The sequence below is a fragment of the Oncorhynchus clarkii genome, chromosome 21 (assembly GCF_045791955.1).
Source record: "Oncorhynchus clarkii lewisi isolate Uvic-CL-2024 chromosome 21, UVic_Ocla_1.0, whole genome shotgun sequence".
Taxonomy (NCBI): Eukaryota; Metazoa; Chordata; class Actinopteri; order Salmoniformes; family Salmonidae; genus Oncorhynchus; species Oncorhynchus clarkii.
The window spans coordinates 23,834,073-23,906,161 of NC_092167.1; the positions used below are offsets into that span (position 1 = coordinate 23,834,073).

Here is a 72,089-nt window from a genome sequence, read left to right on the forward strand (position 1 = left end):
GATACAACCACATTCATATTGAATCAATTTGGACTGTCTGACTTTGGTTTACCTATTGCCTTGCAGTGTCTGGCAGCACTGTGTTCCTGTTAGAGCCACCAGCACAAGCACCAGACGATGCTGATCCAGTGAGTACTCCATCAAAGGCATACTGTAGGCCTGGCATGTCTTGTCTACTAGCTTCAATATGAATCCGATTAAATGTGATAGGGTGAAGGCCCCAGTGCAGCAGCAACAGCACATGATGGAGACGATGATGAGGAGGAGACCATCTCTCTGGATTCCAGAAGGCATGAGGTATCATGTTAAGACTGTGAAAGTACTATTTACTCTACAATGGTGAGGAGTCCTCATCAAAATCAAAAAATCTAATTTCTTTTACAGGACCCAGATGCTATACAGTGGGAAAACCAGCCTGGCAACATAGTGCGTATTAATAAAAGGACACCACATCCTGCCAAATTCCAGCTGCGCTAATTGTATTGTGTTCACAGAGCTCACAAGCTATCAGAAAGTTGTATGGCAACCACCTCCGGTGCCAAATAGAACTGGCAGACATAGACATTCAGTACAAGAAGAAAAAGATGGAAAATCTTGCACTGGAGTTCGAAATAAAAAAGAGGACAATTAGGAAACTGGACCTTGAAATAAAAAAACTTGAGAGGGAGGTGAGATATGCCTTCAATGTACACTGTATGCTAACTGTAACACAAATGTATTAATCATTATTTTTCTTTCCTCCCCCAGCTCCAAGAAGATGACACAGCTCAAAATAAAAATTAGGTATATTCTCGTAAAGTCAAGTGAGCCATGACATATGAGCTCTTATTGTGAGCACACAGGACGGTGGCATCTTTCTAAGGTTTTTTTTATTTTCCCAGCAATCAGTACAACCAAGTCATCGTTATAAGGCATCGCCCTCTTTTGCCCACCCCCCCCAGCACCAGGTGTGGCCACTAGCCTATATGAAGGCCCAAAATTGTGTGTTCCTTTCTGCTCTGACAATGGCATGCCCATTCGTGCGAGATGTGGTGGATGAAGAAGCACTTGTGCTGAGGAGAGCCTTCAGGTGAGAAAGGGTCTTCAGGGACCGGTTGGACCCACTGGCCTTCCCTGATGACCATCTATATGAAAGATACAGGTTTTCTGCAGATGGCATCAGGTATCTATGCAGACTACTGGGTCCCAGGATTAAGCACCGCACTGCACGGAGCCATGCACTGAGTGTGGAGCAAATGGTTTGTGTGGCCTTGCGCTTTTTTGCTAGTGGAGCCTTCCTGTACTCAGTGGGGGATGCAGAACAGCTGAACAAGGCCACAATTTGCCGCACAATAAGGAGTGTGTGTCTGGCTATCAAAGCATTAGCAGATGTCTTCATCTCCTTCCCTGGCCACAGAAGACTCTGTGACATCAAAGAGGAGTTCTATAGGATTGCAGGTAAGAGGATCTACAAATTACAGGACAACTGTTAACACATAGTAGGATACTCATTACTTTGTGTGACAGGTTTCCCCAATGTCATTGGTGCAGTGGACTGCACACACATAAGGATAAAAGCCCCCTCAGGTGCCCATGAGGCCGATTTTGTGAATAGGAAATCCTTTCACAGCATTAATGTTCAGGTGAACATAACTTTTTGATATTGTCCATTGACGAACACTCTGCATTGCCAGTGATGTGCATTGATTGGTGTAATATTCCTCATCTTATGATTTCAGATGGTCTGCAATGCTGACTGTGTGATCAGCAATGTTGTGGCAAAATGGCCTGGCTCAGTCCATGACTCCAGAATCTTTCGGGCCTCTGAAATCTATCAGTGCCTATCACAAGGTAAGCCACACAACCCCTATTTATAACCATCATGGCTGTGTCAAGAATATCACTGTGTTTATGAGGTAGTAATGATGAGATTTTGTGTTGACAGGTGAATTCTCTGGTGTGTTGCTGGGAGACAGGGGGTATGGCTGCCAGCCTTTTCTCCTGACACCTTTCACAGACCCCCAGGAAGCACAGCAGGCCTACAACCATGCCCATGCCAGGACCAGGGCCAGAGTTGAAATGACCTTTGGCCTCCTGAAGGCACGCTTTCACTGCCTTCACAAATTAAGGGTCAGCCCTGTTAGGGCATGTGATATTACTGTGGCTTGTGCTGTCCTTCACAATGTGGCCTGCCTGAGGAAGGAGAGGGCCCCCAGAGTGCCACCAGCCATGGACTGGGACAATCCGGCAATCTTCCCTGATGACGACAGTGGTCGGCTGCTGAGGGACCAATATGTGTTGAATTATTTTAGTTAGTATGTGTGCTTTCAATTTTGGTTAAATATGTCCTGCGGTGGCAGAGGAATTTGGGTTTTTTTGGGTTCGTTTTTTGACGAATTTGGCCTCTTATGATGTTTGTGCGGTATACTGTGTGTAATACAAGGCTGCAGGGAGGCTACTGCATCCATTCATTTGTCTGTTCAGTTGATGTGTATGGATTTGTCCTGCATTTATTTTAGTGTGCAGACATGCAGGGTGTGTTATACACATTCAAAGGTCTGTATATGTATCATTTTGTATAATATGCTTAGATTCTGTGCTTTCCATCTTGTAGAGTCACTGTGACTTCAGTTTTGAAAGGAGCTGATGGTTTACCTGCTTTCTTTTGTCCTTATTCAATAAAGGAACATAATGTTACACATTGTGTTTTTATATTCATATGGAATGTGTATTTGTTTATATGACAGAGTACTAGGGCCACACTGAAGAAAAAGGATAAAGTCATAAATTTATGAGGCTGGTTCTTTCTGCAGAAAAGCTACATATTGTTTTTACAGTTTTGATACTTATGACAATGTGATACTTAATATTCTGGCACATCAGCATGTCTTTGTTTATGAAACCATACTGAAGTACAATTTCACGAAATGCCCCACATCTGTCATTTTAACAACTGTCCTCCTTTAAAACAACTGGTTACAATATTATGACTTGTGTTTTTTTTCCCCTCTGTGGCCCTAATATTCTAGCATTTTATATATAGCCTTATAGTCTATGGGAAACTGTAAATTATCTAATGATAGCAACATCATCTAAAAATCATTTTTTATCCAAAATCATTGAAATTAATGATCACAAACGTTTAAATAACAGTGGGTCTAGTTATATGTGATAACAATGTATAGTGAGCAGTGAAATAACTATTGGTTTCCATTTGTGGTGACTGCTGACTGACATTAGGGATGAGATTAAATAGATCCTGGAATTTAGCCTGGTCTGGAGCAGGCTAGCTCCACAGAATAAATCTCCATGGTAATTTATACCATAACATATCCTCCTGCCCCCTATCCATCTTTAGTGCAACCGGATTACGGATCAATTGAGCCAGGATCACCAAGATATCCTGGCTTAATCCCTTATCCTAGTTTTGTGCAACAGGCCCCTGGTTGTTTCACACTTGTAGGCAAATTCCGACTTGTATGCAGATATAGAACAATTGAGGGTTAGCTAAACAAATATATATATATTTGATGTAGGGTCGTTCAAGTGAAACTTCCCAGTCGGAACTAACTTCCGATAACTCCGAAAGCACATATACATACAGCATTAGTGTGTAATGATAATAAAAACGGTAACCCCATACAAATACAGTGCATACACGTAAAACACACCCTTATCCCCTCAGCCCTCAAATGATGTGGACACTTCTGATGACGTCTGACGAGTATTCACTTGCAAGGCGTGGGAGGAATGAATTATTTTTATATGGACCGCACTTGCCCGGAAATTCGTTACTCGTTAATCCCGGGATGATTGTATTTTCAGCCAGCGGCAGTTTGTGGGTGCTTTATATGCGCTACAGTCAATTATGATTGCATGTCTACTTATATTAACTATATCATTATTAATATACGACTACTGTATGTTAGCTATCAAATTAATTAGCTAACTAATGTTAGCCTGCCTAGCTGGAACTCCTGAAGAAGGAAAATATTTTATTTCTACAATTTCCAAACGCTAACCAAACAAAACATTACTTTTACTAGACGTGTTTGTGCCGTCATGTGCATTAGTTGCACAAGTTCTAACCTTTTTATATTAGTTTTTACTTACTTATGTTGACTGCTCCATTTTTGTTTTTAAGTTTTGGCTGACTTTTCTTAGTGGATGTAAAATTGTCGTGAATTGAATTATGGGGAGTTTCAGGCCCCGAGTGAACTAAATTGTACACTCGCAAACTCGACTAAAAACGAGGGCTGAGGGGCTTACGTTGCAAACATACTTTCTTGGCTAATCATTTGGACTGCCCTAAATCAGGGATTCCCCCAAGGGCATAAAACGAGGGTGTGTCTTTTAGGTGTTTGGACCATAACTAACAATACTGCAGGTGTTTCGCCAGATTAGAATCGCCCCAGAAATGTCCATATGCAAATACATATTAATATTATCCATCCACCCCCCTGATAGTTTTAAATTCAGTTGCATAATACAATATCAAAATAGAAACAGTTAACAACAAAACAAGAAAAAACAGAAAATATGTTATTATAATTCAAATCAAATACAATTTTATTGGTCACATACACTTGATGTATGCAAATGTTATTGCAGGTTTAGCGAAATGCTTGGGTTTCTAACTCCGACAGTGCAGTAATATCTAACAAGTAATGTCTAACAATTTCACAACATACAGAACCAGTCAAAAGTTTGGGCACACCTACTCATTCAAAGGTTTTTCTTTATTTTGACTATTTTCTACATTGTAGAATAATAGTGAAGACATCACAACTATGAAATAACACATGGAATCATGTAGCAACCAAAAAAAGTGTTAATCAAATCTAAATGTATTTGAGATTCTTCAAATAGCCACCCTTTGCCTTGATGACAGCTTTGAACACTTGATATTCTCTCAACCAGCTATATGAGATAGTCACCTGGAATGCATTTCAATTAACAGGTGTGCCTTGTTAAAAGTTTGTTTGTGGAATTTTTTTCTTTCTTAATGCGTTTGAGCCAATCTGTTGTGCTGTGACAAGGTAGAGGGTGGTATACAGAAGATATAACAAGTCCATATTATGACAAGAACAGCTCAAATAAGCAAAGAGAAATAACAGTCCGTCATTACTTTAAGACATGAAGGTCAATCAATCCAGAACATTTCAAGAACTTTGTGCAGTCGCAAAAACCATCAATGAATGAAACTGGCTCTCATGAGGACCGCCACAGGAATGGATGAACCAGAGTTACCTCTGCTGCAGAAGATAAATTAATTGGAGTTACTAGCCTCAGAAATTGCAGCCCAAATAAATGCTTCACATGGTTCAAGTAACAGACACATCTCAACATCAACTGTTCAGAGGAGACAGGCCTTTCTGCAAAGAAATCATTAATAAGGACACCAATAAGAAGAAGAGACTTGCTTGGGCGAAGAAACAAGAGCAATGGACATGAGACCAGTGAAAATCTGTCCTTTGGTCTGATGAGTCCAAAATTGAGATTTTTGGTTCAAATCGCTGTCTTTGTGAGACGCAGAGTGGGTGAGTGGATGATCTCCACATGTGTAATACCCACTGTGAAGCATGGAGAACCAGGTGTTATGGTGTGGGGTTGTTTTGCTGGTGTCACTGTCGTGATTTATTTGTAATTCCAGGCACACTTAACCAGCATGGCTACCACAGCATTCTGCAGCGAGAAGCCTTCCCACCTTGTTTGCGCTTAGTGGGACTATCATTTGTTTTTCAACAGGACAATGACCCAACACACCCCCAGGCTGTGTAAGGGTTATTTTACCAAGAAGGAGAATGATGGAGTGATGCATCAGATTACCTGGTCTCCAGAAGGCCAGCATCCCGGAGTCGCCTCTTCACTGTTGACGTTGAGACTGGTGTGGGTACTATTTAATGAAGCTGCCAGTTGAGGACTTGTGAGGCATCTGTTTCTCAAACTAGACACTCTAATGTACCTGTCCTCTTGCTCAGTTGTGCACCGGGGCCTCCCACTGCTCTTTCTATTCTGGTTAGAGCCAGTTTGCGCTGTTCTGTGAAGGGAGTAGTACACAGCGTTGTACGAGATCTTACATTTTTGGGGCAATTTCTCGCATGGAACAGCTATCATTTCTCAGAACAAAAATAAACTGAGTTTCAGAAGAAATATATTTGGAACACAGGAGTGATGGTTGCTGATAATGGGCCTCTGTACGCCTATGGAGATATTCCATAAAAAAATCTGCCGTTTCCAGCTACAATAGTCATTTACAACATTAACAATGTCTACAGTACACTGTATTTCTGATCTCTTATGGCTGCGATCCTTGTACAGGGATCAACATCCGGGGAAATTTCAGAGTGACTAACTAAAAAAAATACAAATACAACATTAAACATTCTTGAAAATGCAAGTGTCTTACATCCTTCAAAAGATTAGAATCTTGGTAATCAAACTACGTTTTCCGATTTAAAATAGCTATTACAGAGAACAAATGCAATGCTTTTGTTTGAGAAGAGCGATCAACAACAACAAACATTTTCCGCCATGACAGTTTTGACACATTCACACCTGAAGGTAAAATTATGACTTGCATTCTGATATCTTGCTCTTATTTCTCTTCCTGAGGGTCCCAGTGATCAAATGAAGTGCCGTTTTCTTTGATAAAATCCATTTTTATAGCCTAAAACGAAACATTTTGTAAACCGGTTGTGTCGTGAATTCCATCTCTATCAACTTTTGACGGAGCATTCGACGTAATTACACACACTAAACAATAGTTTATCTAGTCATAGGTGGTTTCATTTCAATCCTCTGGATGTTTGCAACACAGCCAAACTTGATTGGTTTTTTTTGCGGGGAGTACTGGCCGAAGTGCACTGATTTGAAGACAATGAGCAAAGACCTCATTGCGCACCAATAATATTAGCGAAGCTTCATTGATTGACTGTATGTCTGCCCAAAGACCACTAATCTTCTTGAAATCTAGCTGGGTAGATAGCCAATGAGCTGAGGTAAACGCCAGTATGTGATGGTTATGGGTTGGACCACCATCCCTTGTTTGTAAACGCACGCGTAACGAACTTCATTCTCTCCATTGACCATCAGACTAGTTGCAGTCACGCTTGTTACGCACAGCAGTGTTTTGGAAAGTAGTATTTTGGAAAGTGTTTTTTCAACAATTTCATTGAAGACATCATGGCTAATAAATCAGGAAAAGCGAAGTCCAAGTCTAAGTATACAGATTTGCACCAGATTCGAGAAGAGATTGATCGGGAAAGTGAAACAGATTTTTTGATTGAGGAATCTTTGAGTGAACACAGTTATGATTCAAACATTAAGGAGCTGTTTCTGCAAAGACAGGACGTACTTCTGGACTGGTAAGTGCTAATGCCGTTTTATGAAATATAAATACAATTTTAAAAAATTGCAAAAATATATGTATATTTCTTTTGCAATTTGCAATGAAATGTGTGATGAAATGTGTAAAGTACACATTGGCTATAGTGTGCGTTTGTGTATGTATTTGTATGACCCATAATCTGTGTGTGTGTGTGTGTGTGTGTTGTTTGTTGGTTTGTTTGTGTGTGTATATATATATATATATATATATATACAGTGCCTTGCGAAAGTATTCGGCCCCCTTGATCTTTGCAACCTTTTGCCACATTTCAGGCTTCAAACATAAAGATATAAAACTGTATTTTTTGGTGAAGAATCAACAACAAGTGGGACACAATTATGAAGTGGAACGACATTTATTGGATATTTCAAACTTTTTTAACAAATCAAAAACTGAAAAATTGGGCGTGCAAAATTATTCAGCCCCCTTAAGTTAATACTTTGTAGCGCCACCTTTTGCTGCGATTACAGCTGTAAGTCGCTTGGGGTATGTCTCTATCAGTTTTGCACATCGAGAGACTGACATTTTTTCCCATTCCTCCTTGCAAAACAGCTCGAGCTCAGTGAGGTTCGATGGAGAACATTTGTGAACAGCAGTTTTCAGTTCTTTCCACAGATTCTCGATTGGATTCAGGTCTGGACTTTGACTTGGCCATTCTAACACCTGGATATGTTTATTTTTGAACCATTCCATTGTAGATTTTGCTTTATGTTTTGGATCATTGTCTTGTTGGAAGACAAATCTCCGTCCCAGTCTCAGGTCTTTTGCAGACTCCATCAGGTTTTCTTCCAGAATGGTCCTGTATTTGGCTCCATCCATCTTCCCATCAATTTTAACCATCTTCCCTGTCCCTGCTGAAGAAAAGCAGACCCAAACCATGATGCTGCCACCACCATGTTTGACAGTGGGGATGGTGTGTTCAGCTGTGTTGCTTTTACGCCAAACATAACGTTTTGCATTGTTGCCAAAAAGTTCCATTTTGGTTTCATCTGACCAGAGCACCTTCTTCCACATGTTTGGTGTGTCTCCCAGGTGGCTTGTGGCAAACTTTAAACGACACTTTTTATGGATATCTTTAAGAAATGGCTTTCTTCTTGCCACTCTTCCATAAAGGCCAGATTTGTGCAATATACGACTGATTGTTGTCTATGGACAGAGTCTCCCACCTCAGCTGTAGATCTCTGCAGTTCATCCAGAGTGATCATGGGCCTCTTGGCTGCATCTCTGATCAGTCTTCTCCCTGTATGAGCTGAAAGTTTAGAGGGACGGCCAGGTCTTGGTAGATTTGCAGTGGTCTGATACTCCTTCCATACCTTAAGGGAACATTTCGGCATTTCGTGTATGATCAGTGAGAAAGTCCATATTGTACATATAATGTACGGTCCCTTACCAGACGTCCAAAATCGTTTGTAAAATTCGCGGTCGGCGTCGGGCCGTGCGGTAGGGCCGGACCTACCGGGAAGTCATCGAATGAACTTTGTCGGACGTTCGGTTTCCGTTTAAAAAAAAAAACAAGTTTCGGACCGTTTTTCCGCCGTCCCGGACATTCCCACCAGATGGCATACGGAATCACATGGCAATTTGGCAAAACATCACGAATCACGACGGGGCCTTATCTCAAAAACTGAAAATATTTCGAAGCCGAAACTTGGTGAGCGTAGGTTTGGCGTAACGGGCAGTTGGCCCCGAACGGGATGGCGTCTAGGCCTCGACTGTTTTTGAGTTACGGCCATTTTTCTGGGATTAAAGGCTTAAAATGGAAGTAGAGAAATTATTTTTCCACTTCAGGTCAAAGCCAAGGAGCCTCCGGTGTCAATAAAAAAAGAACCAGCCATTTATCTATCGTCATTTAAGAGAAACGGAACAATGACAAATTGGTGATGGTCACAAATAGGCGGTTTTTTTTTCAACGGTTACAGATCCAGTTGCAGGGTGTTCATACGAATCTTTTTAAAGTGTGCTGCGGAGCTCTGCGACATTTCTGTGATTTTCTATGATTTTCTGAAATAACACAATAACCGACCATTAGAATAGTAGGCCCAAAATGAAGCCTGCCCCACAATGTCATTTGCTTTTGAGTGACAGTGAGAGAACCGTTAGGGTGAGAAGAAAAATTACACCACATGAATGTTCCTAAGGTCCTCCCGATCTGAACAAGCCTAACCTTGACCGTGTGGCATTAACCCTTCACAGTAAAACAGGGTTTTTTGATCTCACAGATTACAGTGACATCTCTCCCCATTGGAATACATAGCCTGCACCACAAAATTCAACCTGAAGCCTATATGGGTTATGAATGCCGTATGAACCTGTCTTCGGTACCAGTCCATCAGGCCACTATGAGGTCTACCTGTGTCGAATCTAAGCTTCCTGGACCAACCGGAAGTGGTTAAAATGCCCCTAAAAGTGTTTACCCATACACTGCCTGCAGTTTGACAGACATAGTGCATTCAGGCCTGTGTAAATCAGTCAATTCTTAACGTAAAGACTTAAAACTCAGGATTCTGTAAAAGCATACCCCAATGAGGATATGTGGTGACTTATAGCTTCCTGTGCCAACCGGAAGTGCCATAATTGGTGTCTCAGGGGCTGTTTCGAAGGGTTAAAAAATTCAGATCTGTCCAAAACTTCATATATATGATTAGGAAACCCCCATGAACTGTAAATCAGTCATTTTTCCCAAAAAAAATCAAAGGAAAAAAAAATTGCACTAAAACGCAACTTGGATGGAGGGACGTATTGGGGTGCGTAGAGACAGACAGTGGCTGCAATAGTTAGCTTTGTTGGAGCTAAAAAAGAACGGTCGGACCTAGAGTTCCGAAACTTTAGAAACCTGTTCTAGACCTCCGGTCGATGGTGCGTGGTGAGTTACGTGGCTCTAGACGGTTCTCGGACCGAGAAACAGCCTCGTACATTTGCAATAACTTCAATTCATTTTTGCATCACGAAAATGACGACGTTTAGAAAAGTCTCAGAGACGCAAGGCTAGGTGCGTTGAAACCGGCTCGGCCCATAGAGACGGACCCCGACGTTTCTGTCCGATAGCTCGTTCAAGGACCCCGTAGCAAGGCATGGAAATAAGTGGATTTTCAGCACCAATTAGGGTTTTTCTCGGACACCAAATGACCTATCGAGCCGAAACTCGGGATTCGGGGTCGCCTCACATAGGCATTCGCATAATGTCCGAACTGGACCCGCAGCTAGAACGTAACTATGTGTTTTACCTTTTTATTATGTTTTCAACTGAAGGCGCTGTGAATTATGGGCCTGCTCTGACATATGTGATAGTTGGCTACTAAATGAGTAGGAAAAAGTGGGTTTGGTGTCAATTGATATCCGTTTGGTGTCATAATGACATCTAATTGACTGATGGACACTGACTTGCTAGTTGACTTTTGTACATTTGCAATATGTTTAAACGGAGAGGGACCATCACCAAAATGGCATTCTGAAATCAACACAAAAAATGGCATCACCATAGTCTCCAGACTGTGCCGAGTTCAAGGAGACGCCCCGCTTGACCGTAGCTCGTTCTGAGTGCAGCAAACTTGAAAAAAAGAAGGCCCAAAATGAAGCCTGCACCACAATGTCATTTGATTTTGGGTGGCAGTGAGAGAACCGTTAGGGTGAGAAGCACAATTCCACCACATGAATGTTCCTAAGGTCCCCCCGATCTGAACAAGCCTAACCTTGACCGTGTGGCATTAACCCTTCACAGTAAAACAGGGTTTTTTGATCTCACAGATTACAGTGACATCTCTCCCCATAGGAATACATAGCCTGCACCACAAAATTCAACCTGAAGCCTATATGGGTTATGAATGCCGTATGAACCTGTCTTCGGTACCAGTCCATCAGGCCACTATGAGGTCTACCTGTGTCGAATCTAAGCTTCCTGGAGCAACCGGAAGTGGTTAAAATGCCCCTAAAAGTGTTTACCCATACACTGCCTGCAGTTTGATAGACATAGTGCATTCAACCCTGTGTAGATCAGTCAATTCTTAACGTAAAGACTTAAAACTCGGGATTCTGTAAGTGGCTATGTAAATCAAGACATGTGTTTACTTATAGCTTCCTGTGCCAACCGGAAGTGCCTTTAATTGGGTCACACTCTCTGTTTCGAAGGGTTAAAAAAGTCACATCTCTCCAAAACTTCATATGTGTGACTAGGTAACCCTTCTGAACTGTAAATCAGTCATTAATCCCAACAGATGTCAAAGAAAAGCTCCCTCACACACACACAGGAAGGATGGAGTGATAAAGTGTGGTGCTTAAAGACACAGAGAGCAGGAAATGGCATTACCATAATCCCTAGGCCGTACCGAGTTCAGCGAGATATCCTGCTTGACCGTAGCTCGCTCGGTCTAGGCGCAGCGACCATTAGAATAGTAGGCCCAAAATGAAGCCTGCACCACAATGTCATTTGCTTTTGGGTGACAGTGAGAGAACCGTTAGAGTGAGAAGAAAAATTCCACCACATGAATGTTCCTAAGGTCCTCCCGATCTGAACAAGCCTAACCTTGACCGTGTGGCATTAACCCTTAACAGTAAAACAGTGTTTTTTGATCTCACAGATTACAGTGTCATCTCTCCCCATAGGAATACATTGCCTGCACCCCTAATTTCAACCTGAGGCCTATGTGGGTTATGAATGCCGTATGAACCTGTCTTCGGTACCAGTCCATCAGGCCACTATGAGGTCTACCTGTGTTGATTCTAAGCTTCCTGGACCAACCGGAAGTGGTTAAAATGCCCCTAAAAGTGTTTACCCATACACTGCATGCAGTTTGATAGACATAGTGCATTCAACCCTGTGTAGATCAGTCAATTCTTAACGTAAGGACTTAAAACTCAGGATTCTGTAACAGCATACCCCAATGAGGATATGTGTTGATTTATAACTTCCTGTGCCAACCGGAAGTGCCATAATTGGTGTCTCAGGGGCTGTTTCGAAGGGTTAAAAAAGTCTGATCTTTCCAAAACTTCATATGTGTGATTAGGCAACCCCCATGAACTGTAAATCAGTCATTTTTCCCAAAAAAATTCAAAGGAAAAAAAAATCACACTAAAACACAACTTGGAAGGAGGGACGTATTGGGGTGCGTAGAGACAGACAGTGGCTGCAATAGTTAGCTTTGTTGGAGCTAAAAAAGAACCGTCGGACCTAGAGTTCCGAAACTTTAGAAACCTGTTCTAGACCTCCCATCGATGGTGCGTGGTGAGTTACGTGGCTCTAGAAGGTTCTCGGACCGAGAAACAGCCTCGTACATTTGCAATAACTTCAATTCATTTTTGCATCACGAAAATGACGACATTTAGAAATGTCCCAGAGTCGCAAGACTAGGTGCATTGCGAACGTCTCGGCCCATATAGACAGACCCCAACGTTTCTGTCCGATAGCTCATTCAAGGACCCCGTAGCAAGTCATGGAAAATAGTGGATTTTCAGCACCAATTAGGGTTTTTCTCGGACACCAAATGACCTATCGAGCCGAAACTTGGGATTCGGGGTCGCCTCAGCTAGGCCAACACATAACATAAGAAATGGACCCGCAGCTAGAACGTAACTACGTGTTTTATGGTTTTTTTATGGTTTGAACCGAAGGCGTTGTGAATTTTGGGCCAGCTCCGAAGTATGTAATAGTTGGCTACTAAACGAGTTGGAAAAAGTGGGTTTGGTGTCAGTTTGTATCAGTTTGGTGGTCAGAATGATATCTAATTGACTGATGGACTCTTGTCCACTTGACTCTTGTACATTTGCAATATGATTCTATAGTGAAAAAACATCACCAAAAGCGACATTCTGAAATCAACCCAAATGAGCGATTGAGATGACCCAGAATCACTGCAAAGCCATCCCGAGTTCATCGGGCCAGTCAATTTCACATTCCTGCAGGATTTTTATAGCATGACAAATTCGTGATGGTACCTGCCCATTAAAACATATTGCAAATGCACAGTGACTTTGAAAAAGTAAGGAAACAAAAAAAATACATCTAAAAAATGTTGAGCATGACAAATTCGTGATGGTACCTGCCCATTGAAACATATTGCAAATGCAAAGTGACTTTGAAAAAGTAAGGAAACATAAACAAAAAAACATCAACAAATTTTTTGGGTAACCAGTTGCATATTTTAGATCACAAGATGACAAAGGTATAGTTTGAGCAAAGTAAAGCTTGAATTTATAGCATGACAAATTCGTGATGGTACCTGCCCATTAAAACATATTGCAAATGCACAGTGACTTTGAAAAAGTAAGGAAACAAAAAAAAATACATCTAAAAAATTTTGAGCATGACAAATTCGTGATGGTACCTGCCCATTGAAACATATTGCAAATGCACAGTGGCTTTGAAAAAGTAAGGAAACATAAACAAAAAAACATCAACAAATTTTTTGGGTAACCAGTTGCATATTTTAGATCACAAGATGACAAAGGTATAGTTTGAGCAAAGTAAAGCTTGAATTTTGAGCATGACAAATTCGTGATGGTACCTGCCCATTAAAACATATTGCAAATGCACAGTGACTTTGAAAAAGTAAGGAAACAAAAAAAAATACATCTAAAAATTTTTGAGCATGACAAATTCGTGATGGTACCTGCCCATTGAAACATATTGCAAATGCACAGTGACTTTGAAAAAGTAAGGAAACATAAACAAAAAAACATCAACAAATTTTTTGGTTAACCAGTTGCATATTTTAGATCACAAGATGACAAAGGTATAGTTTGAGCAAAGTAAAGCTTGAATTTTGAGCATGACAAATTCGTGATGGTACCTGCCCATTAAAACATATTGCAAATGCACAGTGACTTTGAAAAAGTAAGGAAACAAAAAAAAATACATCTAAAAAATGTTGAGCATGACAAATTCGTGATGGTACCTGCCCATTGAAACATATTGCAAATGCACAGTGACTTTGAAAAAGTAAGGAAACATAAACAAAAAAACATAAACAAATTTTTTGGGTAACCAGTTGCATATTTTAGATCACAAGATGACAAAGGTATAGTTTGAGCAAAGTAAAGCTTGAATTTTGAGCATGACAAATTCGTGATGGTACCTGCCCATTAAAACATATTGCAAATGCACAGTGACTTTGAAAAAGTAAGGAAACAAAAAAAAAAATACATCTAAAAAATTTTGAGCATGACAAATTCGTGATGGTACCTGCCCATTGAAACATATTGCAAATGCACAGTGACTTTGAAAAAGTAAGGAAACATAAACAAAAAAACATCAACAAATTTTTTGGTTAACCAGTTGCATATTTTAGATCACAAGATGACAAAGGTATAGTTTGAGCAAAGTAAAGCTTGAATTTTGAGCATGACAAATTCGTGATGGTACCTGCCCATTAAAACATATTGCAAATGAACAGTGACTTTGAAAAAGTAAGGAAACAAAAAAAAATACATCAAAAAATTTTTGAGCATGACAAATTCGTGATGGTACCTGCCCATTGAAACATATTGCAAATGCACAGTGACTTTGAAAAAGTAAGGAAACATAAACAAAAAAACATCAACAATTTTTTTGGGTAACCAGTTGCATATTTTAGATCACAAGATGACAAAGGTATAGTTTGAGCAAAGTAAAGCTTGAATTTTGAGCATGACAAATTCGTGATGGTACCTGCCCATTAAAACATATTGCAAATGCACAGTGACTTTGAAAAAGTAAGGAAACAAAAAAAAATACATCTAAAAAATTTTGAGCATGACAAATTCGTGATGGTACCTGCCCATTGAAACATATTGCAAATGCACAGTGACTTTGAAAAAGTAAGGAAACATAAACAAAAAAACATCAACACATTTTTTGGGTAACCAGTTGCATATTTTAGATCACAAGATGACAAAGGTATAGTTTGAGCAAAGTAAAGTTTGAATTTATAGCATGACAAATTCGTGATGGTACCTGCCCATTAAAACATATTGCAAATGCACAGTGACTTTGAAAAAGTAAGGAAACATAAACAAAAAAACATCCCAACATTTTTTTTTTGGGTTACCAGTTGCATATTTTAGATCACCAGGTGCACATTTCAGGTCACCAGGTGCACATTTCAGATCACCAGGTGCACGGAGGAAAATATTTACTTTTGACTTTGACTTTTGACTTCCTATGACATCATATTGCAAATGGAGAAAACATATGCCTTATGCACAAGTAAAACAAAAAGAAATATGATAATACAAGTTGACAAAGGTATAGTTTGAGCAAAGTAAAGTTAGAATTTTGAGCATGACAAATTCTTGATGGTACCTGCCCATTAAAACATATTGCAAATGCACAGTGACTTTGAAAAAGTAGGGAAACATAAACAAAAAAAATCAAAAAAATTTTGTTGCACATTTTAGATCATCAGTTGCACGGAGGAAAATCGTTACTTTTGACTTTGACTTTTGACTTCCTATGACATCATATTGCAAATGGAGAAAACATATGCCTTATGCACAAGTAAAAAAAATATGATAATAAAGTATGACTAAAGTATGTTGATAAAGTTCTTATACATGTGTTATTGACACAAAAATCGAAAGAATTTTGAAAAAAGGTCCAGAAAGCACTTTTTTAAGGATGTATGAAGTTTTTTACCAAATTTTGACATTTTTGACTTTTGACTTTTGACTTCCTATGAAATCATATTCCAAATGGAGAAAACATATGCCTTATGCACAAGTAAAAAAAAAAATATATATATATGATAATAAAGTATGACTAAAGTATGTTGATAAAGTTCTTATACATGTGTAATTGACACAAAAATCGAAAGAATTTTGAAAAACGGTCCAGAAAGCACTTTTTTTAAGGATGTGTGAAGTTTTTTACCAAATTTTGACATTTTTGACTTTTGACTTTTAACTTCCTATGAAATCATATTGCAAATGGACAAAACATGTGCCTTATGCGCATGTACTTAAAAAATATATATATATGATGACAAAAGTATACTCATACAGTTCTTACACATGTGTAATTGACAAAAAACTCGAAAGAATTTCGAAAAAAGGTCCAGAAAGCACTTTTTTAAGGGGTTTTAAGTTTTTTTTTTTTTTAATATTTTTTCAAATTTTGGCTTTTGGATGTTGACTTGGGTGCCATTTGCAATATGAAAAGCCCCGGTGGAACGCACACGCCCCCTATTGGAATTTTGAAGTGTTACAATCCCCAAAGAATGATGTTTCCACCTCCATGCTTCACGGTTGGGATGGTGTTCTTGGGGTTGTACTCATCCTTCTTCTTCCTCCAAACACGGCGAGTGGAGTTTAGACCAAAAAGCTATATTTTGTCTCATCGGACCACATGACCTTCTCCCATTCCTCCTCTGGATCATCCAGATGGTCATTGGCAAACTTCAGATGGACCTGGATATGCGCTGGCTTGAGCAGGGGGACCTTGCGTGCGCTGCAGGATTTTAATCCATGACGGCGTAGTGTGTTACTAATGGTTTTCTTTGAGGCTGTGGTCCCAGCTCTCTTCAGGTCATTTACCAGGTCCTGCCGTGTAGTTCTGGCCTGATCCCTCACCTTCCTCATGATCATTGATGCCCCACGAGGTGAGATCTTGCATGGAGCCCCAGACTGAGGGTGATTGACCGTCATCTTGAACTTCTTCCCTTTTCAAATAATTGCGCCAACAGTTGTTGCCTTCTTACCAAGCTGCTTGCCTATTGTCCTGTAGCCCATCCCAGCCTTGTGCAGATCTACAATCTTAACCCTGATGTCCTTACACAGCTCTCTGGTCTTGGCCATTGTGGAGAGGTTGGAGTCTGTTTGATGGACAGGTGTATTTTATACAGGTAACGAGTTCAAACAGATGCAGTTAATACAGGTAATGAGTGGAGAACAGGAGGGATTCTTAAAGAAAAACAAACAGGTCTGTGAGAGCCGGAATTCTTACTGGTTGGTCGGTGATCAAATACTTATGTCATGCAATAAAATGCAAATTAATTACTTAAAAATCATACAATGTGATTTTCTAGATTTTTGTTTTAGATTCCGTCTCTCACAGTTGAAGTGTACCTATGATAAAAATTACAGACTTCTACATGCTTTGTAAGTAGGAAAACCTGCAAAATCGGCAGTATATCAAATACTTGTTCTCCCCACTGTATACATATATATATATTCCATGTCAGATATATATATTTTCCATTTTTTATTCAAATGGAATGGAGTAGAACAGCAAACACACACATGGCCACAGCGCCTGCTACTCCTCCACATTTCCATATGAAATTGCCATTGGATGCTGTTGGGGGGAGCGCAGGCCCACAACAATGGCCGGAGTTGAATGGAACAGCACTTCACCTTAGTGACTGTTCCCTCTGCTCTATACAATACATATCTGTTTATTTTATGTGATGATAAAAGGCTCATACAATACAAATATATTTTTTTATGTTTTCTTTCACAGTGATAGCGACTCTGACTGGGAGCCCCTGGTGCCAAGGTGCCCATCCCCCACTGAAGCGGGTGGACCACCAAAAATGTCCCCATTCCTGCAGCTATCAAGGACTACAACAAGAGCATGGGAGGTGTAGCCCTATCAGACGCACTGATAGGGTACTACAATGTTCTACATAAGACAAAGAAATGGTACAAGACATTGTTTTACCATTTCATTGACATTGCTGTGGTGAATTCCTTCATCCTGCAGAAGGAAATGGCGAAGAGCTGTGGACAGCCCCCCATCTCACAGCTAGCCTTCAGGGAGCTGCTCATCCGGGAGCTTGCTTGCTATAGCAAAAAGTCCACTGCATCACATTCTGCCCCCTCTACCTCTGCCAGCTCTACTCCTGCCTCCAGTGGTGTTCATATGCCACAGTTCATTGCTGCAGGCATGACTGTGCCTCAGGGCCAAAAGGGCACAGCATGTAGGCGTCGTTGTGTTCTGTGTCGCATGAAGTCCCCCATCACCTACACCACTTGTTCAGTTTGCCTCTGCTTTACATCAGAAAGAGACTGCTATGGGACATGGCACAGGCAGCAAAATATTGTGTAGAGGACTTCCAAAGGGTCTACCTGTCACGACTCCTACCGAAGGTGGCTCCCTTCCCGTTCGGGTGGCGCTCGGCGGTTGTCGTTGCCGGCCTACTAGCTGCCACTGATTCTTTCCTACCCCTCCTTGTCTGTTTATTGGTTACACCTGTTATGGATTGTGGTGATTAGTTGGGCTTTATTAGTCAGCTGGCCCGCCTGTTTCTTTGTGCGGGATTGTTTGTGTAACATTTGTGTATGTTGGAGTTGAACGTGTTTGTTCCTGTTCGTGGGTTTTTGCCGGACTGTTTTAGTCCCCGTGCTTGGGGCATTTGTTTTTTAGCACCCAGTGTTTCGTGGGGTGGCCTATGTTCGCCGTGTGTGCATTAAAGAGCACTACCTTGAACTCTCTGTTTCCTGCGCCTGTCTTCACACCCACGACACCCAGATCGTTACACTACCCCTGTTTTTTATTTTAAAAATATAACATTTTTGTGTGTTAGAATTGCTTTTTGATATGTTGTATATAGTTATTTGCACTGTTGTATACAGTTATAGGTGGGCAACTTGTGTGAGACACCTGGGTGACTTCAGGGTGACTAAATGTCATGTAGCTCACCCATTCCTGAAGTTATCAGTCTGAAACTTTGCACACCTACAGTTGCCCTCTTGTGCTATCCATCAACATTATCTGCAGCATCCTATCTGACTGTGTGGCTATTCTAGTACATGTGAAAGATGATGCTACAACAATAAAAAACAGAAAACGTATGCTCTTTCTTTCTCTTTTCTTCCACCAGATCTACTGTGTTATATTCTCCTACATTCAATTAACATTTCCACAAACTTCAGAAGGTTTCCATTCAAATTATACCAAGAATATGCATATCCTTGCCTCTGGGGCTGAGCTAAAGGCAGTTAGATTAAACCTTTTGTGACTAGGGGGCAGTATTTTCATTTTTGGAAAAATAACTTGCCCGTAGTAAATGGGACAAAACTGTAAAAATATTGTCTGTGAGTATAACAGAACTGATGTTGCAGGCGAAATCCTAAGACAAATCCAATCCGGAAGTGCGTCATGTTTTGAAAGCCCTGCGTTCCCAATGCGTCCCTAATTGAGCAGTGAATGGGCTATCAACCAGATTACTTTTTCTCCGTATTCCCCAAGGGGTCTACAGCATTGTGACGTAGTTTTACGCATTTATGTTGAAGAATACCCGTAATCGGCTACATTGCGCAAGTGGTCACCTGATGCTCCCAGAGAGATTCAGAGGTAGCCAAAATACAGAGGTAGCCATTATTCCAATCGGTCCTACTGAAAAACCAATTGTCCCGGTTGATATATTATCGAATAGGTATTTGAAAAACACCTTGAGGATTGATTATAAAAAACGTTTGCCATGTTTCTGTCAATATTATGGATCTAATTTCGAATATTTTTCGGCATTGTCATGACCGTAATTTCCGGCGGATTTCTCAACAAAACGTGAAGAACAAACAGAGGTATTTTGGCTATAAAAAAATCATCTTTATGGAACCAAATGAACATTTGCTCTCTAACTGGGAGTCTCATGAGTGAAAACATCCGAAGCTCATCAAAGGTAAACGATTTAATTTGATTGCTTTGATTGCTGGACATAATGCTATGCTAGGCTATCGATAAACGTACACAAATGCTTGTCTTGCTTTGGCTGTAAAGCATCATTTCAAAATCTGAGATGACAGGGTGATTAACAAAAGGCTAAGCTGTGTTTCACTATATTTCACTTGTGATTTCATGAATATAAATATTTTCTAGTAATATTATTTGACTGTGGCGCTATGCTATTCAGCGTTGCTGATGACAATTTTACCGGATCCGGGATGGGTGGTTGAGAGAGGTTAATGGACAAAAAATGTGCTTTTCTTTCAAAAACAAAGACATTTCTAAGTGACCCAAAACTTTTGTACGGTAGTGTACATATGAGATGAGTATTGCAAAATATGTAAACATTATTAAAGTGACTAGCGTTCCATTTATTAAAGTGGCCAGTGATTTCAAGTCTATGTATATAGGCAGCAGCCTCTAATATGCTAGTGATGGGTATTTAACAGTCTGATGACCTTGAGATAGAAGCTGTTTTTCAGTCTCTCGGTCCCAGCTTTGATGACCTCGCCTTCTGGATGATAGCGGGCTGAACAGGCAGTGGCTCGGGTGGTTGTTGTCCTTGATTAACTTTTTGGCCTTCCTGTGACATCAGGTGCTGAAGATGTCCTGGAGGGCAGGTAGTTTGTCCCCGGTGATGCATTGGGTAGACGGTTGTGGGCAGTACAGTTGCCGTACCAGGCGGTGATACAGCCCGACTGTCACACCCTGATCGGTTTCACCTGTCTTTGTGCTTGTCTCCACCCCCCACCAGGCAGGTGTCGCCCATCTTCCCCATTATCCCCTGTGTATTTATAACTGTGTTCTCTGTTTGTCTGTTGCCGGTTCGTTTTGTTCGTGAAACCTACCCGCGTTTGTTCCCCTGCTCCTGCCTGTTTCTTACTCTTGTTTTCTAGTCCTACCAGGTATTGACCTTTCTGCCTGCCCTGACCCTGAGACTGCCTGCCATCCTGTACCACAATAAGACTCCAATAGTTCTTCCCAGCTGTATGTAATAAGACTTAAGATTTCCTGGGATAACAATGTAAGAAATAATACATTAAAAAACAAAATACTGCATAGTTTCCTAAGGACGGGAATCCAAGTGACCATCTCTGTCGACGCCATCTTGTGATCGAGAACATATCTCAGTCTGTGTGATCAAAATAATCTTGAAGTGTGGAATCCGATTGGTCAGACCAGCGTTGAATAGTCCTTAGCACGGGTACTTCCCGTTTGAGTTTCTACCTATAGGAAGGGAGGAGCAAAATGAGTCGTGGTCAGATTTGCCGAAAGGAGGGCGGGGGAGGGCCTTGTATGCATCGCGGAAGTAAAAGTAGCAGTGGTCGAGTGTTTTAGCAGCGCGAGTACTACAGTCAATGTGTTGATAGAACTTCTGCAGCCTTTTTCTCAAATTTGCTTTGTTAAAATTCCCAGCTACAATAAATGCGGCCTCAGGATATGTGGTTTCCAGTTTGCATAAAGTCCTTTGAGGGCCGTCGGGGTATTGGCTTGAGGGGGATATACACGGCTGTGACTATAAACTAAGATAATTCTCTTGAGAGATAATATGGTTGGCATTTGATTGAAGTATTCTAGGTCGGGTGAACAAAAGGACTTTAGTTCCTGTATGTTATCACAATCACACCATGAGTCGTTAATCATGAAACACCCTTCTTCTTCCCGGAGAGATATTTATTCCTTACTGTGCGTTATACTGAGAACCCGACTGGCTGGACGGACTCAGACAGTAAATCCCGAGAGAGCCATGTTTCCGTGAAACATAGTATGTTACAATCCCTGATGTCTCTCTGGAAAGAAATCCTTGCCCTAAGCTCGTCATCTTTATTTGCTCCACGTTGGCAGGCCAGGGTCAGTGCTGTGTTGTGGTTGGTCTCGATCTGAGTATTGATGTCATTTTTCATGGAGAGTCATTTTGCATGCAGAACAACCCCTGGCAATATCAGTAGCTTAATCAAACGGTGCTGTGTGCAGCTTTGCATGAACTATTCCTACCTCTCTATGACACAACCATTCAAAAGTTTGGGGCCACTTAGAAATGTTCTTGTTTTGAAAGAAAAGCATTTTGTCCATTAAAATAACATCAAATTCATTGTAAATTACTATTGTAGCTGGAAATGGCCGATTTTGTTTATGGAATATCTACATAGGCGTACAGAAGCCCATTTTCAGCAACCATCACACCTGTGTTCCAATGGCATGTTGTATTAGCTAATCCAAGTTTATAATTTTAAAAGACTAATTGATCATTAGAAAACCCTTTTGCAATTATGTTAGGACAGCTGAAAACTGCTGTTCTGATTAAAAAAGTGAAGCAAAACTGAGCAAGAGGACAAGTACATTAGAGTGTCTAGTTTGAGAAACAGATGCCTCACAAGTCCTCAACTGGCAGCTTCATTAAATAGTACCCACAAAACACCAGTCTCAACATCAACAGTGAAGAGGCGACTCCGGCATGCTGGACTTCTAGAGTTGCAAAGAAAAAGCCATATCTCAGACTGGCCAATTAAAAGAAAAGATTAAGATGGGCAAAATAACAGACACTGGACAGAGGAACTCTGCCTCGAAGGCCAGCATCCCGGAGATGCCTCTTCACTGTTGACATTGAGACTGGTGTTTTGCGTGTTATCCAGATACTGACTGTTAGCACTTGGTGGTCTATAGCAGCTTCCTACAAGAATGGTCTTTAAGTGAGGCAGATTAACATGTAGCCCTATTACTTCAACAGTATTTAACATGAGCTCCTCTCTAAGCTTTACAGAAATGTGGCTCTGAATATAGACCGCAACACTGACCGCAACACACCCCCATTGGCATTTCTATATTTTCTGTAGATGTTATAACCAAGTATCGCTACCACTGTAGGTATTATCAGTAGTTTCTAAGTGAGTTTCAGAGATAGTCACAATATGGATGTCATCTCTTACTGGCAAGATATCGATTTAATGAACCTTGTTTCTTAGGCTACATATGTTAATGTGGGCTATTTTTATAGGGGACAGAATGAGGTTGGACCATCAAATAATTGGCATATATATTATTCTTATAGAATTTTCACATAGGCGAGGATATTGGAAATTGAATCAAAACCTATTGGATGATAACTTGTTTTGTTCATCCTCTTCATCAGAGGACCGTTACAACCATAGAGGAACAGAAAAAGGAAAAACAAAAAGAAAATTAGGAACTTATTCAATAAAGATCAAGTGTAATATATTGTAAAAAAATAAAGAGAACTGGATGGAATATGGGAACAAATTCACCAAATTATTTTTTAAACTTCAACATAGAAATGCTACCAAAAATAATGTACTGAAACTTGTTACAAATTATGGAATCACCCATGATTCACCCAACAATATTTTGAAAGAGGAAGCAAAGTACTTTAAGCATATTTTTTCATTTCAGTCTCCATCTCCACTAACCAAAGATAATTGTATGGATTTTTTTGGGCAACCTTTCCACACGGGTGTGATTAGAATGCTTATTTAGAATGTCCAGCTTCGATTGACGCAACAGTCAGCATTTGAGCTGGCCACACAGGTTTTTCATAGAAACATTTTGCACAAACACAGTCCTTACAAAGTTATGTCGTGAATGTGACCAGTTCATTTTTGGATGCAATGTTCAGACATTCACTGAAGTAGCTACAGCATAACACAATCATCCAAACTGTAAAATGTAGGCTACATTTGTCCTTGCGCTAACTGAGGAAAGATAACACAAGCGGTCATATTTAGACTCTCGGCTGACAGAAACTACAATATTAATTAGTTAATAGCAATTACTATTTATAATTCATAACATCACGGGTGAGCTCACCATTGATCTAAATCATTTAGTAAAACACTTTCTAGAAATCGAAAGTAATCTGATGATGGGTAGTTTATGCACACCGCCATTTTTGTTTTTTGGGGTCAACCAAAGATAATAAGAGGAGACGAAGAGTTTGGTATTTTTGCAGTATGCATGTTGAAGGGGGTGTGTCGTCTACCATAGTTCACATCCCATCATTCACTTCCGAAAGTCGAATCGAAAAATTAGTGAACCCTCCCACACCTCATTTTGTGATAACATCTTTGGTATGACAGACATGAAACCCAGAATTGCGTAAAACCCATAATGCGTTGTATGTCAACAAACATGGCTCCACACATAGCTGGAATTAGCTTAGCTCATCATAATTAGTACAACCTTCAAAATAATGTATTTTACACACACGAAGAGAATCAGAATGCATGATTTGTCACCAGTACTTGTAAACATGTAAATAAATAAATAATTACCACACAAAACATTTTCTGTGGCGCGTGCCTGCATATAAGTGGCGCGTGCCTGCAGTCAATCATGTAACCTCTGACTCCCACTCTGAGCCATTCAGTGTTGTTGTCTATGTATGTAGCTAGTGGGCTAAGCTGTAGCATTAGCAATGTCTTTCAGAAGGAGACAACTCACAAATGCAGAAATTCTGGAGATTTTTATCAATTCTGACAATGAGTCTGAGTATGGTCACATTCTGACAGTGACATTGAGGAGCTGCCCCTCAACCTTGTAGCCAAGGAAAATCCAGAATCTGAGGACACCTTGTCCACTGACGAAGTCCCACGTTCCTTTGAAGATGCTTGTGGTGATGGAGGCAGACCGACAGTGGATGAAGTACGGGAGGTCTATGGTAGCTGGAAGGCCGCCAGCCATTTCACCCCCCCTGTCCCTGCTGTTTGCTTTGATGAGTCCCAGTCTGGAGTGCAACGCCCCTTGCCATTTCCATCTGAGGCAGAGTGCTTCAAGCTGTTTCTGACAGAGGAGCTGGTGGGAGACATAGTAGAGGAGACCAATCGCTATGCCTTGGAGCTACAGGAGAAGAGAGAGCCAGGAGTGAGGGGGAAACTCGCTAAATGGGTGATAACCACAATTATTTTACATCACCGTATAGTTTACCAATAAAATGGTCTGACGGTGATAAGGACATACTTGGTATACATATCCCAAAATAAATAAATGAGTTCACTACAATACATTTTAATAGAAAGTTAGCAAAAATGTTGGAAGGATGGAAAGGAAAATAACTTTCTATTTGAGGAATAATCACCCTGATTTACCCTGTTTACCTATTTGCTTATGGTCTTGCGTACACCTAGCAACCTGTTTTTTAAATTATATGAGCAAAAAATTATCAATTTTATTTGGAACGGCAAGCCAGACAAAATTAAACGGGCCTATTTATTTAATGAATATGAATTCGGAGGACAGATATTATTCAATATTAAAGCATTAGACCTCTCACTAAAGACATCAGTCATACAGAAGCTATACTTAAATCCAAGCTGGTTCTTCAGCAGATTAGTAAAAATGTCTCACCCCATGTTCAAGAATGGCCTTTTTCCCTTTATTCAGATTTCAACCTCTCACTTTCGGATATTTGAAAATGAAATGGTCTCCAAAATATAGCTATTTTTAAAACAAGCCATAGAAATCTGATCGCAATTTCAGTTTAATCCACCAGAAAAGACAGAACATATTATGTGGTTAAACTCAAACATACTAATTGATAAAAGAGAACAGAATTTTCCGAGAAAGAAAAATGAAAAAGCTATAATCTTTGTAAAATATTATAAATAGAACTGGTGGATGGATGTCACACATGCAGCTAACAAAAGTACAGTGGGGCAAAAAAAGTATTCAGTCAGCCACCAATTGTGCAAGTTCTCCCACTTAAAAAGATGAGAGAGGCCTGTAATTTTCATCATAGGTACACTTCAACTATGACAGACAAAATGAAAAAAAGAAATCCATAAAATCACATTGTATGATTTTTTATGAATTTATTTGCAAATTATGGTGGAAAATAAGTATTTGGTCAATAATAAAAGTTTATCTCAATACTTTGTTATATACCCTTGGTTGGCAATGACAGAGGTCAAACGTTTTCTGTAAGTCTTCACAAGGTTTTCACACACTGTTGCTGGTGTTTTGGCCCATTCCTCCATGCAGATCTCCTCTAGAGCAGTGATGTTTTGGGGCTGTTGCTGGGCAACACAGACTTTCAACTCCCTCCAAAGATTTTCTATGGGGTTGAGATCTGAAAACTGCCTAGGCCACTCCAGGTCCATGAAATGCTTCTTACGAAGCCACTTCTTCATTGCCCGGACGGTGTGTTTGGGATCATTGTCATGCTGAAAGACCCAGCCACGTTTCATCTTCAATGCCCTTGCTGATGGAAGGAGGTTTTCACTCAAAATAGCACGGTACATGGCCCCATTCATTCTTTCCTTTACACGGATCAGTCGTCCTGGTCTCTTTGCAGAAAAACAGCCCCAAAGCATGATGTTTCCACCCCCATGCTTCACAGTAGGTATGGTGTTCTTTGGATGCAACTCAGCATTCTTTGTCCTCCAAACACGACGAGTTGAGTTTTTACCAAAAAGTTATATTTTGGTTTCATCTGACCATATGACATTCTCACAATCTTCTTCTGGATCATCCAAATGCTTTCTAGCAAACTTCAGACGGGCCTGGACATGTACTGGCTTAAGCAGGGGGACACGTCTGGCACTTCTTGTGATCATTTTGACCCCACGGGGTGAGATCTTGAGTGGAGCCCCAGATCGAGGGAGATTATCAGTGGTCTTGTATGTCTTCCATTTCCTAATAATTGCTCCCACAGTTGATTTCTTCAAACCAAGCTGCTTACCTATTGCATATTCAGTCTTCCCAGCCTGGTGCAGGTCTACAATTTTGTTTCTGGTGTCCTTTGACAGCTCTTTGGTCTTGGCCATAGTGGAGTTTGGAGTGTGACTGTTTGAGGTTGTGGACAGGTGTCTTTTATACTGATAACAAGTTCAAACAGGTGCCATTAATACAGGTAACGAGTGGAGGACAGAGGAGCCTCTTAAAGGTTCGAGTTGGGTGGGTTGTCTATGTTCGTTTTTCTATCATTTGGGATTTCTGTGTTCGGCCTAGTATGGTTCTCAATCAGAGGCAGCTGTCAATCGTTGTCCCTGATTGAGAATCATACTTAGGTAGCCTGGTTTCACTTTTGAGTTGTGGGTGTTTGTCTTCCGTGTCAGTGCTTGTTGCCACACGGGACTGTTTCGTTTATTCACGTTTATTGTTTAGTTCCAGTGTTCTGTTGTGTTTTGATTAAACATTATGGACACTTACCACGCTGCGCATTGGTCCTCCGATCCTTCTCGCTACTCCTCCTCAGAAGAGGAGGACGAGATCCGTTACATCATCTCTGTATACCCGTCGCAAGATCCACTGGTTGATGCTTATTTATAAAACCCTCTTAGGCCTCACTCCCCCCTATCTGAGATATCTACTGCAGCCCTCATCCTCCACATACAACACCCATTCTGCCAGTCACATTCTGTTATAGGTCCCCAAAGTGCACACATCCCTGGGTCGCTCATCTTTTCAGTTCGCTGCAGCTAGCGACTGGAACGAGCTGCAACAAAAACTCTAACTGGACAGTGTTATCTCAATCTCTTAATTCAAAGACTCAATAATGGACACTCTTACTGACAGTTGTGGCTGCTTTGTGTGATGTATTGTTGTCTCTACCTTCTTGCCCTTTGTGCTGTTGTCTGTGCCTAATAATGTTTGTATCCTGGGCTGCTGCCATGTTGTGTTGCTACCATGTTGTTTTCATGTTGTGTTGCTGCCATGCAATGATATTGTCTTAGGTCTCTCTTTGTGTTGTCTCTCTTTGTGATGTGTGTTTTGTCCCATTTTTTTATTTTATTTATTTTGAATCCCAGCCCCTGTCCCCGCAGGAGGCCTTTTACCTTTTGATAGGCCATCATTGTAATTAAGAATTTGTTCTTAACTGACTTGCCTAGTTAAATAAAAGGTTAAATAAAAAGAATACAAAGAAAAATTTGGACTCTTCATGTCTGCCTTGATGCACCGAATTTGTTGCAGAGACTACTTCTCCATGCTGGACACACTCAATTGCAACGGTGAAATGATCCTCTCCAGACAAAAAGTTGTTTCGAAAGTTGTTTATTTTTTTGTGAATATTCAATAAAAATAGTTTTAAAACTTTTTAAAATGTTTTATTATAATACTACTGTGGTTGATGCATTATATTATGCACACATGATTTATATGTCACACCCTGATCTGTTTCACCTGTCTTTGTGATTGTCTCCACCCTCTGCAGGTGTTGCACATTTTCCCCTGTGTATTTATACCTGTGTTCTCTGTTTGTCTGTTGCCAGTTTGTCTTGTTTTGTCAAGCCTACCAGCGGTTTTCCCCCTGTTTCTGTCTCTTGATGGCTCCTGTTTCCTAGTTTTCCAGGTTTTTACCTTTTCTGCCTACCCCGACTCTGAGCCTGCCTGCTGTCCTGTACCTTTGCCCCACCTATCTGGATTACTGACCTCTGCCTACCCTGACCCTGAGCCTGCCTGCCGTTCTGTACCTTTGCCCCACCTATTTGAATTATTGACCCCTGCCTGCCCCTGACCTGTCTTTGCCTGCCCCTGTTGGATTAATAAACTGCTGTTAATTTGACGTTGTCTGCATCTGTGTCTTACCTTGAAATGCGATATTACATTACAAAGCCAGAGAACAATACGTAAAGTAGCCTACAAATAACAGTAAGGAACTTAATTTGAGCAAATATGAATTGCATTTTTACATTTCTGTCTGTAGAAGCCAGGTCTAGTAATTGTCATGAAGGGGTACTCTGGATGGTCACTCTCCCTGTTGAATCAGAGTAATATTTTTAGATAAACAATATCTGGAAGCAAATGGAGAAAACATACAAAGTGTTGCAGTGCAATCAGAAAGTCTTCTGTATACTTACATGAGAAGCTCCACCAACCGAATGTTCTTGTTTAGGTCCTCTATTGCCTTCATTTTAGCCTCAGTTAGGGAAAAGTAAAATATCTTCATTGGGAGATATGAGGGAAACATGAATGTGACATCATATGCTTCAGGAGTTATCCTTCACTTAGTCAATAACAATTGTAGCTAAATACATTTTGCACTCCCAATACATAAAATGTTGTGTCCCACAATCTGACATTATTCAAATGGCACATGTGTCTTAGATTCACACAGACCTAACAGTTATCCTTTATGTGCTGTGGGTTGAAGCTCTTAGGGATGACTAGCACCCCTCTCTGGATGTTGAACCACGGGGACATCTGAGCTGTAGTCTTCTTGTACTTGTGGGCAATGTACACCAAGAGCTCATCTTCCAACAAGGGCGGACAGGTCAGATTCACCCTATTACGTGAAATGTAATCAACACAGTTAAGAAAATATGTTTTAGGTATGTATATCTAGCTGTACATAGCTACATGCATTTTGTGCTCAATCTTTTTGCAGACTAATAGCTGTACTTATTTGATTGACTATACCATGAATCATTAACCATTGGATTAATTGGGTTGTCCTCATCCAATGTAATCACCATTGATTATGTCATTGATAATTATTTTCTAATGTAGTGCATTAGTTTTACCAGGATGCATCTCTTGATGTTCCTATGGAGCTGTATCCCACAATGACTATGTCGTTCTGCAACTATTCAAGCAGCTTCGGCTGAGTGAAATATGGATGACATTCAACCGGTGTTGAGAGAAAATAAAGCACTCTAAGAAGATCAATCAGCTCTTATACATGTTTAGTAACATTGTAATTACTACAGTTATATTGTTGTTACATAGTTCTTTAGCAGTTGGAGTTCATGATTGTGTCCCAAATGGTTCCCTATTCCCTATATACTGCTGCACTACACAGGGAATACGGTGCCATTTTGGACGCAAACTATGTCTACCTGATTTGAGACCAGTCTGTGTTCGAGGCCTGGTTTCTTCAGGATCAGCTCTGGCTGCCTCTTGTTGAAGTTGGAAACTCCCAGAGACTTGGTTAGGCCAGCATGTTTGCAAGCCCCTAAATCCTGTTTTCATGGAAGGAAAATAAAACAAAACCAAGAAACTCAAAACACATACATTAAAAAGACATCTCATTCATTCTGGCTAAGCACTCTAAAAGAAAAGGAACACAATCTTTTTTTACCTCTTTTTCGTGATATCCAATTGGTAGCTAAAGTCTTGTCCCATTTCTTCAACTCCCCAACGGACTCGGGAGAGGCAAAGATTGAGAGCCACAACCCTGACAAGCTGCACTGCTCTCTTAACCCGGAAGCCAACCACACCAATATGTGGAGGAAAGTCAGCTTGCATGCGCCCTGCCCACCACAATGAGTCGCTAGAGTGGGATGGACAAAGGAATTCCCGGCCAGCAAAACCATCCCCTAACTCAGACGACGCTGGGCCAATTGTGCGCTGCCTCATGGGTCCCCATGAGGCAACGCACAGCCTGGGATCGAACCCGGGTCTGTAGTGATGCCTCAAGCACTGCAATGCACTCAGGAGGCTCAGGAACCAGACTTTACCCTTCACTGCAAAGTGAGCAGGATGGATTTTACTACCCTTTATGGCCTTGGCCTTGACCTTTGGGTGAACGCTAAAGCTTTTACAAAACTGTATTTCTACAAGCTGAAGATGTCTTGTACACTTTGTGAATTTAAAATACAATGGTGAATGCATTTTTTATATATTTTTTTACCAAGTGTGGCGCAGTGTATATCAGTAACTGACACGGATCATCCTTGAACTCATTTGAATCAGGGGTTGTTTTGCAGGTCTAGTTGGCTTACCTTCCATGTGGCACAGAGGTCTGTATCATGGTATAAGTACTTCCTATTCCAGCCTTGGGGTAGAATGTGTCTCCTGGCTTCACGAAACTACACATTTTAGGTAGAAATGTAGAGTGATAGAATTGTATTCAATATTCAGTCATTGCTGTACCTTGAAGGCAGTGTCCAATTCAACAATGTATAGGCCCACATAGTCAAGCTGTAAGGTCTTCAGTGTTCTCTCTAAAGCAGGTCTGACCAGCTCCAGAGGATGGAAGGTATTCCACAGCTACATATTTTGAATAACATTTGAATAAATACATTATTGACATAGGCTCAATGATTACAAAAGAAGACAGCCAATGACCTTGCCCACTACTAAAATACATTTGATCAAATACTTAATGGTTTCATTAGACCAAAACAGACATTTGAGTATATGCCTTTCAAACTTTCTTAAAATATTCACCTTTCTACAGTAGAAGATAGAAGATCTGTTTTATATTACAACATATGGAAGTCCAGGTACAGAAGTCCAGAGAGGACATTTGAGAGGAGATCAACTCCTCCCCAGGCTACTGGGTTTTGCTGGCAGGGACTTTGGGAGCGATTCAAATAATTCAAATAAATGAACTATGTTTTTTTTTTTACTTGGTACATTTATTTGCTTGTGTTGATTGCCTTGAACAATTAAAAACGCCTTTCGAAGTTCACAAGCTATTTTGGCCTGAAATGGTCGCTGTACCATAAAATATCAGAGTGCATGCTGGGCACTCCGTGTGTGTTTTTTTTGGGGGAAAGAATGTTGCTTGTACAGATGGTAGCTAGCAATTTCCATTGATAGAAGTTTGTATTGCACGTTTATTGTACAAAATTACTATTCGGTGTCCTCTACTATTGTTCAGTTTCATTGACACTAGGCAGCTATTTAATAACTAAATTACGTCATCCTTCGTGGTAGCAACTGTGTCATCTAGCTAACGTTAGCCATCTAGCTTCCCAACCGCAGAGTTTAGCACTTTCAATTTGTGATTGTATACTAATGTTGGCCAAACCTGCCATTACTGTGTTTAATTTCGGGAGGTAGTATTATGTAGGAACCATGAACTTTGCTCAAGCAAGGCATATATGCCCAACTGATTTCGACTGTAACAGACTGCAGAGAGACTAGCTAACATTAGCTAGTATCCGCTAGCTAGCTAACAGTGACTGGTTTCCAAGCACTCAAGTCCATCTTGAATAGGCACAAAGCAACAACAGAGACAATGGATGAGAGCCCAGAAGCTGCTGTGGACAACGATGACCTTGTTATTATAGTGGAAAACGAGGCAGAGAGCTTGCCAGTTGAAGAGGAGAGGGCGAAACAGCTAGGAGGTAGCATCGGTCTCATGGACACTTGCCCTGTCTGTAAGTTGAATTTCCACAATCGAGAGCCGAAACTTCTGCCATGCCTCCACTCTTTCTGCAAGAAGTGTCTTCCACCCCCTTCAAGGAACTTAGTCAACACTGAACAACGTCGCGACCCGCAACTTCAAGCGGACAACTCGAAACCACGTGAGATCCGTCAGTTTGTTTATCGGGAAGTTGATAACTGTACTGAAGTGCAGGATGATCATTGCAACTTTTCATTAAAATGCAGATGTCTTTTGTAACTTGATATTAGAAGATGCCTTACTCATTCCTGTGTATGTTATTCCCCTGGCTCCAGTCAATGTGATCCGCTGCCCAGTTTGTCGACAAGAGTGCTGGGAGGTGGAGGTGCTGGATAACTTCTTTGTGAAGGACTCTGTGGAGGTTCCCAGCAGCACAGTGGAGAAAACCAGTCAGGTGCGTTAATATTGGTTACCAGTAAAAGGGTGACAAATGGTACACTCGAGTGGGGAAAACATTTTTCAGATGGTGAATCCTTGTCTGTTAAGGTCAGGTAGTAAGTGCTTCCTGACCGAGACCCAGGACACTTACCGTGCCTTCAGAAAGTATTCATACCCCTTTACTTATTCCACATTTTGTCATGTTACAGCCTGAATTCAAAATGGATTAAATATATTTTTTCTCACCCATCTACACACAATACCCCATAATGACAAAGTGAAAACATGTTTTTAGAAGTTGTTACAAATGTATTCAAAATTAAATACAAAACTCACATTTTTCATTTATTTCACCTTCATTTAATCAGGTAGGCCAGTTGAGAACAAGTTCTCATTTACAACTAAGACCTGGCCAAGATAAAACAAAGCAGTGCGACAAAAACAACAGAGTTTCACATAAACAAACGTACAATCAATCACACAATAGAAAATTCTATGTACAGTGTGTGCAAATGTAGAAGATTAGGGAGGTAAGGCCATAAATAGGCCATGAAGGCGAAATAATTAAAATGTAGCATTAAACACTGGAATGGCAGATGTGCAGATGATGATGATGATGATGATGATGTGCAAGTAGAGAACAGAAATATTGGGGTGCAAAATAGCAAGATGGTAAGTAACAATATGGGGATGAGGTAGTTGGGTGTGCTATTTACAGATTTGCTGTGTACAGGTACAGTGATCGGTAAGCTGCTCTGACAGCTGAAGCTTAAATTTAGAGAGAGATAAGACTCCAGCTTCAGATTTTTTTTTGCAATTAATTCCAGTCATTGGACTAAGTGTTGGCTTTGGGGATGACAAGTGAAATATACCTGCTGGAGCGCGTGCTATGGGTGGGTGCTGCTATGGTGACCAGTGAGCTGAGATATGGTGGGGCTTTACCTAGCAAAGACTTATAGATGACCTGGAGCCGTGGGTTTGGTGCCGAATATGTAGTGAGGGCCAGACAACGAGAGCATACAGGTCGCAGTGGTGGGTAGTATATGGATGGGGCTTTGGTGACAACATAAGTATTCACAGCCCTGAGTCAATACTTTGTAGAAACAGCAATTACACCTGTGAGTCTTTCTGGGTAACTCTCTAAGATCTTTCCACACCTGGATTGTGCAACATTTGTCAATTATCCTTTTCAAAATTCTTCAAGCTCTGTCAAATTGGTTGTTGATCATTGCTAGACAACCATTTTCACGTCTTGCCATAGATTTTCAAGCATATTTAAGTAATAACTTGAACTCGGCACTCAATGTCTTATTGATAAGAAACTCCAGTGTCGATTTGTCCTAGTGTTTTAGGTTATTGCCCTGCTGAAATGGGAATTAGTCTCCCAGTGTCTGGTGGAAAGCAGACTGAACCAGGTTTCCCTCTAGGATTTTGCCTGTGCTTAGCTCGGTTTATTTTTTATCCTGGAAAAACTTCCCAGTCCTTAACTAAAACAAGCATACCCATAACATGGTGAAACCACCACTATGCATGACCATATGGAGAGTAGTACTTAGTAATGTGTTGTATTGGATTTGCCCCAAATAAAACACTTTGTATTCAGGACAAAATGTTAATTGCTTTGCCACATATTTTGCAGTATTACTTTAGTGCCTTGTTGCAAACAGAAGGCAGGTTTTGCAATATTTTTGTTCTCTACAGGCTTCCTTTTCACTCTTGTCTATTAGGTTAGTATTGTGGCGGAACTACAATGTTGCTCCATCGTCAGAGCTCCTATCACAGCAATTAAACTCAAACTGTTTTTTGAAGTCACCTTCGGCCTCATGGTGAAATCCCTGAGTGGTTTCCTTCCTCTCCGGCAACTGAGTTAGGAAAGACACCTGTGCCTTTGTAATGATGGGGTGTATTGACAGGCAAAAGTGTAAATAATACCTTTGCCATGCTCAAAGGGATATTCAATGTCAGCTTTTTTTATTTTTACCCATCTACTAATAGAGGTGCCCTTTGCAAGGCATTGGAAATCCTTCCTGTTTTTTTGTGGTTTAATCTGTGTTTGAAATTTACTGCTCAACTGAGGGACCTTACAGATAGTTGTGGGGTACAGAGATGAGGAATTCATTCAAAAATCATGTTAAACATGTTAAACAGTCCATGCAACGTATGTTAAGTACATTTTTACTTCTGAACTTATTTAGGCTTGCCATAACAAGAGATTTAATACTTACTGACTCAAGACATTTAACCTAATTTAATACCACATAATACCACTTTGACATTATGGCGTATTGTGTGTAAGCCAGTGACAACAAATCTCTATTTAATCAATTTTAAATTGACTGTAACACAACAACATGTGAAAAAAGTTGAGTGTGAATACTTTCTGAAGGCACTGTATACCATGTCACCACTGAAACGTTGCCTTGCATAGGACTAAAATCATGGATTCAAGCAAAAGCCAGTTCTTGCTCATATGTTCTCCCTTCCCTATTTCCAGGTGTGTATGAGTTGTGATGACAACACCGAGGCCACAGGGTTCTGTGTGGAGTGTGTGGAGTTCCTGTGTGTGACGTGTATTGAGGCCCACCAGAGGGTCAAGTTCACCAGGGATCATACTATACGGCAGAAGGAAGAGATGTCCCCAGGTAGCCTACTCTATGAAAATATGTGGCTTTCTGAATTGTATACTGTAAGAAAATATAATGTCCAGGGCCAAGGAAGGTGGTAGGTACAACAAAATCTATGAAACCAAATCACAAATGTGTAGACAGGTAAATGCATAGTGATTTATTTTGTTATATGCTAAATTCTTGTCTTATTCCAGAGGCTGTGGGTGCGTCCTCACAGAAGCCAGTGTTCTGTGACATCCACAAGCAGGAGCCCCTCAAACTGTTCTGTGAGACCTGTGACCGTCTCACATGCAGGGACTGTCAGCTGCTCAAGCACAAAGACCACAAGTATGACCACATTATTTATTCACCCTTTATGTTTCCAGGTTAGTGTCAGAGAATCTCTTTTGTCGTGCTTAGCTACCTTAAAGGGATACTTTGGGATTTTGACGATGAGGCCCCTTATCTACTTACCCAGAGTCAGATGAACTAGTGGATACAATTCTTATGTCTCTGTGTCCAGTATGAAGGAAGGAAGTTAGTTTCGCAAGCCAATGCTAACTAGTGTAAGCGCAATGACTGGAAGTCTATGGGCTTCTGCTAGCATGCTGTATCTGCTAGCATTAACTGGAAGTCGCTCTGGATAAGAGCATCTGCTAAACGACTTCAATGTAACGAGACCTAGCTATCGGAGGCCTGGGTTGAAACCTTCAATAGTCAATATTATGCTCAAACTGGTTCTATATTTTGAAGTATTGTTTTTGTACCTGTGCTTCATGTGTTGGTATTAATCCTCTGTGGGAATTTTCAGGTGAACAAAAAGGAGAGCAGTCGTTGATAATATCAATAAAAATCCATCTGGTTTATTACAAGAATTCAGGGAGAACACCTCTAATTATTCATTAATCACATAGCACTGAAGGTTCTGTAAACACAGCCCAAGAGGCTTGTAGGAAGTCACATCAACTGCTACAGAATCTGTCTCTCAGATAGATACATTACATGATCAGTGTGCCCTAGGCTCAGTCAAACTTTAACCATAACATTCAACACGGGCAGACATTTGATACTAGCAGTTAAACAGTTCAAAGGTCGGAACATCAACTTATACTTAACAAAAATATAATGTAACATGTAAAGTGTTGGTCCCACGTTTCATGATCTGAAATAAAAGATACCATACATTTTCCATATGCACAAAAAGCTTATTTCTCTCAAATTTGGTGCACAAATTTGTTTACATCCCTGTTAGTGAACATTTCTCCTTTGTCAAGACAATCCATCCACCTGACAGGTGTGGCATATCAAGAAGCTGATTAAACAGCGTGATCATTACACCAGTGCATCCTGTCCTAGGGACAATAAAAGACAACTCTAAAATGTGCAGTTTTGTCACACAACACAATGCCACAGATGTCGCATGCAATTGGCATGCTGACTGCAGGAATGTCTACCAGAGTTGTTGCCAGAGAATTGAATGTTCATTTCTCTACCATAAGACGCCTCCAATGTTGTTTTAGAGAATTTGGCAGTATGTCAATCAAACCGGCCTCACAACCACAGACCACGTGTAACCACGCCAGCCCAGGACCTCCGCATCCGGCTTCTTCACCTGAAACTGAGGAGTATTTCTGCCTGTAATAAAGCCCTTTGTACAGATGGTAGCTAGCAATTTCCCTTTGGCTCTGCCCCCTGCCCAGTCATATGAAATCCATAGATTAGGGCCTAATTTATTTTAATTGGCTGATTTCCTTATATGAGCTTTAACTCAGTAAATTTGTTACAACAGATAATTATAGACTAACAGGTGCAACATGACTTAATTAGATATGGTACTTAAACATATGTGGTTAACTCCTGTTTCCCTTCACCAAGGGAACGCATCTGTCTGTGTCTCCCAGCACATACTGTCATGTTTTTTACACATCAATCCATATCACCAGTAAATCAAATACAGAAAAATAATTACTCAAGTAATTTCCCATTACACTCCGCATATCTTGTCTCTCCAGTTACCAGTTCCTTGAAGACGCCTACAGAAACCACAGGCAACACCTGGAAAACATGACGCATCAGCTACAGGAGAAGAGGAAAGCCATAGAAGAAGTGTCCAATTGCATCAACAATGGGTAATTTATTACATACACTAAACATGCGAACTAAACTCATATGTTATGTACATGGACATGTTCAATAGCATGACTGACTACAGGCAAACTCATAATTTCCTGCTTTTCTACTATCTTTATTCTTTCAGACTCCAGCAAGTCGATGAAAACCGCAAGTCTGTCACCAATGAGATAAAGAAGTCAATTTGCAACTTGATCATGGAGATCAACAGAAAGGGAAAAATCTTGGTCAATCAACTTGAGGTATGCTTGTTAAACAGGACATGAGCAATCACGTCATTCCAACACATAATAAAATAATGTACACTTCTGCTGACATGGCGCTAATCACACTTTGTGAGCATATTTGTAAGTAGCTTTGTGCTAATCATGGTGGTTGTGTCAGACACTGACGAAGGACCATGAGGTCGGACTAAAGAAACAACAAGAAGATGTCAGCCACCTGACCAGACATCTAGATCACGTCATCAACTTCACCAAGTGGGCCACAGCCAGTCACAGTGGCACAGCTCTCCTGTACTGCAAGAGACTGGTAGGAACCATGACTTTCACTAGGGAGATGGATTTATTTTCGCCTACCTTTTAATCCCAATGTTGACCTAAATTGTTCAGACAGTTGTGTAGAAATGCACATTGAAAACTGAATTTGTGATTTTCAAAAGCATTAGACTACTTCAATTTGAGTGATTCATAAACCTTTTCTTTCAGATTCTTTGCCAAATCCATTACCTAATGAGGGCCAACTGTAACGCATCCATCGTCCCTCAGAGCTCAGTCCGCTTCCAGTGTCGCTCCGGTTTCTGGGCCTCAAATGTCGATCTCGGTAAGAACGCTAAAACTTCAGTTCTGACGGATACTGTAGGCATAATTCAAAATTATCCCCATGATGTTAAATGCAGACATTGTTGAATTTTTGTTGAATTGTTGATTTTTTTTCTTCATGTTTCTGTGTATTTCCTAAGGGTCTTTGGCAGTAGAGAGAATCCCTGGTCGGCAGCCCAGTTCCATGCAGCAGGGCTTCCCTCCTGGCCAGCCTGGCCCTGGCCCCAGAGGAGAGGGCCCTCCCGGGGCTTTCCCTCCAGGCTCCTCCGCACACCAGCGTGGGAGCACCCTGGCTCAGCTCCAGCTGCAGGTAGAGAAGCTTGCCCAGCACCCCAACAGGGCTGGACAGCCCCCTCCCAACCACTGGTCCTGGTACCAGCAGGGTCTGAAGCTCCCGGGGCCAGGGGGCCCCCCTCCACAGAGGCCCCACCAGGGGGGTTCTCCGTCGCAAGGTCCCCCCAACATGGTCCAGATCCAACAGCCGGGCCGGAGTTACGGACCCCCCGGGCCCCAAACCCATCCCAACCCCAGGAGCCCCACCTCTATGCTGCAAAACGCAGGATTCCCTCCTCAGGTATTTGTGTTATTCTTAAAAAAATATGTATATATTCCTTATCCCTTTTTAAGTTGTAGATTTGCTCTTTGCTGTTATCAGACAGTGTACAATGAGACTGAGCCACTGAGAACATGCTATTTCAGTTGTGATAAAATGGAGACAAGCTGATGCAAAGGCACCAGTTATGATTATTTTTTTTATTTCACCTTTATTTAACCAGGTAGGCTAGTTGAGAACAAGTTCTCATTTACAACTGCGACCTGGCCAAGATAAAGCATAGCAGTGTGAACAGACAACACAGTTACACATGGAGTAAACAATTAACAAGTCAATAACACAGTAGAAAAAAAAGAGTCTATATACATTGTGTGCAAAAGGCATGAGGAGGTAGGCGAATAATTACAATTTTGCAGAATAACGCTGAGTGATAAATTATCAGATGGTCATGTAGAGATACTGGTGTGCAAAAAAAGAGCAGTAAAGTAAATAAATATAAACAGTATGGGTGGACTATGTACAGCTGCAGCGATCGGTTAGCTGCTCAGATAGCAGATGTTTGAAGTTGGTGAGGGAGATAAAGGTCTCCAACTTGAGCGATTTTTGCAATTCGTTCCAGTCACAGGCAGCAGAGAACTGGAACGAAAGGCGGCCAAATGAGGTGTTGGCTTTAGGGATGATCAGTGAGATACACCTGCTGGAGCGCGTGCTACGGGTGGGTGTTGCCATCGTGACCAGTGAACTGAGATAAGGCGGAGCTTTACCTAGCATGGACTTGTAGATGACCTGGAGCCAGTTGGTCTGGCGACAAATATGTAGCGAGGGCCAGCCGACTAGAGCATACAGGTCGCAGTGGTGGGTGGTATAAGGTGCTTTAGTAGCAAAACGGATGGCACTGTGATAAACTGCATCCAGTTTGCTGAGTAGAGTATTGGAAGCTATTTTGTAGATGACATCGTCGAGGATCGGTAGGATAGTCAGTTTTACTAGGGTAAGTTTGGCGGCGTGAGTGAAGGAGGCTTTGTTGCGGAATAAAAAGCTGACTCTTGATTTGATTTTAGATTGGAGATGTTTGATATGAGTCTGGAAGGAGAGTTTGCAATCTAGCCAGACACCTAGGTACTTATAGATGTCCACATATTCTAGGTCGGAACCATCCAGGGTGGTGATGCTAGTCGGGCGTGCGGGTGCAGGCAGCGAACGGTTGAAAAGCATGCATTTGGTTTTACTAGCGTTTAAGAGCAGGTGGAGCCCACGGAAGGAGTGTTGTATGGCGTTGAAGCTCATTTGGAGGTTAGATAGCACAGTGTCCAAGGAAGGGCCGGAAGTATACAGAATGGTGTCGTCTGCGTAGAGGTGGATCAGGGAATCGCCCGCAGCAATCAACATCATTGATATATACAGAGAAAAGAGTCGGCCCGAGAATTGAACCCTGTGGCACCCCCATAGAGACTGCCAGAGGACCGGACAACATGCCCTCCGATTTGACACACTGAACTCTGTCTGCAAAGTAGTTGGAGAACCAGGCAAGGCAGTCATTAGAAAAACCGAGGCTACTGAGTCTGCCGATAAGAATATGGTGATTGACAGAGTCGAAAGCCTTGGCCAGGTCGATGAAGACGGCTGCACCGTACTGTCTTTTATCGATGGCGGTTATGATATTGTTTAGTACCTTGAGCGTGGCTGAGGTGCACCTGTGACCGGCTCAGAAACCAGATTGCACAGCGGAGAAGGTACGGTGGAATTCGAGATGGTCAGTGACCTGTTTGTTGACTTGGCTTTCGAAGACCTTAGATAGGCAGGGCAGGATGGATATAGGTCTGTAACAGTTTGGGTCCAGGGTGTCTCCCCCTTTGAAGAGGGGGATGACTGCGGCATCTTTCCAATCCTTGGGGATCTCAGACGATATGAAAGAGAGGTTGAACAGGCTGGTAATAGGTGTTGCGACAATGGCAGCGGATAGTTTCAGCCCAACTGATTTGTACGGGTCCAGGTTTTGCAGCTCTTTCAGAACATCTGCTATCTGGATTTGGGTAAAGGAGAACCTGGAGAGGCTTGGGCGAGTAGCTGTGGGGGGGGGGGGGGGGCTGTTGGCCGAGGTTGGAGTAGCCAGGAGGAAGGCATGGCCAGCTGTTGAGAAATGCTTGTTGAAGTTTTCGATAATCATTTATTTATCGGTGGTGACCGTGTTACCTAGCCTCAGTGCAGTGGGCAGCTGGGAGGAGGTGCTCTTGTTCTCCATGGACTTTAGTGTTGGAGCTACAGGATGCAAATTTCTGCCTGAAGAAGCTGGCCTTGGCTTTCCTGACCGACTGCGTGTATTGGTTCCTGACTTCCCTGAACAGTTGCATATCGCGGGGACTATTCGATGCTATTGCAGTCAGCCACAGGATGTTTTTGTGCTGGTTTTTGTGCCGGCGTGTTAAGCATATCCCAGTTTAGGTCACCTAACAGAACAAACTCTGAAGCTAGATGGGGGGCGATCAATTCACAAATGGGGTCCAGGGCACAGCTGGGAGCTGAGGGGGGTCGGTAGCAGGCGGCAACAGTGAGAGACTTATTTCTGGAGAGAGTAATTTTTTAAATTAGTAGTTCGAACTGTTTGGGTATGGACCTGGAAACTATGACATTACTTTGCAGTTCATCTCTGCAGTAGACCACAACTCCTCCCCTTTGGCAGTTCTATCTTGATGGAAAATGTTATAGTTGGGTATGGAAATCTCAGAATTTTTGGTGGCCTTCCTAAGCCAGGATTCAGACACGGCAAGGACATCAGGGTTAGCAGAGTGTGCTAAAGCAGTGAGTAAAACAAACTTAGGGAGGAGGCTTCTGATGTTGACATGCATGAAACCAAGGCTTTTTCGATCACAGAAGTCAACGAATGAGGGTGCCTGGGGACATGCAGGGCCTGGGTTTACCTCCACATCACCCGCGGAACAGAGGAGGAGTAATATGAGGGCTAAAAGCTATCAAAACTGGTCGCCTAGAGAGTTGGGGACAAAGAATAAAAGGAGCAGATTTTTGGGCATGGTAGAATATATTCAGGGCATTAATTTTTACTGAGTTGTGTTATTGTCTGTAGTAATCCTTGGTTAGCATTTTTTTTGTCATAATTCGCCTACAAATTGCAAGACTTGTGAAATATTCTTGCCTCTGACTTTTGTGCCATTCTAGTCTCTGAGGGATCTCATCCACAACTCCAGCTTTCCTCCCAAACCAATGGATGTGTTACAGGGTACCTCTCGCTACTCTCATGCACCCCCTCCCAACACAGGACCCATCAGCACTCAAGCCTCTATACACCAGGTACATGCGGTTTCCTGTAAACTGAAGCTGAAACTCATTATTTAATATATTTACATGTATTTTATGTCTCTATGGTTGTGTATTTGCCACACACACACAAACGAGAAATATAATACTCTGGTTGTTTTCAGCGTAACATGATGGAAGCCGCACAACTGAGGAGGAGTGACCCCAGTGGAGCTTCATCATCATTATCCATGCCCAACCCCAGAGCTAGTTATGCTCCGAGCCTAGCTACTGCCTTCCCAGACAGACATGGTAGGCGTTTCACCCTCACACTTCCCTCATTTGTTACATGTAAAACAAACATAAAATATAATTAAATTAGCTATTCATGCCCAATCATAATTTATTCTCAATAAAACCCCTTTCTCTTTCTCTCCTCAGCACAAGGAAGACAGAATTCCCCCATGTCCAAATCTTCCTCTGAAACCAACATAGGGTAGGTGAACCACACCACAGGGTGCTGTCCTCTTTACACCCCACACCAAGGTCACATTATGTACCTTTTGGTGGATGTGTTCCTGGCTGTAATATCTGTACCATTAGGTTGATGTGTTCCTGGCTGTAATATCTGTACCATTAGGTTGATGTGTTCCTGGTTGTAATATCTGTGGTTCGGTGTTGAAGGTCTGCTTCCTGGAAGCGCACAGAGCCTAATGCGGTGGCTCCCCCCTCCTCAGCTAAGCGGAGGCGAAGGTCATCCCCCGGACCAATCATCGTCATCAAGGACGAACCAGAGGACGATGACGAAGTCAGCTTTGTATGTATGACTACATTTACACACACTCTGTGTGTCTATCTCCGTTTGCCTTTGAAAGAGGTATATTGTATACAATCATGTATGAAAGATGATAGAATCTCCCTAGTCTCTCTTCCATCCTCCAGGTGCAGTCTAGTGTTGGAGCCTCAGCCAGCCTGCCAGACAGCAGTACAGGCATCCAGCCCAAGCCCCAGCCCCAGCAGCAATCTCTCCCAGCACCCATGGTGGAGCCCCAGCCGGAGCCCCAGCCGGAGCCCCAGCCCCAGCCGGAGCCCCAGCCCCAGCCGGAGCCCCAGCCGGAGCCCCAGCCAGAGACCCAGCCAGAGACCCAGGTAGAGCTAGAGGCAGACCCCCAACCAGACCCAGAAAAGGCCCCATGTGTCCCTGAAGACGACCCCAATGAAGACTGGTGCGCTGTGTGTCAGAATGGGGGAGAACTGCTCTGCTGTGACCGATGTCCCAAAGTCTTCCATCTGAACTGTCATATACCTACACTTAGAGAGTCTCCCAGGTAATTAACACCTACTTTTAAATGTCTATGTGCCACTCACAGCTGCACCGTCCTGCCTGCTCTGCCTGTTAAATGTAATACACCTGGGCCTCCCAAGTGGCGCAGTGGTCTAAGGTACTGCATTGCAGTGCTGGCTGAGAGATCCTGGTTTGAGTCCAGGTTCTGTCACAGCCGGCCGCGACCAGGAGACCCATGGGGCGGCTCACAATTGGCCCGGGGTCGTCCGGTTAAGGGGAGGGTTTGGACTGCAGGGATGTTCTTGTCCCATCGCGCACTAGCGGCTCCTGTGGCGGGCCGGGCGCAATGCCCGCTGGGTTGTGTTTCGGAGGAAGCACGGCTCTCGACCTTCGCCTCTCCGAGTCCGTACGGGAGTTGCAGCGATGGAACAAGACTTACTACCAATTGGATACCATGAAATTTGGGAGAAAAAGGGCAAAATAAATAAATAAATATTTAAAAATGTAATACAGCTGTCTCTGAAGGTTGATTTAGTTAGCAGTACTTTGTAATATAAACTGGGGTTATTGCAATATTGAGAGACTGCAATATTGTGAATTCACTAACCCCCCTATGTTTCCAGTGGTGAGTGGTTCTGTTCGTTCTGTCGTGACCTGACCAGTCCTGAGATGGAGTATAACCCAGATAGCCAGGTAGAATTGCCAGCCATGAAGGAGGAGCCAGGATCAGAGGGATTCCCTCCAGTTGATAAAAGGAAATGTGAGAGACTGTTGCTCTGCATCTACTGCAACGAGTTCAGTACAGATTTCCAGGAGCCTGCCTCACCGTCGGTAAGACTGCAATTACCAATTGCCCCATAGAAAGTTTTTGCTCTGTAGTTTTAATTAAATCGATACGATACGACTTTGTCTATTGAATCAGAAATTGTCTTAACTCTCAATCCCCAAACACCATGCCATTCATTTTGGTTAATTTATCACAGTTAAGTAATGATGGTTCCTCCATCTGATATGTCCAGTCAATCCCAGAGTATAAGGAGCTGATTGAGACTCCAATGGACCTGTCCATAGTGAAGAGCAGGCTGGAATCTAAGGAGAGCCCGCGTTACTGCAGTGCTGAGGAGTTTGTCAAGGATGTCAGGCTCATATTCAGGAACTGTGCAAAGTATTACCAGGTACGGCAAGACTACACGACACACAATATGACGAACTTGGAATGGATTATTGTGTTTGCGTACCACACTATAATTATTTTTTAATATATTTTTTGCATTGGACCACAACTGAATATGCCCTGGTTTCCCAGTCCCAATTTAAGCCTATTTAGAATGGACTAAAAGTATGCTCAATGTCTAGTTGAAGAGTTAATTTAGGTCTGGGGAAACCAGCCCAAAATGTGTTAACAGAATTCAGACAAAGACACAACACTTCTGTTTTGTTTAATTAGAGATATACATAGCATACAGTAATGTGCTTGTTTTCCTATTTTATTCCCTACGACAGTGCTTTCGCTTCTGCTTTGCTTGGTCTTTGAGCTCGGGTAACTGTAAAGCACTTTGTGACTACTACTGATGTAAAAAGACTTCATAAAAGTTTTTTGTTTCATTGACAGGCAGACACTGAGGTGGGAGGTGCAGGACTGAGCCTGGAGGAGTACTTTGAGGAGCAGCTGAAGTTCCTCTACCAAGACAGGAGCTTCCCTGGGGGCAGAGAGGAGGGCATGATACCCCCTGTGGAGGACGAGATGGAAGAAGGGATGGAAGACGATGGGATGGCTCCTAACGAAGGGGATATGCCCCCTGTTGAGGACGACCTAACACCTGTTGAAGAAGGGATGCCTTCTATGGAGAAAGAAGGAACTGAAGAGGGGATGGATCTTGTGGAAGGAGAGATGGAGGAAGAAGGGATACCTCCTTTAGAAGAGAGCATGGAAGAGGAAGAGACTTCTCCAGTGAAAGAAGACTCACTACCTTGTGATGCTACTGAACCAGTAGATCCATCAATAAGGGGTGCATCATCTCCCAACCTTTCCAGCAAGGAGGCTCCCCAACCCCTCTCAGATACTCCAGACAACCCTCCCTGCGAGGAGGCCCCCCAACCCCTCTCGGATACCCCAGACAACCCTCCTGACTCCCAGGGCACCAGCACTGCTGACTCCCAGGACACCAGCCCTGCTGCAGGCTTAGCCACAGAAAATGAGGGGATGACTGAAGAAGTGAGAGACAAAGCAGAAGAGGAATGATTCTTGTTCTTCCACTGTAAATTGGACGGACGATAAAGCTTTTTGAATTATCTATAGGATCTGTTGTCTGAAAATACAGGGAGACCTCTTTGCTGCATCATACACGTTCTGATATGATTTGCAATAATAATAAATAAAACAGAGAAACCCGGGATGTATAACGGGGTACAGAGATGGACAATGAATGCACAAATGTTTGTCTTGTTACAAAGCAATGTAGCTACATGTATGAACTAATAATGCACAGACTGTTCTGTCTGCTGAGATTGAGAAGTTAGTCATGGTGTAACTGATTAACTTTCTACAATAACAATCATAAAACACAAGTAATGTCCATTATTGATAAGTTGTCTGCAATTTTCCATGTTGGCTTTTGTAAAGATGAATGCCATATAATACTGTATATTTATAATAATGTAAGTTTATTTATCCAACTCTAAAGGAAAAATAGCTGCAAAGACCGAACTACATGAAAACCATAGCCCTACATCATATCTTAACTCTGGTCAATTATTTTTAACAGACATTTTTATGTGTAGTTGTGTTTGTGTTATAATTTAGTTAAATTATAGGCTACTCTTGTACAGAATTTTTGTGAAGGAGGTATTCTGAAAGGTAGACTCGGCGATATAACAGATGCAAAAAGTAAACTGCATCGAGGGTCAATTTCAGCGACAACAAAGGGCGTGAGGCTCAACTTCTCTGCTGTTTTGGTGCCCTGGCTACCGTGAAGCCAACTGTGCACATGAGCAGATACTGTGTGAGGGCGAAGCCTAGCATCTACTCATCTCAATATCTGATGTGCTGCTGGTGGCAATGTCATTTCGCAAAGTCTACCTTTAAGACTGTTCACTAGATTACAGGGATGCAAAATGTAAATATTTTTTTCAGAATGAACGTGCAGTGTTCTCGAATGGTGCTGCTTGCTTTTTGGCATGTAAAGAGAACCAAACTGTTCCCCTCACTTTTCCTTGTTGCATGTTTTCTTGTTGCCTGGCTACCCTGACTTGGTCTGCCGAACACTACGCCACACCCACGGACGTTAATTTCTTCTCCACTATCAATCTGGATCTAAGTACCTCCCCAACCCTTCACCGAATGCGAACACATTCGGGGCCGTCTGATTGGTCCCGAGACCGATGGGTTGGGCCAGAGCCAGTTAGAAAATGTGTAATTGACTTCGATACTCTGATTGGTTAGAGATCATCCAATCGATGAAGACTTTGTTTTGTACAACGCCCCTCATCCCCACCACAAGACTTCAATAGATGCTGTAAAGAGGTCACTGGAAAGCAGACTGGGGGGGATAGAAGAAGGATACCAGGTTGGTGCCCATTCAACAAATCTGATCTAACAAAGTGGATATTCGTCAAATCTGTCATGATTGATGTATTGTAACAGGCCCACTGGTTACTAAAATCTGATTTGGCTGTTTTCGCTGCATAACGTTTAGAAGTAGTCCCTTTTCAGGTTTAGACGTGACTGCTAAATGCTAACTCCTGTTGGTATAAGCTGGTAGCATACAATAAAACTTTAATTAAACACTGAGTCTCAAATAGCCGCTTGTCCGTTTTAATAGCCGGGTAATGGCCCACATTTCAGCAAATAAATGTCCCTTTCAAATAAATGCAGGGTCTACATGAATTGTTAATAGAGGTTACCAGGAATTTCCAAAAACAGTCAACTTCCGGAGTACAGACCCCCAGAAATCAGCCGATCGCCTTCTAGTGACGAAAGTAAGAACCGCCGGAAATGCACAGTCAGAGGAGAATGATGCTTTTGTAAATAAAATGTTTTTAAAATATATTTTTTAACAGGCATACTAAGACAAAAGTAAATGATAACACAGTTGTAGGAAATGGGAAAATGTATTAAAATGATGGAAGTGAATTCTGGAATTAAACAAATATTCAAATGAGCAAAAGCTGTGTGCATTAACGAAATGAATGCCTGGCTCAAATTGAAGCTTGGCTCAAATAGACTCCTGTTGTGTTCAGTGATTTAAGCAAATAAACACTGGCTATTGTGGTACAGTAGCTAGCAGAGAAATCAGTGGTGTTAGTCGAAGTAGTTTTTAACTCTAATGGAGTTGATTGGTGACAATGACATGAACATGTACTGGGGTTGACATCCATACAAGCATTATACTCAGATTTTTACCCCAACATAGTGTGAAATACACATATATACTCAGTTTTTACCTCAGCATAGTGTGAAATACACATATAAACAATGTTCATGTCATTGCATCTTTCCCCATGCGTTTCCATGGCATTTCCATTGTTTTAATTGTGTTCTATTGATCTCTTTACCACATCTATAATGGCAGCCTCAGACTAAAGTATGTAGCAAACGACAGAGCAACGGAAGAATTTACTGTGAGTCGTCAGGCTAGTTTTCTTTAACCTTGATAAGTGTCTTTGAAGTAGAGATAGGAGACCATTCAGTTCCTATCAAGTCACTGTTGTAAGGCAGCCAGACTTCTTGTTTAAACCAGAGCATCATGCAACCTTGTATACTCAAATATCTCTATCAGTGAAATGGTAGCATCAGAGCACGAATTAGAGGGGGCAGGTGGGTCTCAGGCCCCCTATGAGACATGAGCCCCCCTGAATGTAACAAAGTCAAACGTTGGGGGGTCTCTAAATAATGCTATTTTAACCATTCTCCTATTTGTTTAAAATGCAATCTGTACTTCTACAGTGGTATATATACAAATAAAAGCTTATTCCAAATTAAATGAATAACACTACCTCTGTGTCATGGTTTAAAAAAACATCCCCATGTGGCTGCACTTTTCATCTTGGGACAGTCCCATATCACTACCCTTTTTCCGGTGACAAAAAAAAAAGTTATTTATGTCAGCTAAACGTATGAATTCATTCAGGCTACAAAAGTGTAGGTCCAATTACAATCATTGAATGTCATTACACTTTTGGGTGTTTTGTAACAAAATGTATCTTTCAATTGATCAAATAGCACAAGTGCACAATGCACTGTTTGGATGCTGGAATTATTTTGGTGAGGATGAACATGCTCAGGTGGCCTATGTTTGAAAGTGGTTTGTTTGGCAATAAGATGAAAACCGTTAAATGACATGTCTTTAGCCTGCTATAGTAATATATAGTATAGTAATATATTAGGCCTATAAAACATATCATGCACATAGTAGGTCCTTCGAAAAAATAATTTGCATTGGGTAGCACCAAGACATGCTGAAAACGTAGTAAAACGATATATAATCAAAATCTTGAGTACATTACTTCAGTTGATATCTGTGTACTGATCTCTATAGCCACTAATTGTATATCATAGATATCGTGGAATGCGTTAATTTTAGTTTTTAATGGACACCACATCGGCTAATAAACCAACAGTGAGATAGATGACGCCCTACAATCCCCCATACCCCAAAGCAAGATTATTCGCACTGTTTTGCTACACCACTGCAATACATGAGATTCTCAGAAACTGTCTGACCTCCCTATATGCCGACTCACTCTCTCCTTTTGTCCCCTTCATGACGGGAGCGCTCAGCGGTCCAGAATAGAGAATGGTTTTCAAAGACTCAAGTAATCTTAAATATATTTTCAAGTTGTTTTAATCAGAAAATATATTCCAATTGCAATGGGAACGTGGGTATTAGGAGAGAGGGAGGTACATTGTCAAACTGTTCATAACTCCAACACTAGAGGCGCTATCTCAAAAATCAAATAGCTACTTTAGGTGACTACATGTTCTATGGTCAACTTCCTGTTCACATGTGGTCAAAGACACTAATCTGAGGTGAGCACAATTTTCTTATTTTTCCCCTTCAAAAGTAAAAAATCAGCAATTTACATTTTATGCAATTAAACTTTATTAGGTATGAATGTTCAAAATTATAATTTTGCACTGAGTAGAGGAGACAATAACGTGTATTTTGATACTTTAGCTGCAGTCCTATGTCGAGCTAACCTTGAGATTTAGCCAACATTAGCACACATGTCAGTTTGGGGCAAGTTGTCTCAATGACCTTGGGGCAAGTCTTCACATGTGACAACTTTCCCCAGTATACATAGACACATAGCACATGCTCAAAAAACGGGTGTTTAGCCCCCTCAAGCCAATGTCTCCATGCCTTCAAGGCCTTGACGACAGCCATCAGCTCCCGGTCCCCCACATCATAGTTTCGCTCTGCCGGGCTGAGCTTCTTTGAGAAGAAGGCACAGGGGCGGAGCTTTGGTGGCGTACCCAAGCACTGAGAGAGCACCGCTCTTATCCCAGCCTCGGACGAGTCCACCTCCACTATGGACGCCAAAGAGGGATCCGGATGGGCCAACACGGGAGCTGAGGTAAACAGAGCCCTCAGGTGACTAAAAGTCCTGTCCGCCTCAGCTGACCACTACAAGCGTACCGAGCCCCTCTTCAGCAGTGAGGTAATGGGAGCCGAACCGCTGCACCTCCTTTACCGTGGTGGGAGTCGGCCAATTACGCACGGCTGCAATGCGGTCACTCTCCATCTCCACCCCTGAGGTGGAAATGCAATACCCTAGAAAGGAGACGGACTGTTGGAAGAACAGGCATTTCTCAGCCTTGACGTACAGGTCATGCTCCAACAGGCGACCAAGCACTCTGCGCACTAGGGACACATGCTCAGCGCATGTAGCGGAGTATATCAAAATGTCAACTATATACACCACTAACTCTGCCCGTGCAGGTCCCTGAAAATCTTGTCTACAAAGGCTTGGAAGACTGATGGCGCATTCATCAACCCGTACGGCCTGACGAGGTACTAATAGTGCCCAGAGGTGGTACTGAAAGCCGTCTTCCACTCGTCTCCCTCTCAGATACGCATCAGATTGTAACAGCTCCTGAGATCTAGTTTAGTGAAGAAGCACGACCCGTGCATTGACTCTATCGCTGTGGCTATGAGCGGTAGCGGGTAGCTAGCTATACCTCACAGTGATCTGATTCAGACCCCGATAGTCAATACACAGGCGTAGACCTCCCTCCTTCTTCTTCACAAAAAGAAACTTGAGGAGGCGGGTGAAGTGGAGGACCGAAGGTACCCCTGACGCAGGGAATCGGAGACGTATGTTTCCATAGCCGTCTCTGTGGAGTGAGAGGGGATACACGTGACTCCTGGGAAGTGCAGCGTCTGCCAGGAGATCTATCGCACAAATGCCCTGTTGATGAGGTGGTAATTGAGTCGCCTTCTTTTTGGAGAAGGCGAGAGCCAAATCGGCATATTCAGGGGGAATGCGCATGGTGGAGACCTGGTCTAGACTCTCCACCGTAGTAGCACCAACGGAAACCCCTAAACACCTACCTGAGCACTCTCGCGACCACCCCGTGAGAGCCCTCTGTGGCCAATAAACAGTGGGGTTATGACAAGTTAACCAGGGTAGGCCCAGCACCATGGGAAACGCAGGAGAGTCAATAAGGAAGAGACTAATTCTATCCGTATCACACCCCGGAGGCACCATGCCCAACGGCGCGGTGACCTCCCTAATTAACCCTGACCCTAATGGTCGACTATCTAATGTGTGAACGGGGAAGGGCACATCCACGGGAACAATAGGGATCCCTAAACTATAGGCTAAAGCACTATCAATAAAATTCCCAGCTGCGCCTGAATCAACGAGCGCCTTATGCTGGGAATGCAGGGAAAATTCAGGGAACGTAACAGACACAAACATAGGTACAACAGAGGGCTCTGGGTGAGAATGGTGTCGGCTCACCTGGGGTGACGCCAGAGCGCCCTGCCTGCTGCCTCGATTCCCAGAGGAACCAACCCGGCACCGACTGGCAGTGCTCCTGGTGCAGCAACCTCCGGTCTCCCTGCGCACCGCCCCTCCCAGCTCCATGGGTATTGGAGAGGTGGTGGGGGAGGATGGAACAACCAGACCCCGATCTGAACGACCGGGAGTAGCCAGCAGGTTGTCCAGCCGGATGGACAGGTCCACCAGCTGGTCAAATGTGAGGGTGGTGTCTCTGCAGGCCAGCTCCTGACGAACGTCATTGCGCAGACTGCAACGATAATGGTCGATCAGGGCCCTGTTGTTCCATCCCGCGCCGGCAGCCAGGGTCCATACCGCGCCGGCAGCCAAACTCCAGGGCGAACTCCTGGGTGCTCCTCATCTCCTGCCTCAGATGGTGAAGGCGCTCACCCGCCGCTCTACCCTTGGGCGGGTGGTCAAAGACTGCCCGGAAACGGCGGGTGAACTCCTTAAACTGATCCAACGCCGCATCTCCCTCTCTCCACACGGCGTTGGCCCACTCCAGGGCACTACCGGTGAGGCACGAGACGACGGAGGACACCCTCTCACGGTCCAATTGAGCCGGGTGGACGGTGGCCAGATAAATGTTTAATTGTAACAAAACCCCCTGGCAGTTCGCAGCCCTCCCGTCGTACTCCTGGGGGCAAGGAGAGACGGATCCCACTGGGTTCAGGCGAGAAAGGGGCGCTCAAGAGAGACCCCGGTTGTGCTGGTGGAGGTGCTGGAAGAACTCCCTGGGTACCTTCTCCTGCTGACTCCATAGTTGTGGTCGGAGATTCTGTAATGGGTGTGTGTTGGTGGCAGGGAAGTCAGGCGCAGGAGAACGAAGTTGGTATAAACTGAGTTGTTTAATAAGTGCTGACCAAACTCCAAAAAACTAAATATATAAAAATAACAAAGTGGGTACAAAACCCGTCGTACACCAACACATAATCATTACAGATCACATACAATAAAACAGTCTCCGACAAGGACATGAGGGGAAACAGAGGGTTAAATACACAACATGTAATTGATGGGATTGGAACCAGGTGTGAAGGAAGACAAGACAAAACCAATGTAAAATAAAAAATGGATCAGCGATGGCTAGAACGCCACCCGAACAGGGAGAGGGACCGACTTCGGCGTAAGTCGTGACACCCTTGTCCAGCAATGCCATTGCTGACAGCGGACTACCAACTCTAGAGGACATCCGGGCATATTCAAAAGCTGGCCCCTGAAAACCAGCTTGCAAAGGAAGAAAACAACACAAAACAGCAATTCTAACTGACACACCAGTGACGCAGGCACTAGAAATGGAAAAGGATAAGACACAATCTAGCAAAAGGCTGTTACCGAAGAAAAGGAAGCAAGGAGGGGAGTCAAAGTCTGGATATGCAAAGAACAAGAAGGCAGCTAAAAAAATTAAAATCGTGGAAGAGTCATCATCAGATGAAGAGGAGTGCTTCTGCCTCGTCTGTTTGGAGCCATTTTAAAACAGCCTTCCAAAAGAGACTTGGGTGAAGTGTGTGAGATGCAACAAATGGGCCCATGATGCTTGCACCTCAGGCCAGGAAATGTATGTGTGCCAGAACTGTGACTCTGAAGATGAGTCTGATTAATCAGATACAGATGCACGTCGTATTTTTTAAATTTTATTTCACCTTTATTTAACCAGGTAGGCTAGTTGAGAACAAGTTCTCATTTGCAACTGCGACCTGGCCAAGATAAAGCATAGCAGTGTGAACAGACAACAACACAGAATTACACATGGAGTAAACAATAAACAAGTCAATAACATAGTAGAGAAAAAAAACAATCCACATACATTGTGTGCAAAAGGCATGAGGAGGTAGGCAATAAATAGGCCATAGGAGTGAATAATTACAATTAGCAGATTAACACTGGAGTGATAAATGATCAGATGAACATGTGCAGGTAGAGATACTGGTGTGCAAAAGAGCAGAAAAGTAAATAAAATAAAAACAGTATGGGGCTGAGGTAGGTAAATTGGGTGGGCTATATACCGATGGACTATGTACAGCTGCAGCGATCGGTTAGCTGCTCAGATAGCAGATGTTTAAAGTTGGTGAGGGAGATAAAAGTCTCCAACTTCAGAGATTTTTGCAATTCGTTCCAGTCGCAGGCAGCAGAGAACTGGAAGGAACGGCGGCCAAATGAGGTTTTGGCTTTAGGGATGATCAGTGAGATACACCTGCTGGAGCACGTGCTACGGGTGGGTGTTGCCATTGTGACCAGTGAACTGAGATAAGGCGGAGCTTTACCTAGCATAGACTTGTAGATGACCTGGAGCCAGTGGGTCTGGCGACGAACAAGGGCCAGCCGACTAGAGCATACAGGTCGCAGTGGTGGGTGGTATAAGGTGCTTTAGTAACAAAGCGGATGGCACTGCATCCAGTTTGCCGAGTAGAGTATTGGAAGCTATTTTGTAGATGACATCGCCGAAGTCGAGGATCGGTAGGATAGTCAGTTTTACTAGGGTAATTATGGTGGCGTGAGTGAAGGAGGCTTTGTTGCAAAATAGAAAGACGACTCTAGATTTGATTTTGGATTGGAGATGTTTGATATGAGTCTGGAAGGAGAGTTTGTAGTCTAGCCAGACACCTAGGTACTTATAGATGTCCACATATTCTAGGTCGGAACCATCCAGGGTAGTTGGGCGTGCGGGTGCAGGCAGCGAACGGTTGAAAAGCATGCATTTGGTTTAACTAGCGTTTAAGAGCAGGTGGAGGCCACGGAAGGAGTGTTGTATGGCATTGAAGCTTGTTTGGAGGTTAGATTGCACAGTGTCCAAGGAAGGGCCAGAAGTATACAGACTGGTGTCGTCTGCGTAGAGGTGGATCAGGGAATCGCCCGCAGCAAGAGCAACATCATTGATGTATACAGAGAAAAGAGTCGGCCCGAGAATTGGAGTAGCCAGGAGGAAGGCATGGCCAGCCGTTGAGAAATGCTTGTTGAAGTTTTCGATTATCACGGATTTATCGGTGGTGACCGTGTTACCTAGCCTCAGTGCAGTGGTCAGCTGGGAGGAGGTGCTCTTGTTCTCCATGGACTTTACAGTGTCCCAGAACTTTTTGGAGTTAGAGCTACAGGATGCAAATTTCTGCTTGAAAAAGCTGGCCTTTGCTTTCCTGACTGACTGCATGTATTGGTTCCTGACTTCCCTGAACAGTTGTATAGGCTGTTACAAAACTGCATTAGTGTGTTTAAACACCACGTCTGATTTGTTAAGACTTTAAAGCAAGTTATCTACAGCATTACATTCTATTCCAATTCCAACAATTACCATGGATCTATGTGCACGCCAGAGAATGTTGGATTTCAAAGTTCAAAGTAAAGTGGTCATGCCACTTAATTAATGTGTGCTCTGCCAGCAATCGTGTTTTGATTGAAAGGCATGATTTGCCAGATTCTCGAGGCATGATTGTTTTTATTTTGAGGTCTTTAATGAAGTTGAATTTGGTTTAGAATTTGAAATTTAAATAAATATTCACAATGAATTAGTTGTGTTCTTATTTGTTGATAATCCACAGTTGTCACAACTTACCCGTAGTGTGACAATTTACCCGCTGATTGGGCAAATTGTAGTACACACTCTCTATTTAACGGTCTACAACTCCGTACTGAAATAAGATATGAAGATGTAATAAATACAAAATATGTGCCCAAGACTTCCTTCTTTCATTTGGTATGGAATTTATACCATTGTAATGTACTGTATTGTGCCCAGTAAATGTTAGACAGCGTGAAAGGTGTGACAACGTACCTCCCTCTCCCCTACAATTTTTCTCTTCATATGGAGTTTTACATGGGCAAGGAAGAGTTAAAACTGGTGAGGTTGCCTTGAGTAAACTATCACTATTAACAGTGTTACTAATATAATTAATTAAATTAATGTTGGAATAAAATATAGGCCTATACATGCCAAAAAAGTTCATACATTACACATTTTGAGTTATGAAATGGGCCTAGATTATTTTGTATATGTAGAAAAGTATGTTCAGGAATGCCTTGAATATAGTCTACATCTGCTGACTAGGCTTAGCTATATAATTAATTGCTGTTTATTTACCTCCCCTCTCACTTGTTTGTCAAAACCTTTCTCACCATGTTCTCACCCCACATAAACTTGGCCAGAGCACCCAGAGTACCATTGGACCACGTTGAAGGATTGCTGTCAGGATGGGAGTGGCCGAGCTCTGGGTGAACAAGACTGTACACTCCTCCCTCTAATCGCTGCCTCTCACATCTGCAAGTAGGTAACAGTAACACCTGGTTTTCAGGAGGACAGTATGTATGTGTCTGCAACCTGTGTGACCCAGTTTATAAGAGGCCCCTGTTGGTAGGGAAGTACAGGAAGAAATCCAGGACAGTCCAGGAATGGGTAGATAATTAGATGTTATAATGCTTGTGCTGTTGACTATCACTGTGGTGAGTAGCCTAGTGCCAAGAAAAAAAAGGTTTATCGGGCATTGTTACAGCATTCATAACCGGAGGCACAGGGGTGTAGTTGTATGTCTGTTGAGAGATGATGGTGTCATTAAAACAACTCAACCCCAACCACTCTCCCTGCCAACACCATCATGCTTCCTCTATCACCTCCCACTCCCCCTACAACCCTCAACTCTGTTCGTCAGATTGCCACACAAAAAAAAAAAAGCTCTGTGGATGGAGGTGAAAATTGCAATGGGGAAGACACCTGGAGCACACATGGAACAGCATTTTACTGACTGAAGACAGCATCCTTTCCTCTCCTCACACCACCTGTATTGTTCTTCTTTTCACTTCTCTGTGGTGTAACAGGATAGCTCAGGAGCAGAGTTGTTCGACTGTAGTAGGGGACAAATTGTTTACCAGCGGCATCAACCTGGCCAAAGAACATGGGGACCCCTGTGAAACAAAGACTACCAAGGTGTGTGATTGTGTATTGGCACTCTCTCTCAATGACCATCCTCGTTTACTTACTGTAGCTCTTCTCCTCTCCAACATTTTCTTCCATCCTCACTCCCTTGTCTCTGAGTCTACCCTCTTAATGAGCGACTGAACACACCGATTCCCCATGTTTTTCTGTTGCTCATTATGAAAAATGTGATTTCAATCTTGGGAGTGTGGTTCGATGTGGCAGCTACTGATGTTTGTTCCCCAAAAACACCATAGGAACAAAGCCAGTATCACTTCCTCAAAATAGTCAGAATGACTCTCAGATAACTCATGAAATCAATAATAAATGATGTTTTTGCCAAGGAGGCTTTAGTTGCACAATTTTAGCTTAGGTGTTTGGTGCAGTATTAAAAAAAAAGTGAGACATCTTGTCTTATGTAAACAAATTTCGATTTGCTGGTGGGCAGTTCTGTCTCACCATCTGTGTGTTCTGCGGTACAATTGGATTGAGCGCAATCACCGCAGCTGTTTATCCTGTATTAGTTGGCAAGTGGGCTGTTTATCCTGTATTAGTGGGCATTGTCGAAATCAAAACCCTCAAGGAAGTCCTGACAAACTCTTGTACTCAAATCTCACAAAACTCAGTTTTGGAAGATACTGACTTTATGACCAAAATTAACCTACTTGCACCTTTTAGTCAATGTTGGCACTTGAATAAATGTTTCAGACTAATGTCGATGTCACGTGCAGTTTTCAACAACAGAAGTTGGTCCTCGAATTCTTGAAAGTGTACATTTATAAATATTAGTTTTCTTCCGCAGACCAGGCTGAATTGAAACCTTCACCTTGTGATCCACTGAAGTCACCGGCTAATGGTCCATGCAAAGGTCAGGAATCTCTGATTCAGTCAGTTATGTATATTTGAGCCTGTTTATTTTCTATTACAGTTCTGCCAAGCATACAATACACTTTTTGTTGCATGAGTAATTTAATGTATTTCTATACAATTAAAAACTTTAAAATGCTATTCGGAGAAGAGCAAAAACAAGCAAAAATGACCTGTCATTATCAGCCAGGCTGTAACGATCGTTGTTAGAAGGATTGGACCAAGGTGCAGCGCGGAAGGCGTTCATCATGATTATTAATGTGAACCAGCAACAAAACAATAAAGCGTAACAAAATGAAAGTGCAGCTTTGTAGTGCAAAAAGGCGACAATACAAAAACAAGATCCCACGCACAACAGGTGGAAAAAGGCTGCCTAAATATGATCCCCAATCAGAGACAACGATAGACAGCTGTCTCTGATTGGGAACCATACTAGGCCAACCTAGAAACGAAAAACTGGAATGCCCACCCTAGTCACACCCTGACTTAACCAAATAGAGAAATAAAAGGATCTCTAAGATCAGGGCGTGACACAGGCTGCTAATAGTTCGTTCACCTCAGTTGATCTACAAACATATAGCCTATTAGCTGTACAATTCTAATGTTATACCCCTAAAAGGGAAGAAATATGAGAAATGATTCACACTGACACGTAGCATAAGCGACTGTTCAGTCAGTTGTAATGGTGAATTGCATAAAATCTCTTTACATAGATATCTCTTTTCTCAAATTACATAGTGTTTGTAATTGTATACGTTTGTATTCCTAGGCATTACTAATCAAGCTTCGCACAAACTCACATCAATGAAGCACACAGGTGATTATCACATTTGCCCCCAGCTGTGCCCTGGACACCATATGCGAATTGATCTCCCGCCATTTATCTTCAGAGTTCGTATTGTTAGTTGACCTAAACTGGGACATGCTTAACACCCAGGCCGTCCTACAATCTAAGCTAGATGCCCTAAATCTCACACAAATGATCAAGGAACCTACCAGGTACAACCCTAAATCCGTAACCATGGGCACCCTCTAGATATCATCCTGAACAACTTGCCCTCTAAATACACCTCTGCTGTCTTCAACCAGGATCTCAGCGATCACTGCCTCATTGCCTGTGTGCGTAATGGACCCGCGGTCAAACAACCACACCTCATCACTGTCAAACGCTCCCTAAAACTCTTCAGCGAGCAGGCCTTTCTAATCAACCTGGCCCGGGTATCCTGGAAGGATATTGACCTCATCCCGCCAGTAGAGGATGCCTGGTTGCTCTTCAAAAGTGCTTTCCTCTCCATCTTAAATAAGCATGCCCCATTCAATTTTTTTTTAACTAAGACAGATATAGCCCTTGGTTCACCCCAGACTTGACTGCCCTTGACCAGCACAAAAACATCCTGTGGCGTTCTGCATTAGCATCGAATAGCCCCCGCAATATGCAGCTTTTCAGGGAAGTCAGGAACCATTATACTCAGTCAGTTAGGAAAGCTAAGGCTAGCTTTTTCATACAGAAATTTGCTTCCTGTAGCACTAATTCCAATTTTTTGAGGGACAATGTGAAGTCCATGGAGAATAAAAGCACCTCCTCCAGCTGCCCACTGCACTGAGGATAGGAAACACTGTCACCACCGATAAATCTATGATAATCAATAATTTCAATAAGCATTTTTTCACAGTTGGCCATCTGGACCCTCTCTTTCTAAAATTACCCACCAAAATTGTTGCAACCCCTATTACTAGCCTATTCAACCTCTCTTTCGTATCGTCTGAGATCCCCAAAGATTGGAAAGCTGCCGCGGTCATCCCCCTCTTCAAAGGGGGAGACACTCTAGACCCAAACTGTTATAGACCTATATCAATCCTGCCCTGTCTTTCTAAAATCTTCGAAAGCCAAGTTAATAATCAGATCACAGACCATTTTGAATCCCACCGTACATTCTCCACTATGCAATCTAGTTTGCAAGCTGGTCATGGGTGCGCCTTAGCCACGCTCAAGGTCCTAAACGATATCATAACCGCCATCGATAAAAGACAGTACTGTGCAGCTATCTTCATCGACCTGGCCAAGGCTTTTGACTCTGTCAATCACCGCATTCTTATCGGCAGACTCAATAGCCTTGGCTTCTCAAATGACTGCTGTAGGGGAAATTTCAGTACTGAGAGACTTAGACAATTATTCAAACAATCATCTTTATTCAACATCGATTAATTATTGCAATAATGAGGCTGGCCCTCATTACATATCCGTCGCCAAACCCACTGACTCCAGGTCATCTATAAGTCTTTGCTAGGTAATCTCTACTTGCACATCAAAATCTGCACATCTATCACTCCAGTATTAATGCTAAATTGTAATTATTTTTATCTCTATGGCCTATTTATTGCCTACCTCCCTACTCTTCAACGTTTGCACACACTGTACATAGATTTTTCTATTTTTCTTTTCTTTTGTGTCATTGACTGTACATTTGTTTATGTGTAATTCTGTGTTGTTTTTTTCCGCACTGCTTTGCTTTATCTTGGCCAGGTTGCAGGTGTAAATTTGAACTTGTTCTCAACTGGCCTACCTTGTTAAATAAAGGTGAAATAATAAAAAATAAAATTGGAATATTACTTACGATTCTGTATTCACATCAGTGATGGTAAAAAAAAGTAAAAAAGGAAAGGGTAAACTATAAACTCCAGTGGGCGATTGACATAAGACGAACAACAAATGTATTGTTTGCATTTTGTTGCATTTTAAAGTAGGCCTAGGCCTATAGGGAAGACAGGCCATGTCTAAATGTTCATGTTGAAACATATCTTATTTTTGTACAGTTTCTAACTTGTTTGATGAGATTAGTTCAAGAGAGTGGTGAATATGGCCCCTGCACTGCAGCCCGCAGAGCTTGGACCCCAGGTTCTCCTGAGGATGCCCTTGTTAAATACTGACAGCCCCCATACCAGGCTAGGAAACAGAAAGTCAGCACACTCTATATGTCAGTTGTAGTAGTTGGAGAGTATCTGGGTGTTGACATCCAGTTATCTCAGTCAGCGCAGGAGGGATTAGTGGTCAGCTGTTTGTTCACCCGCACCCGCCCGCAATTGCTAATAAACCATCCTCAACTGCCCGACTAAATGTGATAAAGTGAAAATCTGAGGCCTGGGGTGCAATATTTCTTTGTTGCCTGATTTAGATATTTTTCTACGTATCATTTTCAACATTTTGTTAGACTATTTCTTAGTCAACTTGTCTATAATAAGATACATGCAGCATCTCTTCTGCCATTATATAATGCCCTAGAAGACTGTATTAAACCTTGCTCACCAGAAAAATGTAATAAATAGATGGAATGAATGCTTCAATCTAATTGACATTGGTTAAGTTTTCTCTGTCATCTCTGTTTCTTTCACAGAGCAAATACATTTAGGGACTGGGGAGAAAATGCAATAACAAAATATTGCTGTTAAAAATTTCAAAAAATCAGTTTGACCAGTTGTAAGGAAATAGAAAGCTGTGAAAACTACTCAACTTGTTTCTGATAGGATTTCAGTTCAGCTTGGATGCATATTTTATGTGGTTGAAATACTATCAGCTTTTATGAGTTGATAAAGATAGAACCTCTACATGAGGTATCTAATTGTGCATTCACATTCTCTCGAGATGCTGAAATAAATCAATCAAATTTCTCCACCCAAAAGTTTGCCTACAGTACATTTGTTGTACACTATATATACAAAAGTATATGGACACCCCTTCAAATTAGTGGATTTGGCTATTTCAGGCACACCCTTTGCTGATAGGTGTATACAATTGAGCACACAGCCATGCAATCCCCATAGACAAACATTGACAGTAGAATGGCCTTACTGAAGAGCTCAGTGACTTTCAACGTGGTACCGTCATAGGATGCCACCTTTCCAACAAGTCAGTTCGAGCTGCCTCAGTCAACTGTAAGTGCTGTTATTGTGAAGTGGAAATGTCTAGGAGCAACAACGGCTCAGCCGCTATGTGGTAGGCCACACAAGCTCACAGAACACGACCGCTGAGTGCTGAAGTGCATAGCGTGTAAAAATAATCTGTCCTAGGTTTCAACACTCACGATTGAGTTCCAAACGGCCTCTGGAAGCAATGTCAGCACAAGAACTGTTCGCCGGGAGCTTTTGGAGCAGTGGAAACACGTTCTCTTGAGTGATGAATCACCCTTCACCATTTGGCAGTCCGACTGACGAATCTGGGTTTGGAGGATGACAGGAGAACGATACCTGCCCCAATGCATTGTGCCAATTGTAAAGTTTGGTGGAGGAAGAATAATGGTCTGGGGCTGTTTTTCATTGTTCTGGCTAGTTCCAGTGAAGGGAAGTCTTAACGTTACAGCATACAATAACATTTGAGACGATTCTCTTCTTCCAACTTTGTGGCATCAGTTTGCGGAAGGCCCTTTCAGAAATGGTTTGTCGAGATTGACATGGAAGAACTTGACTGGCCTGCACAGAGCCCTGACATTGAACACCCTTGGGATGAATTGGAACACCGACTGCGAGCTAGGCCTAATTGCTGAATGGAAGCAGCAATGTTCCAACATCTAATGGAAAGCCTAGGGGAACCAACTCCATACTACTGCTCATAATTTTGGAATGAGATGATCGACAAGCAGGTGTCCACATACTTTTGGTCATGTAGTGTATAATTTCTTTCTGCAAGAAATGCTTCATTTTGCAGGAAATAATATTAAGGTTATGTGAGAGGTTATAGACCTACAGTCAGTTTCGAGATGTCAGTTTCCATTTAACCCATCTGAACAGTAGGCTACGGTTCCCTCACGTGCCATAAGCATATGCAGTCTTGTGACTGTGTAAAGCATCTCACAATCATCACATAACATAGGTACTGCTATCATCCTCTTTTACCACTTCACCAAATCTTTCCCTAAGATTACTTTTCTGGCCCTCCCCTCGCTATATTTTCAACTCTCCATTCACAGCTTTTCTCGCATTGAATTAAACTCTGAAGTTGTCCTTTTTGCCTCCGTGGATTGACATGAACTTTTTTCTGCCTGTTCCCAAAAGCATTTGATGATTGGCATGCAGACTATTTGGCGAGCGTACAGTTATAGGCCCTGTCGTGACGTATTATTGTTAATGTGATGACATGCTATTTATCGAATAATTAACTATGTTTATAATTACGTGACTAAATTAATCCTGTAACCATTAACTCAGTAACCTGGGGCACCACGGGAAAAGTTTGTTTAATGAGTTACCATTTCCCGAATTCACTCAAAGAATATCAGAATATCAATTTCATAGCAGTCACTAATTAATTAATTCCTCATCAGTCTCATTCTGAACATTGCATAATTTGTAAATCTGCACAAACGCGGGTCTCACTAAATCATTCTGTACCACACAAATTGAGTTGATTATTTATTTACTAACTATGATAACATAATATACAAATACACAAACAGTCTAGGTTATTGGTTGGAACTTAATACAATGGCAACAGGTCCCTAGCAGACTAACACAATATGACACTGTCACGCCCTGATCTGTTTCACCTGTCCTTGTAATTGTCTCCACCCCCTCCAGGTTTCGCTTATTCTCCCCAGTGTATTTATCCTTGTGTTTCCTGTCCTCTGTGCCAGTTCATCGTGAATGTTAGTCAAGTCAACCAGCGTGTTTTTCCACATACTCCTTTTGTTATTCTCTTTTTGATAGTCTTCCCGGTTTTGACCCCTGCCTGACTCTGGACTACATTCCCGCCTGCCTGATCATCCTGCCTGCCCTGACCTTGATTCTGCCTGCCCTTTGGTACTGTTTGGACTGAACTGGTATTGACACTTTTGCCTGTCCACGACTATTCTCTTGCCTTACCCTATTGGATGAATAAATATTGTAAGACTCCAACCATCTGCCGTCTGCATCTGGGTCTCGCCTTGTGTCATGATAGACACGTGTTACACAAGCTAGAGATTTAAAGAAAGAGAGCGAGAGAAAAGCACACATGGATACATTTGAAGATTATGCTTAGTTTAGAGCTAACACCTTGCCCCAAACTGCCGCTCTTATGGGTCAGAATTATAATGCATGTATTTACGTGTTGAAGGTCTCCATTGGGTATGTCTTTATGGACCGAGTTCCGCTTAGTGGGAAAGGTTTGGCTGACGCCTTGTTATTTTGTCTTCAGGTGCAAGTCTCTTTTGTTATCGTGTGTAGTAAGTCTCTGATTGTCCACACAATGTCACAACGTCCTTTCTCTTGGTTGTCTGTTTCCTTGCACTCATTCTGTGAGAGGTCTTCTTAGGAGGTGAATCAGCCGTGTTGACGCTCCCAGCTTGGGTAGGAGGGCTATGTAGACAACCAATGACTTGAAGAGAATAACCGGTTTGTCCTTCTTGAATTCACCTTCTTAGATACAGTACTCAATCGTAGCATTGATTGTTAAGAGGTTCCTTTGTCCTCTTCCTCGTGTTGCGTTTCAGAGTCACGACTAGTCGTAAACCTCGGCTGTAGCGCGTGGTAAACTTAGTCGGATATGTAAATTCTTAACTCACATGTTTTATACCCCAGGGTAGGAATGGCATTCCCGTCTTTATGACATGCTCTCTGGGTTCCCTGTGACGTAGCTAGTTACAAGGCAAGGTATTATAAATGGCTATGATCTCATTTAGACAACTAAAATCAGTGTTATCGTGGATATTTTCTACACAACATAAAGTATGTAAACGTACACATTATGAAAACTCTTCAAATTACAATGTTTTTGTTATAACGTCTTTTAACTTTTAAAAACATAACAAAATCGACATTCATTTATTATTCCATCTATCATTTTTACCACCATTTTGGCTGATGAAATACACTGCTCAAAAAAATAAAGGGAACACTTAAGCAACACAATGTAACTCCAAGTCAATCACACTTCTGTGAAATCAAACTGTCCACTTAGGAAGCAACACTGATTGACAAATTTCACATGCTGTTGTGCAACTGGAATAGACATCAGGTGGCAATTAGCAAGACACACCCAATAAAGGAGTGGTTCTACAGGTGGTGACATTTCTTTGGGGGGCCACACAGCCCTCCATGTGCTCGCCAGAGCCTGACTGCCATTAGGTACCGAGATGAGATCCTCAGACCCCTTGTGAGACTATATGCTGGTGCGGTTGGCCCTGGGTTCCTCCTAATGCAAGACAATGCTAGACCTCATGTGGCTGGAATGTGTCAGCAGTTCCTGCAAGAGGAAGGCATTGATGCTATGGACAGGCCCGCCCGTTCCCCAGACCTGAATCCAATTGAGCACATCTGGGACATCATGTCTCGCTCCCATCCACCAACGCCACGTTTCACCATAGACTGTCCTGGAGTTGGCTCATCAGGAGCATGCCCAGGCGTTGTAGGGAGGTCATACAGGCACGTGGAGGCCACACACACTACGGAGCCTCATTTTGACTTGTTTTAAGGACATTACATCAAAGTTGGATCAGCCTGTGGTGTGGTTTTCCACTTTAATTTTGAGTGTGACTCCAAATCCAGACCTCCATGGGTTGATAAATTTGATTTCCATTGATCATTTTTGTGTGATTTTGTTGTCAGCACATTCAACTATGTAAAGAAAAAAGTATTTAATAAGAATATTTCATTTATTCAGATCTAGGATGTGTTATTTTAGTCTTCCCTTTATTTTTTTGAGCAGTGTATAATGTCTCAAAGTCCATTTATTGCATGTTACAGTTCTGAGGTAGATTCTCCATATCACCCAAACAGACATTCCAGTCTCAAACACTTGTCACGCCCTGGTCGAAGTATTTTGTGTTTATCTTCATGTATTGGGTCAGGCCAGGGTGTGGCATGGGGTTTTTGTATTGTGGTGTGTTTTGTCTTGGGGTTTTGGTGTGTATGTATCGGGATTGTAGCTAGTGGGGTGATCTAGCAGTCTATGGCTGTCTGGAGTGGTTCTCAATCAGAGGCAGGTGTTTATCGTTGTCTCTGATTGGGAACCATATTTAGGCAGCCATATTCTTTGAGTTTGTCTTGGGTGATTGTCCTTAGTGTCCTTGTTCTTGTCTTTGTTAGTTTATACAAGTATAGGCTGTTTCGGTTTTCGTTTCGTTCATTACGTTCTTTTGTTTTGTAGTGTTTGTATTAATTCATGTTTACGTTTGTTCATTAAAACCTGTTAAGGATATGGCAGACATATGCCCCCTTTGGAGAGATTGGGTACCCCTAGTAAACTGAAAAAAAAATATGTCAAAAATTGCTAATATATGCAAATATTATTGGATAGAAAACACTCTAAAGATTCTAAAACCGTTGGAATTATGTCTGTAAGTATAGCAGAACTCACAGGGCAGGCATTCTTCCAAACTAGTTTTTGTGGCCATGAAAGTTGGAGCAAGTTTGACGTCATGGCCCCCACCCTTCCCAACCAGTTATGATTCTGGGGAGACTTTCTATCTCTTCCGCTAGATGTCCTCTTTCAGTAGAGCTTTGAATCGTTCAAATCCCGTGGGAGTGAAATTAGTGAAATTAGTGCGTGCCACGAGAAAATAGGCTGTGCGTAAGGGGCGCGAATTGGTCCCAGCCATTCCTTTGTTCCAGCACTCAAGAGAAGGGCAGACGATGGCCGATTGAATTGAAGTTTGTTTTGTGTGTCTAAAACATCATAAAGCTTGCTTCTGCACTTAGTTTGACCTGTTTAGTCGACATATAATATGTAATTTTGATGTTTTGATGCGCAACTTTTCCGGACCAGAGGACGTTTTGGGTGCATTTCAGCTGATGTTATTAGCAGTAGCTAATACAAAGACGCAAGACTTGAAACCAAACGATATATTGGGTAAGTATGAAGCCTTCCAGAACATTCTGAACGAAGACCATCGAAGGTAAGGGAATATTTATGCTTAAATCTGTGTTTCTGTTGACTCCAACATTACGTAGAAATGTAGCTTGGAACTGAGCGCCGTCTCAGCATATTGAATAGTGTGCGATTTCTGTAACGTTAAAAATAAATCTAACAAAGCGGTTGCATAAAGAAGCAGTGTATCTTTCTAACTATATGTAGAACATGTATATTTAGTCAAAGTTTATGATGTCTATTTACGTTATCTTGCCGCGCTACCTAGATTTCCTGCGGGCATTTTTGAGTAATTTCTGAACGTGAACTCACTGTAAATGGACATTTATGGATATAAATGGCATATTATTGAAAAAAAAAAAAATGTACTGTGTAACATGTCATATTACTGTCATCTGATGAAGATTTTCAAAAGGTTAGTGAACAATTTATTTTTTAATCCTGCGTTTGTTGATTGCATGTTTTGGCTATTCAAATGAGCTGTGTCTGGTGGTGGTTTTACATATATATGTGCTATGTTTTCGCCGTAAAACATTTTAGAAATCTGACTTGCTGGCTAGATGAACAAGGTGTTTATCTTTCATTTGAGCTATTGGACTTGTTAATGTGTGGAGGTTAAATATTTTTAAGAATATTTTTGCGTTCCATGCGCCACCGTTTCAGCTGAACGTGGGAGGGTTGATTCCCAATTGGGAACCAATATCGTAGACAGGTTAAACATGGATCGCAATCTACACGCTGCATTTTGGTTCGATCCTTGCTACACCTCCTCGTCCGAGGAGGAGATAGAAGAAAGCCGTTACAACACTAAAGGACAAAGGATTCGTCTATTGCCTTAAGATTTACAATGGGATTTACAAGTGTCATAAATCCCCCTATACCTCTCCCCCTCTGCGAGAGCGAGAGATATCTCTGTAGAACTGTGATCCACTGTAACCTGATCCCCACAGGCCAGTCATGACAGCCTTAAATATTAGGCTTACGCACTAATGCCCGATTGACTAACAAAGAAAATCCTCAATGTAGACTATAGATTGCACAAGAATGATACATTTATAGATTTTTTAAGGTATTGTTTTCTCATTAATCAACCCACATGCCACTCAATATTTCATGACCCTTTTTAATTTTTTACATTTTTTTAAAACTTTATTTAACTAGGCAAGTCAGTTAAGAACAAATTCTTATTTTCAATGACGGCCTAGGAACAGTGGGTTAACTGCCTGTTCAGGGGCAGAACGACAGATTTGTACCTTGTCAGCTCAGGGGTTTGAATTTGCAACCTTCCGGTTACTAGTCCAACGCTCTAACCACTAGGTTACGCTGCAGCCCCTAAACCCACCCACCCTGCATATATAACCACGGGGACTGTAGATTATGAGTCAACCCGCACATCACTAATGCACATGTACCAGGTGCTGTCACGTTTTTGCAAGGTGTTATGCCTCAACCAAATGCTACTTATCCCAGTACATCGCAGTACAATTGGAAAAGAAGAGTGTGAACAAATTTAAGCTTACATTGCATTCAATGGCAATAGATGAGTGTCAAAGGGTTTATGCTTATGTCAATACATGGCAGTTAATGGGAAAGATGAGTGTCACAAGGTTGACACTTATGTTAATACATAGCAGTCAGTGGGGAAAAGATGAGTGATGAACCAATTGAAGCTTATGCCAATACATTCCAGTCAATGGGAAAAGATGAGACTCACAGACAGAGGCATCCCCCTTTTCCCCATCTCTCTTCTCTCTCCCTCCCTCCTTCTCTTTGCCTCCTCTATCTCTCTCAACCTCATCTTTATCCCCCTTTCTCTTATTTTCTCTCCCTCCCCCTTCTTTTACCACCTCCAACCTCTCCCTCCCCCCTCATATCTCTCTCTTTCTGTCTCGCTCCTCTCTTTCTCTCTCTCCCCTTCTTCCTCTCTTTCCCCCTCCCTCCCTCACCTTCTCCTTCTCTCTCCTCTCTCTGTGGAGGTTGGAGAGAGAGTTGACTCTCTCTCTCCCCCTCCCTCCTTCACCCTCTCCCTTTCCTCATTCTCCCCCTTCTCTCTCTCCCTCTTCTCTCACTCACTTCTCCCGGGACGGACGGACGGACGGACGGACAGACAGACAGACAGACAGACAGACATGTAGACTCTCTCTCCCCTCTCTCCTCTCTCTCCTCCCTCCCTCCTTCACCCTCTCCCTTTCTCGCTCCCTCACTCTCCCTCTTCTCTCTCTCCCCCCTCCATTATCTCTCTCATTCTCTTTCCCTCCCCCTCTTCCCATCTCTCGCTCCCTCCTCTCTCTCCAACCTCCACAGACAGGCTATTGACTCATAAATATGTGTCAAGAACATTGACGCATAAGTCAATGCATTGCATTCAAGGCAAAGAAGTTGGTGATACAGCTGCAATGGGGAAATTGGGGAAAAACTCAGACACGCAAACAGACAGGCAGGCAGACAGGCATATGCAGACAGGAAGGCGCATGCAGGCAGGTAGGCAGACAGAGAGACACACAGGCAAACAGGCAGACACAGACAGCCAATCTAAAAAAAAATGGACCAGTACCCTCTTCAGAATTCATTCTAACAAGGCTGTTAGCTTCTAACTGCAAGATCATTGTGTCCAATGGAGGTCAAAAAAGGCTTTGGGTCGATTGACTTCAAATTTCATATGTCAGGTCATGACGGTCCCGGGTCACAAATATGTCAAATTTGGGAAGGTTCAACCTTTTTAACCTTTTGAAAACGCCATATGACCCCTGTTTAAGTCACTTCCTATAATGTCAGGAAGCTGTACTTCAATGTACCGCCTCTTGGGGACACTCTTTAACAATGCACTGTCTTTACGTAAATAATTGACCGTTGTACAGAGGATGGAAGACAGTGTTTTTGCGTAACTGCAGGGAAAGAATGAAGCACCATGTTGAGGATGAATTAAGCCATTCCTGTTGCCACAGAAAGCTGAACCTCAACACTGAGCATCTCTGTAAGGTCATGACGGATGCTTCATGGTTATGTGAGGGCTGTCTGTAATGCTTTTTTTCTATGGAAGAAAGGCCTTGTTCTTTGTTCTCACAGTGAAGAGTTAATTTCACATCGTGAGATGTAGGCTTGTCACTCAAAAGCACATTAACTTTAGGTCAGGCTTCAAGTGAGGCAATGTTTAGTTTAGTTTATTAGGATGCCCATTAGCTACTGCACATGCAGCAGCTACTCTTCCTTGGGTCCACATAAAAGGTACAAATACATTACAAAGTACAGAACAGTTATAGTAGAGGACATTAAATAAATAAATGAACATAAAGAAAATATATAAAAAAATAAGAGTTATACACTGAGTATACAAAACATTAAGAACACCTGCTCTTTCCATGACAGACTGACCAGGTGAATCCAGGTGAAAGCTATGATCCCTTATTGCTGTCACTTGTTAAATCCACTTCAATAGTGTAGATGAAGGGGAGGAGAGAAGGAAGGAAGCCTTGAGACAATTGAGACATGGATTTTGTATGTGTGCCATTCAGATTGTGAATGGGCAAGACAAAAGACGTAAGTGCCTTTGAACAAGGTATGGTAGTACGTGCCAGGCGCACCGGTTTGTGTCAAGAACTGCAGCGTGTGAGAGCAAAATTGCAATACTATGTTATAATTATTTTATTGCATCAAATGTTTGTTTTATGCAACAGAATAGAAGGTTCTTATAACTATTGTGTGTGTGTTCTACTGAGGATGGGCCTCTGGGAGATAACACTGACAGGAGATTTACAATGTCTTTTGGGTGGTAAAACCTAAAGAGCATTCCAGAGCATGAGTTAATGTTTCTGTTCTATACCGTACCAGGGAGAGATGGTTCCAGTTTGGAGTCGGCGGGCCAGACACTGGTCTCTATACAATGAAAACTGTTGACACAGCAGATACTGTCTGCTATGTATAATAGGTATCTTTCATACACATTTTAACCTTGTGACCCATTCTATATGGGTCATTCAACATACACAACGTTGTTCGTCATGTATGTTGAAAGGGGTGTATCTTGGCTATAAAATACTTTTGTACTTTTTTCTCTGGGCTCTCAACGAATAATTTGATCGTGAATTGTCAACCAGCCATGACCAGCCATCATTATCGTAGAGCACTCAATCTATTCACTTTTTTGTGTGCGTTGTATTGACCTGCTTCCTTATTAATAAGTGATTAAAGATTTAGTTTATGTATACCTCTGACTTGTGTGATAAGTTTAATATCAAATGAGGAGAGACAAAGAAATTAACCACAACAAGCGCTGCTAGGTTTTTCACGCTCAAGTTTCCTGTGTATCAAGAATTTAAGAAAACCACCCAAAGGACATCCAGCCAACTTGACACAAATGTGGGAAGCATTGGAGTCAACATGGGCCAGCATCCCTGTGGAACGCTTTCGACACTTTGTAAAGTCCATGTCCAGACGAATTGTGGCTGTCTGAGGGCAAAAGGGTGGGGGGTGCAACTCAATATTAGGAAGGTGTTCCTAATCTTTGGTATACTCTGTGTATATTGGAAAAGCACCAAGAGACAACAAAATACAATTTACACACTATTCACACTGTGCCTTCGGAAAGTATTCAGACTAGAGGTCGACCGATTATGATTTTTCAACGCTGATACGATCCCGATTATTGGAGGACCAAAAAAAAGCTGATAACGATTAAATCAGCCGATTTTATATATACTATATATATATTTGTAATAATGACAATTACAACAATACTGAATGAACACTTTTATTTTAACTTAATACATAAATAAAATCTATTTAGTCTCAAATAAATAATGAAACGTGTTCAATTTTGTTGAAATAATGCAAAAACACAGTGTTGGGGAGGAAAGTAAATGTGCAATATGTGCCATGTAAAAAAGCTAACATTTACGTTCCTTGCTCAGAACATGAGAACATATGAAAGCTGGTGGTTCCTTTCTTCAATATTCCCAGTTAAGAAGTTTTAGGTTGTAGTTATTATAGGAATTATAGGAGTATTTCTCTCTATACCATTTGCATTTCATATAGCTTTGACTATTCGATGTTCTTATAGGCCCTATAGTATTGCCAGCCTAATCTCGGGAGTTGATAGGCTTGAAGTCAGAAACAGCGCAATGCTTGAATCACAGCGAAGAGCTGCTGGCAAACGCAGGAAAGTGCTGTTTGAATGAATCCGTACGAGCCTGCTGCTGCCTACCACCGCTCAGTCAGACTGCTCTAGTAAATATCAAATCATAGACTTAATTATAATATAAACACAGAGAAATACGAGCCTTAGGTTATTAATATCGTCAAATCCGGGAAATATAATTTTGAAAACAAAAATGTATTCTTTCAGTGAAATATGGAACCGTTCCTGTCACGCCCCGACCTTAGTTTTCTTTATTATTTTGGTTAGGTCAGGTGTGACGAGGGTGGTATGTGTGTTTTGTCTTGTCTAGGGTTTTTGTATATCTATGGGGTTTTGGTATGTCTAGGTAAATGTAGGTTTATGGTGGCCTGAATTGGTTCACAATCAGAGACAATCAGTTTATCGTTGTCTCTGATTGGGGGTCCTATTTAGGTTGCCATTTTCCATTTTGGTTTGGTGGGTTATTGTCTATGTGTAGTTGCCTGTCAGCACGTGTGTCTAATAGCTTCACAGTCGTTTTGTTATTTTGTTAGTTTGTTTAGTGTTCTTTGTAAATAAAGAAGAATGTATTCTTATCACGCTGCGCCTTGGTCTCCTCGTTATGACGAACGTGACATTTCCATGTTATCGAACAGGTGGCATCCCTAAGTCTAACTATTGCAGTTACATTGCACAACCTTCAATGTTGTCATAATTACGTAAAATTCTGGCAAATTAATTAGTCTTTGTTAGTAAGAAATGGTCTTCACACAGTTTGCAACGAGCCAGGCGGCCCAAACTGCTGCATATACCCTGACTCTGCTTGCACAGAACGCAAGAGAAGTGACATGATTTCCATAGTTAAAATAAATTAATGTTAGCAGGCAATATTAACTAAATATGCAGATTTAAAAAAATATACTTGTGTATTGATTTTAAGAAAGGCATGGATGTTTATGGTTAGGTACACATTGTTGCAAAGACAGTGCTTTTTTCGCAAATGCGCTTGATAAATCATCCCCCGTTTGTCGAAGTAGGCTGTGATTCGATGATAAATTAACATGCACCGCATTGATTATATGCAAAGCAGGACACTCTAGATAAACTAGTAATATCATCAACCATGTGTAGTTAACTAGTGATTATGTGAAGATTGATTGTTTTTTATAAGATTAGTTTAATGCTAGCTAGCAACTTACATTGGCTCCTTGCTGCACTCACGTAACAAGTGGTCAGGCTGCCACGCAGTCTCCTCA

General features: G+C 42.0%; 1 protein-coding gene and 1 pseudogene across 2 annotated transcripts; one reads left to right on the forward strand and one right to left on the reverse strand.

Annotated features, from left to right (window-relative positions):
- Positions 1 to 21,198: 21,198 nt before the first annotated feature.
- On the reverse strand, positions 21,199 to 31,315 carry LOC139379172 (aldo-keto reductase family 1 member D1-like; annotated as a pseudogene).
- An 88-nt stretch (positions 31,316 to 31,403) lies between these two features.
- On the forward strand, positions 31,404 to 46,913 carry LOC139378778 (transcription intermediary factor 1-alpha-like). Of its 2 annotated transcripts, none has more exons than XM_071121274.1 (17): positions 31,404 to 32,209; positions 32,364 to 32,482; positions 34,961 to 35,108; positions 35,288 to 35,420; positions 37,085 to 37,201; positions 37,330 to 37,444; positions 37,587 to 37,733; positions 37,910 to 38,024; positions 38,164 to 38,597; positions 41,751 to 41,882; positions 42,014 to 42,140; positions 42,270 to 42,324; positions 42,513 to 42,645; positions 42,771 to 43,156; positions 43,737 to 43,944; positions 44,133 to 44,288; positions 44,726 to 46,913. In XM_071121274.1, exons 1-17 carry the CDS (start codon positions 31,921 to 31,923, stop codon positions 45,353 to 45,355), a joined length of 3,444 nt encoding a protein of 1,147 aa, XP_070977375.1. In that variant the 5' UTR covers positions 31,404 to 31,920; the 3' UTR covers positions 45,356 to 46,913. The 2 variants fall into 2 exon arrangements, with proteins under 2 accessions (XP_070977375.1, XP_070977374.1); XM_071121273.1 differs by having other exon boundaries at positions 31,675 to 32,218.
- The last annotated feature ends 25,176 nt before the right edge of the window (positions 46,914 to 72,089 follow it).

Excerpts from the sequence above, each read along its gene's own strand:
- LOC139378778 (XM_071121273.1), top strand. The coding sequence starts at position 31,921 with ATGGATGAGAGCCCAGAAGCTGCTGTGGACAACGATGACCTTGTTATT. Across the intron at positions 37,734-37,909 it reads TCCTGTACTGCAAGAGACTG|ATTCTTTGCCAAATCCATTA; the intron begins GTAGGAACCATG and ends CTTTTCTTTCAG. Across the intron at positions 44,289-44,725 it reads ACTGTGCAAAGTATTACCAG|GCAGACACTGAGGTGGGAGG; the intron begins GTACGGCAAGAC and ends TTTCATTGACAG.